Raw genomic sequence first — 71560 nt, 5'->3', positions numbered from 1 at the left:
TTACTTTACCTACAGCTCTTGTCCACCTAATGTCTTTTGAAAGATGCACTTGCAGCAAAATACCAGGATAAAAGCTATAACTTATTACTCCTCCTCACTGGAAATATCAGGTGCACTGGTTTTGGTTGGGATAGAGTTAATACTCCTCATAGCAGCTCCTACGGTGCTGTGTTTTGGATTTGTAGCTTAAAGTCTGTTGAAAATACATTAATGTTTTAGTTACTGCTGAGCAGTGCTTACACAGTGTCAAGGGCTTTTCTGCTTCTCAGGCTGGCCCCCAGCAAGTAGGCTGGGGGTGCACAAGAAGTTGGGAGGGGACACAGCCAGGACAGCTAACCCCAACTCACCAAAGGAATATCCCACACCATATGATGCTGTGCTCAGCAATAAAACCTGGGGAAGAAGGAGGAAGAGGGGACGTTCAGGGTTACAACATTTTGTCTTCCCAAGTCACCGTAATGCGTGATGGAGCCCTGCTTTCCTGGAGTCAGCTGAAACACCTGCCCGCCACAGGAAACAGTGAATGAATTCCTCGTTTTGCTTTGCGTGAGGACACAACTTTTGCTTTACCTATTAAACTGCCTTTATCTCAACCCAAGAGTTTTTGAACTTTCACCCTTCCAACTCTCTCCCCCATCGCACTGGGGGGAGTGAGCGGGCGGCTGGGGGGGAGGGGCGCTGAGCTGCCCACCAGGGCTCACCCACAGCAACAGGCTATTTCTAGCAACCTATGCACCTCCGCAAAGGGCTGGAGTCCAGCAGTGCTGCTTTAACCAGAGTAAACTGCAGTTACTTGCACTATTCTAAAAAGACTGAAGTGGCAGGTTAAACATTTTCCAAACTTGAATTTAATTGCTTAATGGGAAAATGGAAACAAAAATCAAGGGGGCTTTCTAGGAATTGTGCCAAAAACTGCCTTATATCCTTGCACAATATCCTTGTGCCAATATCCTTGCACAAAGTAGTGTTTCATTTCCCCTTCCACACACAGTGGGCAAAAGGCATAGCTTACTGATTTTTATTATCCTTGGGTCTATACTGAGGATACGTCTCCCTAAGAACATCTCCAGTAGAGCCTGCTAGTAAGTCTCTCCTGTGCAATCAGACGCATGAAATCAGTGAAAAAAATAACTCTCATCTGCATGTGGAAAGCTAATTTGGACACCAGGCACTGAGGCAAAACTCATCTGCTACGTTCACACAGCCTCTTCCCTCTCCTTCCCAAAGCCTGGAGGGAAGGACCACGGCCATTTCACAGATATGAAGCTGAGGCCCCGGTGCCATGGTTTTTTTAGGATACCTAGCTACGCTGTGGAGACTCCTCGATCTCCATCAGGTGCCTAACCCTCATAGCAGCAATTGCTTTGGAGGTATGGCCTGGGCAGACTTTGGGCAAGCCTCCACACGTGGGCACAGAGAAGAGCCATGCGCCAGTTTCACCTCCACTCTCCCTCGATGCTCAGGGAGCCATGTGCCTGCATGAAAACCAGAGTGCTTTCCTGGGGGAGAAAGGAAGGATTTGCTGTGGGAAAAGTGGCCAGAGCAGCCCTGTATGACACCCTGGGGCTCCGGTGAGCTGCAGCCTCCCTGCAAATGTATCCCAACTATTCCAGAGCAGGGAATAGTGTTGGAGGATAATTACAGTGGTGGGGAATTTGTCCTGGTTTGTTTGGTGCAAGCTTTGCACACACTAAATATTTGCTTGGCTGGAGGTTAAAATTAAAGAGGAGCGATATTTTTGAATAATAGATGAGGCAAAGGTCCCGTTGGCAATTGAGGTTTTTCCAGGGCGAGGAAGTAGCAGAAAGACCACCATTTGACAAGAGAAGAAATCAGATTCTTATCTCTGATCAGTTTTGTACTATTTGTTTTTTCATTGAACCTAATTGCATTACTTTGCATTTATCCCTGGGTAAGGAAAAGGAAAGTAGATTTAAGGTTCGATTTAAGAGAAATTAGGTAAGGCAAGGATGTTGGAAGTCTTCAATTACAGCCTCATCACATCAACTGACTAGCTTTGCTCACCTTTTGCACTTGCCATAACCCCTCAGAAATACAAGGAAAGCCCTCCACAACTTTCTACAGCCAGTTCTAAACCTCACCTCCCTCTGCATCCCAGAGGAGCCCTCAGGATTTTATCACATCAACAGCAGATCTCAGGCTATCCCCCAGATTCTGGAGCTGCAGGGCTCCTCGAGCCGCTGTTGCTTTGCCTCGACAGGCCAAGCGATCTCCAGCACAACCCCTTCACCATGCGATTTGGGGAGAAGGCAACTGCAGCACAGTAGCCAGCTTTCTCCTCCCGTCGCCTTCCTCCCCGCACTGCTGCTCATCCATCCCTGTGCTGCAGGGCTCATCTCTTTTAATGGCAGGAGTTGTCTATGGAACAAACCTATGAGCAGACAGTGAAGGGTTAAAAATAACCCCTTAAAAAAAAATAATAAATGCATGTGGGAACAGTTGCTGAGGCCATGCAACACCTGGCAGAGCTGAGGAGGTGGTAATGGGCATGAGGAAGGATGGGGCAAAACCCAGCATCTCAACCCATATCCCTGAAGGAGTCAGAGCTGGTGTCCTTTCCCACTACTTTCTGACATCCCCCATCATGCAAAAGCAGGCACTGGTGCTTGAAACCCTGGGGGGGTCAGTGCAAAGCCCTCCTTGGTGGGGACAGGTCTTTCTCTAAGGGCAGAGTGCTCTGTCCAGAGAAACAGCCTTCAGGGAAATAAGACAATTTTTTCCCCCAACCAGGGGTTGGCAGCTTGCCATGGTATCCCTCCCTGAAACAACCCCATTTAGCATTATTGACCCCCCACCCCACGTCAGCACCCGCAAGAAGCTGTGTGTGACCAGTGCAGGGGTGGCACTGGAGGAACCACCCGGACTGCTGGCAAGGGAAGCAGACAAGCCCAAGGGCCCAACACCTGAGGGAGAGGATGCTGCTGGTGCCCAGCACCTTGGCAGCCTTTCCCATGGAGGGAGAGGGGAGTTGGCAGAGCCCACACACACACACCCCTCCTTGCCCTGTACTGAGCTAGCCCTGCTACGCATCATTTCTCCTGGGAGAGGACACCCTTACCATCTTCATGCCACTAAGACAATGGTGGGTGTATTAAGAAATGTCAAGAAGAAAACTTTTAAGGCACGTCATTCCCCAGCCAGCTGTGCCAGAGCCACTCCTCATGCTGCAAACTGGATGGGGACTGAAATGGAGAGAAGATCACAGTTCCCCTTCATCCACTGCAGAAAAAACATCCTTTTCCTTCCAGACAGGGATGAGCCAGTGTGGGGTAGGGCTGTCAAAAGTCCCCATGCAGCTCGCAATTACCAACACAGTTGTGTTGCCTACTTTTGGAGCCAGGACTGACTCTGGGGTGTTTCCTGCCTCTCAGGCCCAGACAACTGGCAGGCCCACCCACTCCTACCTTAAGGGAAGGCTTGTTCCCTGCTGGGTGCATGAGCTGGCTCTGCATGCATTTGCATGTCTTCTGATAGCACCCAGTGAGTTGCTCTTCCAAAATCCTTGCACTAGAGACAGCGGGAGTTTAATTGGATGTTATGATGATTAACACCAAACTCTGTCCCCATCATGCAGACCTCTTTCCCCCTGCATGCCTCCTGAGCTTGCATGCAGCTCCAGGACAGGCCGTGTGTGGAGATACACTTTCCCTCTCAGGACAAAGAATACGTCTGCCCTTCAGCACCATCTTATCCCACACACGCATTTGCATGGACAGCTTTGGGAAAGGGTCACCACCAGAGAGCAACTTGGGTCTGAGAGCACCCTCCTAGTGCCAGCATCCCAGCCAAGCTTCTGCATGGCCCTGGGATGCGGTAGGTGTTTTGCTTCTCCTCTAAGAGCAGGAAAAGGAGAGGAAAGAGAAGGCTTTAAGAACAATCCTCTGCTCTCCCCACCGCTGAGGACTTCTTTCACTTGCACCAGCATCCCTCTCTCTCCAAAACAAGGTTTAGCTCATCAGGAAGCAAAGAAAAGCAAGGGAGAGAAGGCGAAAAGTGAGCGGAGCAGCAGGGAGAGCCAGGGCCACAGGCTGGCACAGCTGGGGAGAGCAAGTCAAGCCATGCCACCGAGAGCTTCCAGGCTCACATCACCTCCCACCCGCTTCCGCCGGCACAGGCAGGGGCCACGCCGCTCATGCTGCCGTGGTGCCAAGGCATATTCCCTCACGCATACCCCTCCTGCTCTTCACCCATCCCAGCACAGAGCGTGCCAAGGCAGACAGACACTGGGCTGCAGCCAGGTGCAGATTCTCTTTAACGTGATTCAGCCATCTTCTGCTCAGCAGCCCGGTCTCCACATTTGCAGCTCAACCATCAATCTCAGCATCACAGCCCATCCTCACCCTAACCAGCCATGGGACACAAGGGATCTGCAGAAAAGGGCACCCTAGACTGATGCTCCAGGGTTTTTTAAGGGAGTTGTGTAGCATAAAATCAAAATGACCAAGTATTTCTGGAACTGTTTGGTGAGGCCACCTTTTCTGGTTAGTATGTCTCATGGAGAAAAGGCAAAAGGTGCGAAGGTCTTTAACATCATGGGAGAACTGAGCACTGTGGTGAGGACCAGGGAATCCTCCCCTACTGCCATGGATACCACCAAGGTGTTCTCAGGTTACACACCAAAAGAGGCTGTTGATACTAGAAAGTGGATATGAGGATGGTTGCAAGGCCCACAGTGCTTCTGTAAGTTGCTTTCTCCCCAAGGCACCTCCACTCGGAAAGAAGTTTCCAGCTGAACTGACAGACTTGGAAGCTGAACTTCTATTTAGCAATAGAATAGGCCTAACACAGATTTCCCCACGGCTTTCTGATAAGGACATGACAGTCAGGAACCACACCTAGGGAGGCTCTTCCCAGGCTTGTTGCAGGCTGCAAGGTCTCAGCCAGCCTGGCTAAGGATGGCAGGAGGGCTGCCTTGTTCCCGCTGCAGCAGCCCACCAGGATGCCCCTGGGCAGCAGCAGCAGCCTCCCGACTGCTGCGGTATGGCTGGGGCAGCACAGGGAGAGGCAGGCACCACACTCACTCTCAGGCACATTTCTTCACAAGGGGAGCGATTTCCACACGGGCATTTTGCGAGTTTGCTACGATTTATCATTAAGTCAACAACTCGTTGTGCAAGAGGCCCTGCGAGACGCAACAGGAGCTGGTAGCTGCTGTGGCACTACAAAAGGAGTCAGGAAGCTCTGTCCCCCGCCCCGAGATATCACAGCATTTTTATACCTTATATCACACACCTGATGTGTCTCAAAGGGTCAAGTCACTGGGCTACATCCTTGTGACCCAAGATGTTAGTACATTACTAAGAAGGAGACTAAAGACAGGCAGATAAAGATGTGCAAGGAATACATTGCTTTTTAAAAATATAAGAAAAAAAGGAAAAATACAACTTTCTGTGGGAGACAGTCTCCCCACAGGAAGAAGTAGAGGTTTGTTTTAAGTGGGTTCATTTTTTTTAACATTACAAGTATTTTGTTTTAAAGGAATGGTGTTTCACCTGCAAAACCAGAGTTCATTTTATCTCCACCCACTCCTCATTAATCAACCTCAAAGAGCATTTTTACAATAAAGAGATACAATATTACTTAAACTAATGACTTACATAGGCAGAATCATTCCCGCAATCTCACCAAATGCTTGGAGCAAGCAGACAGGTCCTGAGAACTGACAGCTTTGGCCAGGTCTGGGGAACGAGGCTCTTGAACAAGGATTGCACCACAGGGGACTCCCCGATCCCAGCAAAAGCCCCCAGCCTCAACAGCATCTATGAGGCACACAATCTGGGCCACAAATAACTGGCATAGCAAAGAAAACACTTTTGGGTGCACACAAAAAGCAGCTGGAAGTCCTCATGGCCAAGTTTTGGGAAAGAAATGGCAAAGCCAAGGCAATTGCTGGCCCCCGTGTTGAGAGGCAGGATGCAAAGCAAGTCAGAGTGGCTATTCTAGATAAAGTCCTACGTGCAGAGTGGGCAGGAGGGTGAGCTGCAGGTGGTAGCCAGCCAACAGCATGGGTGAACAAAAAAGGCACGAGGGCTGTGGGACTACATGAGCACTGGGACCTACACATGGGTGAGAAAAGCAAACACACATTTCAGCAATGGCTTATGACCAGAGGAATTTGAAGAGGAGACTAATATGGTAGAATAAGTTAATTCTAGGCACATCAAGAAGGTTTGGCTGTGGCTACCTTTCACCACTTTTCCTTCCTCTTCTAGTCTCCCTAAGTTTCAATTTGCTTTCTCCACAGCCAACACTTTGGTGGTAGCAGACAAAAGGTGGTGCTAGAAAGGAAAGCTTAAGCTGGTAGGATTTATGAAAGGCAGGTCCTGCCAGACAAACCTGATCTCCTTCTATGACAAGATGACCCGATTATTGGATGAAGGAAAGGCTGTGGATATTATCTACCTGGACTTTCAAAAAGCATTCGACACTGTTCCCCGTAGAATTCTAGTGGAAAAACTAGCTGCACATGGCCTGAGCGAGCATACGATCTGCTGGATCAAGCACTGGCTGTCTGGATGGTCCCAAAGAGTGGTGCTCAATGGAGTTAAATCCAGCTGGTGGCCGGTCAGAAGTGGTGTTCCCCAGGGCTTAGTGTTGGGACCATTTCTGTTTAACATCTTCATTGATGATCTTGATAATGACATAGAGTGTATCATCTGTAAGTTCGCAGATGACACCAAGTTAAGCGGGAGTGTTGATCTGCATGTGGACAGGGAGGCTCTACAGAGAGACCTAGGTAGGTTGGATCGATGAGCCAACATTAATGGTATGAACTTCAACAAGACCAAGTGCCAGGTCCTGCACTTAGGCCACAACAACCCCATGCACTGGTACAGGCTTGGGGAAGTGTGGCTGGAAAGCTGCCTGGCGGAAAAGGACTTGGGGGTTCTAATTGACAAGCAACTGACTATGAGCCAGCAGTGTGCCCAGGTGGCCAAGAAAGCCAATGGCATTCTGGCTTGTATTAGAAATAGTGTGACCAGCAGAAGTAGGGAGGTGATTGTCCCCCTGTACTCAGCACTGGTGAGGCCACACCTGGAGTATTGTGTCCAGTTTGGGGCACCTCAATACAAGAGAGATATTGAGGTGCTGGAGCGGGTACAGAGAAGGGCAATGAAGCTGGTGAAGGACCTGGAGCATAAGTCGTATGAAGAACGATTGAGGGAGCTGGGACTGTTTAGTTTGAGGAAGAGGAGACTGAAGGGTGACCTCATCACTCTCTACAACTACTTGAAAGGACATTGTAGAGAGGTTGGTGCTGGTCTCTTCTCACAAGCAAATAGCGATAGAACAAGAGGGAATGGCTTCAAGCTCCAACAGGGTAGGTTTAGACTGAACATTAGGAAGAAGTTCTTCACAGTAAGAGTGATCAGACACTGGAATGTGCTGCCCAGGGAGGTGGTTGAGTCACCATCCTTGGATGAATTCAAGAGTCGCTTAGATGTGGTGTTGGGGGATATGGTATAGGGGAGAACTTTGTAGTGTAGGGTAGATGGTTGGACTCGATGATCCCAAGGGTCTTTTCCAACCTGAATGATTCTATGATTTGCACAAGTGGGAAAATGGGCAGAGGAGATGGCGGCTACAATGGTGAGGCAGGGAACAGATGTGATCCTGGGAAGAGCAACACAGAGCATGACAGAGACAGTGGTGACTGGAAACCGAATGCTGTAACAATGTGGGAAGCCTGAGCTGGTAACAGAGGCAGCTAAATAGGGGGCCAGGATGGAGACAGATTTGATTAGTGCTCAGGTGGAACCAACCGAGGAGGTGAAGCAGGCACAGTGGGAGACAGAGGTGGAGCACTCAAAGGCACCAAGAGAGGGAGGATCTGACTGCCCAGGCACAGCGCTCAAAAGAGGAGACTAAGCAGGAGATGGGGAAAAGCAAGTAACAGAGCTAAATGTGGTGGACTGAATACAACAGCTTGGAGGCTCTTGGGAGCTGCTCAAGAAAAGAGGCACCAAAGAGCCATCAGCACCAGTCTTGAGTAGAAAAGCAGGTCTCAAAATTAAGTTTGACAGCAAAAGGGAGGAGAAAGTCGCAAAGTGTATCCCACCAAAGTAATTCAAACACCAGCAGGGAAAAAAAACCACACCCAAACCACTAGCAAAGAAGAAATAAGAGATATGGATGAAATTGAACAGGAAGAGGATGTCAGAGCATGCATAAAAGCAGAGAGAAGACAGAGCAACAGAAATCCACCAACACCATCCAGGCCCGAAAAGACAGGCGTGAAGCAGACTGTGGAGGAACAAGGCAGCAGGGAGCTGATGGCACAGGATGAGCCAAGAGGGTTGCGGTAAGACCATAAGGTAAGGATAGAGATGATGCTCCATAGCATCAATACAAGGAGATAGGGAAGGAGGGGCAGGGAGAGCTGAGAGAATGGCCAAAGCAAGCTGAAAGCAAAGCTAATGGATTTAACAAAGGCACAGAGGAGCCTCCACCAGTATGGCAACACTAATTAAGAGGATGTGGCACCAAGATATGATGGCAGCAAATAATTAAAGGTTGGTAAGAGGCAGTAATTTAAGGCTAATAAGAGGCAGTAATTTATCAGGAGCCAACAAGAGTAAAGAGTCCAGGAGCAGTAAATTCAACAATGGAGTAAAACTAAACAGGCAGAGCAAGAACCAGAGCCACCAGCATGATAACAAGGACAACGACGCAGCAGCATATAAACTCTGTACACAAATGGAAAGCAGCTGATGCAGGCCCAGATGGAGCTGCTGGGCCTCCTCCCTCTCCTTATTCAAATCTTCCCCAAATACCCATCTGTGCCAGGAGGCCTTTGGGAAGATGTCAAGCCAGTGACCAGGGAAGATGCATCTTTTTGAAGTAGGGCCCTTATTGCACTTGTCTGCACCTGGCATCTAGACCAAGAGCTCTTCAGGGCACAGGCCATCACAAGGTCCCCACTGCTCATGGGGTGGACAGAGTGGGGATGGACACAAGTTTGGTGGGAGGGCATTTCCAGGGGACAGCAGCCACCAGTAGATCCCTGAAGGAAGGTGCCATTGCTGGGCTCGTGGAGTACAAGCAGCACAAAGAAGGGGCAAGAGGACTTAATAGTTGCAGCCCCAGCTAAGAAGCAGCAACCAGGCACCTCCCTGCAGGGCAAATGACCATCTTCCCATGGGAATGGGGAAACAGGAGACCAGCTGTCAACCAGGGAGCAGGAGGAGCAGGCTGCCTTCCCCCTAGCTCTTGCTGCATCTTTCCAGCAGCTTCCTAGAAAGCACATGAAGCTTATTAGCCACACTCCTGCTGCATCCAGCCTGGAGTAACAGGGGACAATTGCCATTGTCCCTGCAGCAAGGATACCTCTCATTCACTCATGCCCAAGGACCAAAGCCAGACAGCTGGAGGTACACACCCGCCCCATCGCTCTCTGCATCTGAGCTTGAAAATCCCGATCCTCAGCTCGGGCCGCTCCAAAGGAGGTCAATGCCCAGCACCCGCACGCCAGCGGTCAGGTTTGCTCTAGCTCTCCCTCCCATCAGCTGTCCCCAGGCTCAGCCGCAGCCACCACATCCCAGCCTGCGCTTACAGCTTGGGACACAAGGTGTGGAAAGAAAGGGCTGCCATGAAGTTAAGAGACGCGCCTTGAGACACCAATGCAGAGAGCGTGGGAAAGAGGCTAACGACATTCGTGTTCATCAGGAGACAGATAAAACCACTGCAATAATAAAATTTCATTATGACAGCTAAGGAAGAAGAAACAAAAATTCTTTGTTTACTGTGTCTATAATAAAGAACAAAGGTATCTGCCTTCGCACTACTGGTTGCACAGGCAGGTTTCAGCCCTGGGTGAGGGCCAGAAGTTGCTTTACACACTGTATGTCATTTTCCAGGCAGCAGATGGGCCCTTTGCAGTGTTAATTCAGCCCTCTGTGCCACAAAGTGCATATAAGACACATTTCTCAAGGTCCTTCTCCTTATGGGAACAGAAAGAGGACACTGCAAGATTTACTCATTCATACAGATTTATGAATTTATCAAGAAACAGAGAGGACATTAGGGTCCTCACCTATGGCTGAGGACTGTGCTTCAACCTTACTAGGCATGGGAGAGTCGACGTTGGCGTTCATTCTCAGGGCAGAAACCATTAGAAACCTGACTTTTATTCCCCGTAGAGCTTTGTTTTTTCACTACAGGTCTTTACTAGTGCATTCAATTTGCAAATCCAAGGGAATCATATGGGAAAAGTTTCTATTTTTAACAAAAGAAAGTAAAAACTTCTGAAGTAATGAACTACTGGATAAAAAGATTAATCTTCTTGAAAGAGTTTTGCTGCCTTATGTACTCCCACACAATACATTTTACATACTTACATTTTGCATGCATATATACATACAATTCTCCTACAGAGTACAAAAATAAATTGATCCATATTATAAACTTACTCTACATATGCATGTTTTTTTATTCACAGACTTGTGTGAGAAAGTTTGAGAAAATGAAAAACCATACCAGCCTGTGACTAGGGCCAGGGGCAAGGACAGAACTGGATAAAAGCTGTATATTCTAGGCAGTAAAGCATCCTCTCTTGTCTGCTCACTTTTAAAGACACTTTCCCCACCCACCCTCCCCCCCCATTATTTTTGTTAAGAGTTCGTCTATCCTGAGCACCAGAGCAGCTGACCCAGTGGCATAGTTACCTCCTGGTGAGTCATCCATGTCCTGAGCTGAATCTCCCCACCCCCATCCCAATAGGAAGATTTATTTTATATAGCTCCATCAGAGCATTCATGGTGAGGTCTTAAGCACCGTTAAAAGCTCATACCAGTAAGACAAATGTTTATTTCTCAGGTTGAATCATCTCCCTTTTTTTTAAGAAATCCGTTCATGACTAAGCATGTTTCATCACCAGCTTTTTAAGTGTCTTTATACCATCCCACCTCACTTAAAAAAGGTTTTCACAGTTTTGCCTCAAATGCTCACAAAATGTAAAAAGACCAGAGCCTAACTCAGAGTCCCCTGCAGCCATAGCATACTCAATTTACTCTAGTGTATTTTTTCCTAGTTTGGCTCTACTTTTTCTCTCTCTGTTCCAGCAATCATGGCTTAGAAAGGAAATATTTCAGGGAAGAAGAGTTTGCAGCTCATTTTTGAGGTTTTGTCCAATGGCTGATCTGAACAGTCTGGATATCTTAGCTGCGAGCAAAAGCAGTACGCAGGCAGCACACAAAAGACATGAACTAAACATGAATGACCTACAAAAGGATCATGAGTGACCTACAAATCAGTCATTGCTCACTGCATCATTCAGCAAATTTAGAAAGAGCAGGCAACTAGAAGATAAATGCAAGCCTGCACTGTCTTTGGATGAAGCTCCTGCAGTTCTTTGAGTATTTTCAGATGAGCTTCTTTCCTTCTCTCTGCCTCTGGTTTCTTATCTAGTTGATGAAATTAATTATTATTATTGGCTTTTGAAGCCACCTGGAAATCTACTGATGAATAATGATAACAGCACACTAATATCTTGATGGCTTCCCTCATAATTGCTCCTAAAACACTTCCCCTCAAAATGTACGTAGGCTGCAACTGGTGACCCAGTTCTTACTTCTACACAGTATGCCCAACTGCAGCACAAAGGACGAGGTCATAGGTAGCACCATAAGCATCTCTCAAGAACATCTATTGCTGTGACCTCAAGTTTCCAATTCTTCTTACAGAAACTCCAAATTTATTGGCATCACTTACTGGACTGTTTTAAGTGGAGTAAAAGTCCTTGGACAAGGACGTGTGGTCTGCCTGAGGACAATTACAAAATGTACCTGCTCAGCTCCGCAGGGTTTATTGGCTGGCCACACACAGCAGTGTTAATGTAGTCCCAGTCCTCTTTTATGAAAAGTCTGAGTTTGAAGCTTACAGAACAGCTCTGGGCCTTCCCAGAAACACCTTAAGAGCCATATGAGCAATGACTGAAGGGATCAAAATGATCAAACTTCCACCTCCCAGGTCAAGTCAAAATAGCTTAGCGCTACATAAGAGATCTTTTATTTGGGTCCTAAAAACCAGCCATAGGCAGCCAACACACAGCATTTGGTACCATGACCTACCACAGTACCAAAAGGTCACATATGTGACTGAGACCATCTGAACAGAGCTACAAGCATTTATTAAACATATGCAAAAGCATTTCTGCACTACATCCCCATGAAGATGTTTCACTCAGACACTTCACAGTCCAATTCACAGCCCTGACAAGTTTACAGGAGCAATGGGGCAGCTTCTTTCAATTGTCTGCTCCCCCTCCTAAATCTAAAGCACCACATTGGTCACCTTTCCCTCAGGCTCGCTGACTAGACAAAGGGAAAGCAAGACATTTCAACAGAAACTAAGAGGAAAACCACGTATGAAGTACAGGTTGGTTACTGCAGCAACTACTTTCTCAAAACAGCCTAGATCACGTTTTCAGGGCTAATAGAATAAGGTTTACCAGGTAAAACAAAGACTTACTCAGTCAGCCTCTTAATCACGACAGCTGAAAATAAATACACACTAAACAAACACAGCCCAAGATATATTACCTTTCTCCAGCAAGACCAAGATAGGCGTCTGAAGGAGAAACCAACCCACAAATCCAAGTATTTGAAAAGAGACAACCTCTGGTGTGGCCTCTCCACACTAGTGAGGTTCCCAATTTCATTAGTACTATCTTGAGTTTTTTTTGCTAATGGTGATAGGATCTAAAGAAATACTGTACTGTAAGATTAGACACTGGTCCATTAGCCAGGAAACAGATCTGCCCATATGGGCTTTGTGTACAGATAAGGATTCCCAGATAGCAAGGAACAACTTAATTTAGGGGCTAGTTAGTTCTGCCTCCTTTAGGGGCGTAAATACCAGTGATCCATCCCTTGAGCAAACTCAGCCTTTCAAATCAGTATTTCATCTTCTAGAAGAAATTCAAAGATGCTAAGAGAGGCTTCCTCTCAAAATAACAAAATACTGCCAGGTGAGCCCTCACTACAGCCCTGGGGGGACGGGAGGGCTGGGGGGCAAGGAAGGAAGGTGGGATGCTTCTTGGAAAGTGTCCGGACATCTGGAAATGCCACTTGCCCTTCTAAACCCCGGCTCAGGCCAGTGTCTGCACCAGCAATGCCGGTCCTTGTCCTAACTGTGAAAAGCGAAAGGCAGCACTATTGGTCAACTTGATGAGAAGTCAGTTGTATACTCTCCCAAGCCATCAGTATCTCACGTCAAGACCACCACCAAACACTCAAGAAAGGTAATAGGTAATAGATAATAGAAGAATTTGGTTTGAATGCACTGAAAGACCAGGTCAAGAACCTGTTCTTTATCTTCCCATGTTCACTGCACTTTAATCATCCTCAGCTCTTCCCTTACACAGGAGAGCATATATATTTTTAAAAGAAAGGCAACCAGATAAGCAAACTGTCAGGCGAGAAGAACAAGCAGTTCATGTCGTATCTTTGCAGTGGCTTCTACAACACCCAATCTCTCTAAGAATGCACTTCCTGGATATGGGGCTTTTTTTCTGATGAAAACATAAAATGAGCAATAAATGTGGGTAATGTACTTTTTCCATCTCCAGAAGCAGAACACATTTCTTGTAAATCATAGATTGCCACCTTCCACAACTCCAGCCAGATGAGTAACCCACAAAGATCAAAAAGCAACCCTTTCCTGAGGTTTGGCTTACTTAGACAAACAAATCAGAAACATCCTGGGAACAAAGCTCCACGTATCTTAATATCCCTACTCAGACCTAAGCCAGAGTCTCTTCTGCCTCTACTCAAACCAGAGAAATAAATGGTGTGCCTGCATCCACATCAATAAGAGCTATTCAGCATTTTCCCAGCACCCTAAGTTTTCAGGTAAACACTATTAGCCAGCTAAATATTTAATGTCACTTGCTATTCAGTAAAAAGGGATTGTTTCTAATAACTAGTTATATCATGTCAGATGCACCAGAACTTCCCAGTATCATAGGAGAGAGAATGAGTCAGTTATACTCAGAGCAGGAATGCCTTCTTGTGAAATTGCCTACCGAGTTCTTGAGACAATGAAATTAGGCTCTAGGCAGATTAAATTAGCTTCCAACACTTCAAGTTAGAAAGTTCCTGAAGGGATACTGGGGTGCCCCTTCCAGAAGGGCACAAGTGTCACTGAAAGCACCACACCAGTTGCTTAATGGCTCTTACCAGGAGCACCTACTTCATGCTCAAGCATTGACCGAACACATGCTTGTGCTCTGCCACCCTTACAAACCCAAGGTACTTTATCACTTTATGAGATTATGCTGTCAACACCACCCAGAAAGCAGTGCCAGGCAGTCGGATTGGGCTGATCTGAAGGGCCAGAATATCTCACCAACAATTCTTTTTCCTGTGTGATCATCTCTTATAAAGAAAAAGGAAATGAAGTGGTAACAGTACTATCAGGCTCCTTATACAAAATAAAATTAAAAAAAGACCTAAGGCAGGGTCACTTGCAGTGAGATGTGCGGACAACAGCATCTTCAACACGATCTAGGCCAAATTAGCTGTTCACATAAAGAGGTGCCATTGCATCTTTGCATACCCTAACCAGAAATTCAATTCCATTTCCAGCCTCCATCATCATTTCCCACTTTTATCTGCTAAATAACAAACAGCTTCCTCTCTCCATCATCTTACCTCAGCACAAATAGCCATTTTTGAGACTTCCAGGGACAATTTTTGCAGGGAGCAGAGGATCTGCAAGTGCTCCCCTGAAGCACTTGACTGACTGCAAGATGATTTTCCTACATTTTCTTCTCATGAAAGGTGCAACCAGTATCAGTTGAGCCAGACTGAACCCACGAAGCACTAAAGCCTAACCGCAATGATTTGGGCGAAGCGTATAATCTAGTCTGCTATCAGGTCTGCGAGAGTTGCCATCAGCAAGTCCCCAGGGAAGAGCTGAGTGCAGGGCAAGCCTGCAGTACAGTACTTCTTCACCCTTCAACACCGAGACGATGGCCCCATGTGGTTAATCTCTTTAGCAACACTCCACAAAAAAGGTCCCTCTAAGTATGCACCCATCAACCAATGTCTTGTTTCTACCACATTCTTCCACTATCTCAAGGAATCGCATCCTGTTGTCTGTTGTGTACTTGGTACCTTCATTAATAGCCTCCAGCTCTCATGCTGGAAGCAACAGTGAGCAGTTCATCCCAATCCAGTTTCTCTGGCTTGTCATGACTCTGCCCACCTGTCATACCTGCTGTCAGCCATTGCTTTTGCAGCTGAAGAGCCCCGGTTTGCTCTGTTGCTCCCTGCAAGGAAGCTCCTCTTTCTGCAAGGAACACCTCCAGGCCTCTTCCAATCCTAAAACACTTTCATCTGAGATGACACCCTGACCATACATACCAATAAGGTAGGGGTGGACAACAGGTTTATACAGCAACATAGAAGCACTCTTGGTTTTTCTTCGGTTCCTTTCCTACAGATCCTAATGCATCATCTGCTTTTCTTGACTGTTGCCATCTCACCAGCTCAGTGCTCAGCAAGGGCAGTCTGTGATGACAGTTCTTCCTCCTGAAAGGTCATGGCCAGCCCAGAGCCCATCTTTTTATTTGTGAAGCAAGGAGAGTCTTTCCCCATGTATATAGCCTCATTTGCTCATGCAGGCTTTCACCTGTGCTGAGGTGACTGCTTCTACCTGAGCTGTAAGAATTGAGGACCAAGGCAAGGAAGTCATGGGGAAAACATGAGATTTTCAGAACTGCTACCATTCTTTCAAGTATACAGGGACAAGCAGGCAGCAACCTGCAATTTGGACAACATGGTGACTCTTAGTTCTATTTGGGGCACATCTACTAAATACACAGGCAATACAACTGCATGGTGCACTATCCAAAACACCCAAGCACCAGCTTCAAACAAGAGAAAGTATAAACAGCAGGGTGAAAAGGCTTCATTTCATCTTAACAAACAGACCTTCGCCAGTCTCACAGTATTACCATACAAAATCAGTTTTATCTCAAACTTGATTTCATCATCATTATTTGTATCACAGACAGTAACCACCAAAATTTAATTAGCATGTTTATTCAAACACAAGTTACATGAGACCCTTTAAGAAACATATCGCAACTAGGCCTCCACATACCAGATTTTTTCACTTAGCTTGTCTACAAGACATACTTTGTCAAAACAGCAAAATCAGACTAATTAAACAGTTATGGCAGAGAATTGCATGAGGCAAAAACAGTTTTAAGAGCAAAGACCATACAGAGAACATATTACTGGATTACAGCCCAGCATGGATTGCTCCGAAAGCAATAGGAGGAAGCTTTCTCCAACAGAACACAAGTATACAGCATCATTAGTACACATTTTGCATTAATTCCCATAATTATTAAAAAATAGAAAAACATTAACTTCAGATATTACTTGGCTAGCCACTATACCTATAAGGTAAAACCATAAATGGACTAACTCTGCTTAGAAGGTGAAAAACACTAAGTCTCTAGAATTAACTAGAGCCCAATTCAGCAAACTACTTATGCATGTGCTTAAGTCCTACTGACACTAGTGGGGCTTACACATATTGAAGTATTATAATTAACATGGAGAGATTTCAGCATGCATCAACAGTTAAGTACATGCTAAATACTTTCACTGAATCAGGATCATATTCCTCAAAGTAAAACAAAGTTATATACACAATAAAAATCACAATCTTTTTCCCTCAATCTATTGTCCCATCAAAAGAAAAACCTCTACTGGGTACAAGAAAAACAGATATAGTTTCCTGAAGAAGCATGGCTTTTCCTGTTTTATTAACTCCAAAAGCATGCACAAATCAGTGTTAAAACAATCTTAGCTTTACTTTTGGTCTTCGGTCTTGCAAAGCAACAATTTACCTGATTTGCACCAGTATAGTATTAAAACTTTATATGCAATTTGCAAGTTAAAGATCAAGGAACTTGTTTCTTCAGTTCATTTCCCAAGTGATCGATAGATTCTTAGAACTATATAGCTGTACAATAATGCCAATGACTATATACAATCCTGCACAAGATACTGGAAGAAAGCTACAAAGTTACATAAATAAATGGTCAGCTTCAAAAATATTTGATTTCTCTTGCACTTAATATTTAAGTGTTTTTAAAAACACAACAAAAAAAAAAAACTCTGCAGTGTCGACATGTATCAGCCCTCTCTAAATAAAAAGATTTCCTGTAGAATTATCCTTGGCCAGAAGTTATCTGTATGGCTGTTTAAATAACATCAGTCTTGCCATAGCTATGAAATCCAGGAATCCAGGCAAATGTTCCACATACTTGGGAATGAAATATTCCCATTTGCTCAGAGGAATCTGATTGTTGGGTGTTGGTTGGGATTTTTTTTCTTTTCTTTTTTTTTAACTCTTATATAACCCACTATATGATAGTGAACAAAATACTTTTGTTTCATAGAAACAACTAACATTTGCCCACACCGGGCAAATGGTCTATTTACAGATACATTAGGACTGCCTGACTGACAGTGAGTGTGAGTTGCTGAACTCCAAGAAACATGGAGCTTAAAACGGCGACACTCTCTGCTGAATCGCCTTCCCTTTTAGGATACGTCTTATCTGGAGAATAGAAAAAGACAAAACATTAGTATTCATCATCCTAAAGTGAGTCATAATCTGAAAAACAAAACCACCACACCCTAGACCCAGTTCTGCATTCCCCATTTATCTGAGCCTAGGTTCAGCTACACCAGAATTCATCCAATTTTACAGCATTTGAACCAATGAAAGGCAACAGATTTACTCAGCTGCTTAAGTCACTGGCTTCTTAGGCCAAGAGTCACCTTTTTCATCATGTATTTGTACAGCTCCTAGGAAAAAGGGATTTTCTTCATCTCTTATTCAGGCCAAAGAACTGCCATACTACTAATTATGACAACAGCAAGAAAAGCATGATCTCAGGCCCTACTGACAGGAACAAGAGAAGGGATATTAACTCCAGTATGTTGCAAGGTTACAAAGAAAAATCCCAGCTTGACAGGAAAAGACTTTTGAGCTGGAGAAAACAAAAGCTACAAGTGAAACCTATAATTTCGTGTCTTTGTATATTCTACCTGATCCTGACATTAAAACCAAAAGATCCCTGAATAAAATGGCAATTGCTAAACCTTTTCCTTACAAGCTGCAACTCAAAATCCAAAAGAAACTTTTGGAGAGGACTAAGACTTTTGTGTAGATGGGGACAGACAGGAGCAGAGGAGAGGGTTGTTTGGTTTTTTTTTTACCTGTTCTCCTACAAGGCCATCCGGAACCAGATGAACTGGCTGCTCATTCTCCAAGTTTCTGGCACTTGGATCAGCTCCCTTTCGCATTAGCAGGCGCACAGCATCCAACTGACTCACCCGATACTGCAGGCTGGCAGCTACATGGAGTGCTGTGTTGCCATTGTAAGCCTGGAGAAGAAAAAGTAATTCTGTGAGCAGAAGCATGCATCTCCAGACACTCGCAGTGCCACACACATGCACATCCCAGATTATACCGGCCTTCCGGAAAAATCATCATACCTTTGCATTAACAAAAGTGAGGCAGTTGGGCAGCTCCAAAAAGAGACGAATGAGCTCCAGATTCGCTTCTTCTGCTGCCAAGTGCAAAGCCGAGCGACCACTTTTGCGATCCTAGCAAAAAAGAAACTGTTAGTCTTCTCTGCAGGTGCTTCACCTATACAGGGTGAACATGCAGACAAAACAGAAAGCAGCATAACTGCAGTGTTGAACAAAACACTTTGCACTACAATTCACTGAAAGTCAATCTGAATATATATTTTAATCTGAATACCTAATGAACAATGGACCACATCTCATTTGACAGTAAGCTTACGTAGCCAAAACTACCAAATGTTATACTAAGTAATGATCTCGCCCAGCACAGACCTAAACTGGACAGGGAAGCAGTTTTTAATTAAAATTTGCAGTTCAAGAACAAGGATCATCAGCACCATATTCCTACGGATACCTCAGTGCAGTCCAAGCATATTCTTACTTTTAAGACACAACCAGCTGCAGCCAGCATAGCACCATTCTTAATCCAGAAATTAGACTGTCACCTCCCTCTTTCCCTATGGTTCAATTTGCATTGATAATACCTCATTTTGAATAAATACAACATTCTCATTCCACTTGGGTAAATTAAGCTGTAGGGAAGCTTTCAAATTAGTCTACTTCCTTTGTAATAAAGCTAAGAAGTGGCGTGGGAGAAAGGGTCATGTTCTGCTTCCACATTCTCCCTGGATCTGGCACTTCACACAAAGCCCCTGTACTTACTTTCGCTTCAACAGACGCTCCCATTTGTATTAGAGTCTTGATGGTTTCTACCAGGCTCTTGTTTCTCAGCAGAAGCTCCTGGACCTCAGGGGAGTGAGGTGGCTGACGGTTTTGCAGCTCATGCAGCACAGCATTATGGGCCAGAACAGCACAGTGCAACGCTGTCAAGCCTTAATGTTAAAAAAAAAAAAAAACACAAACAAAAATCACCATTAATGAACAAATGCAATACAGAAGTATTGACTGGCTGCTTGGTTTGAAGGATGGATAAAGGAGCTTCTCTCCATGTCAAGTCCAGGCACAGTTGCACATTAGTAAGTGATAGTAATTGCTATTGAATAACGGCTCAAGATTTGGCTTGTCCATCACCAGAGAAGTTAAGTAGCAACCTACTGTGGGCTATGATATAGGAAGTGATTCAATTAAAACAGCTCTCTGGTGTCAGAGATTCTGGCTTCTGCATCCACCAATATATCACTGGCACTCACATGTTTTTAACAGCAGCCTGCTACCAGCTCCACTCTCCATGCCAAACACAGCAATCACATGTAAGAGGGAAGAGGTCCTGACAGGCACAGACTAACCATGTTTTAATCTGATAGATATGCCAACTGTAACGTAATTTCAATTGTAATTGTAAATTCTAACCTGGCAAAGATATACCCCATTTTTATTGCTTCTCAGCCCAGGCTAACCTCCACATCAGCAGCCATAAAACATTGTAACATCCAGTAACTCTGTAAATTATCAGCTCTTGACTACTCACCATCATAGTTTGTTGCCTCAAGGTCCACATACTGATTGCTTCCCATGGCTCCCTTCTGGATTGCCTACAAAAGTGGGAACAGGTATGCATTTAGGTCTTAATCCAAACCACATATTGCTTACTCAAGTTTGTATACAGTCTTACTGCAACAAAGTTGCAATAAATAACAGCATTACGAAGATACTTAATATTTAATTGTTTTCATAGACTAGTGGATTCCACCAAATTACTCTAACACTCAGGTGAGAGCCTTACCATGAAATTCAATCTCACTTTACGCCCTTACTATAGGGCCCTGAAACATACTCACGAGGCTACGCAGAGAGAAAGATAAAGGGAGGAGTGGTGTTTTCAGAGTTTCCCAAGACAACTAATACCAAGTAGAAGCCTTAACACTCAGGGCAGAGCTACGCCTGCCGGGTTCTTACCTGAAGGACCTGGGCATGCCCCTTCTCAGCACAAACATGCAACGGCGTTCTACCCCAGCAGTCGGTGGTGTTGACTTGAGCCCCCAAGCTAACCAGGTCCTGCACAATGAGATGCTGATTGGCAGCCACAGCAACCTGGAAAGCACTCTGCAAACATCAAGAAGAAAATTTAAGCTATTAGTCATCTGATCTCTAACAGGAAAGAGCGACTAAAACAAATAAAAAGCCTAGCTACCTGGTATTATTTAAGCAGTGATTATGAATACCAGGAAGCCAGGACAAATGAGGCAGAGCACATAGTTTTACCAGCTCAAGGTGATCCCAAGAAGTATTAATAGCTCAAGGTTAATATTAGTATGCAGGCTAAATCTTGGGGTTAATATTAAATAACCATTTCACCACATCTTCCTCAAGGTCCAGACATGCAGAAGCACTCAGGTGCGCAAAGCAGGTGCAAGGATTTTGAGAACCTCACCTGGCCATTGTGCTCTTTAATATCCAGCATGTGCAGGGCAGCCATCTTCCTCGCAAGAACATAGGAGAGAGCTCGTCGGCCCTGGGCAACTGCAATGTGAAGGAAGCTGCGGGAAAGAGGGGAAACACAGAGTTACACCACCACACAAGCCGGGGCTCAAATCATTACAGAGATCCAAACATATGGGAGCAGTGTTACACTGCCAGCTTCAGACCTCCTCTGGGTGACTAAGAGAAGAATACAGGCACCTTCTTCCCAGGATAATTTAAAGCATCTAAATTAGAATCTTTTCCTCCCCATTTACTAGATAAAAGTCATTTAACAATAAGTACCTTAAATTAGACAAACACCTTATCTACTCAGTCTGCTGCACTTCCATACATCTCAGTCCATCAGCAAGAGCATGGGTTTCATTTAATTTGCCAAACTACTGCACTTGTGACACACAAACACTGCTAATTAACAGCATCCATTACAACCCTATGGTCCACCAAAATCCCAACAGAAATATTCCCCAACCTTCCACATCAGAAACAGAGATAAACAGCACTCACGTGTCTCCATCCGAGTCTTTTGCAAGGAACTGGTCTTGAGAGATGTTCGCCAGTTTGTTTTCCTCCTGCTCCACTTGCCACTGGAAAAACGACTTGCCCAACTGCGTCGTGCTTCTGGCTAAGTTTTGGTCTGGTAGAGAGACATTCAAAGTCGCCAAAGAGACACTGCGCTCCAGACTACCACAGATGTTAGTGGAAAGCAAGTTGAAGTTCGGAGCATGGGGGCTGACATCAGCCTGCGCGTGGGCACTGGTCAGAGGCTGGAGGGGAGCAGAGATGCCCTCTGAGCCTTCAGAGTCATTCAAAAGGGAGGAGAAGCTCTGCGACGGGCAGTACTGCAGCTCGTGGCTCTCGAAGGTGTTCTGCTGGTAGCCAGGAGACTGCTCACTGGAAGCAAACGGCCTGTAGTCCAGGGAGGCATCTGAAGGATAGCTCTGTGACAAATCCTGGTTCTGCGATGGAGGGAACTGGTAATGCTGTGGTGGATCAAGCATGTGCTGGGAGGTGTGATCTTGGAATGCTTGGTACTTCTGGGATGGGGAGAAAGCCTGTGTTCCCGGGCTGTCCTGGTATTGCTCGCCAGGTGAGCTGTGACTGGAGACAGTGTGCAACCAGCTAACCTGCACCGTGTTCAGAGAAATGGGGCTCGACTCATTCTTGATGTTTATAATGTTCTGAAGCAGGTCAGAATTGCTGTCATGTTTTAGGTCGGTTTTATGCGTCTCCTCCATGTTATCCATAGAAGTTGGGGTCTGGGGTGGTGTCTGTTAGGAAAAAAAAAAAAAGGAAAATCAAAACAAACCCCAGAATGTCAGAGGTATAATTGTATCTGGCAGTTTCTGATCACACAAAGCAAATGGAAAAATAAGGCACAGAAAGGATTACTGCAAACTTACCAGGAGGTGCGGGTGAACATTAGCTTGGCGTTTGAAAGAAGGTCCATCAGAAAGGAGCTCAGGAGCCTTTCTTTTGCCACTGTGACCTAGTATGCTCTTCAGCTCTGCTGAAAAGAAAATAAATTTAGAACCTGTTTGGAGGTTACTCTTACAATCAACTTCTAAAATCTTATCAAAGGGTTATTTAAAAGAAAGGGGTTTGTTACCTGTATACTGCTCGTAGTTCACCAATCCTCCTTGTGCCTTTGGAGAAAAATCCAGATTGTTCCATTATTATAATGTTATTTCAGAGGAAAAAAAAAAAACAAGAACACAAAACCAAAAAGAAAGAAGCAGAGACTTGCTTCTATAAACATTGAATATACCTTAGAATAATTCTAGTACATGATCATCTAACCCTAATTTAATTGCTGTTAATTAAGGTTAGAAAATGGAAATACTTTTATGGAACTTAAATGAAAACCACTATTTTTCTTAAGGCTTTTTAAGCTATTTGTTACAATACCACAAAACTCACAAAAATTTAGAGAAAGACACTGTTCCTTGCTGAGGTCTGAGGATTATTTTTTTAAACATAAATAAGCCAGCCAATTTTGTACTACTTCAATGCCATGAACTTTTCTGAGCAAAAATTTTTCCTGTGACAACAGCTATCTAGCAAGCTCACAAACACACACTCAGAAAGACTATTCCAAAAAATCCACTTTAATCTTCCCAGATTTTTTTTTTTTCCCCTGTTTCTATCTTCTCAGACTGGAGGGGTCTGCCTTTATATCCGGTGCTCCGCACGGAGGAGCACAATAGCATGACAAACTTCTCTTCTGAGAAGATTCCCCAACTCTTAGAATGAATGACCTCATTCGAGTTAACAGGGAGTTTCTGAGGTTTCATAACACAAGGGGTATCTTTATCCAAACTCCCTTTAGAAAATAAAGCTTAGTAAGAACACTTTTAGGTGCCTCCTTCTCCTACAGTAAACCTTCTCACTAATTGCTTCCCAGTTCTTCCATTACGTATTGAAAAGGAAAAACACTGACTCCATCCACATCAGATAAGGCAGAGAGTTTGTTTCTAGCGTTATCGCATGCCTTTTTTCTTTCTTTCTTTCTTCTTTTCGTCAGCTTCAGCAACCATTAAAAGCACTTATGTCGGTGCTGAAAAAGGCAGGTTACCTTGCTTTCCTCCGTGGTGGAGCCCGAGGACATCTGCTTGCTGTTCCTGAAGTGCAGCAGGAGCTCCTTCACCGAGTTCTTCACACGGACCCCCTGGAAAGGTCCTCTGTGCTGCTTCCCGCCCCCCATGTGTTGTTCAACTGTTGGGACACGAAAACAAAACCCGAGTTTAAGTGAAAACGGAGTCAATGGCTTAAAAAAAAAAAAAAAAAAAAAAAAAAAAAAAAAAAGAAAGAAAAAAAAAGAAATGAAACCGAGAACGCTCGTGGAAAGCAACCTAAATCCCCGGTCTCGCCGAGAATAGCCGAGGCGAAGCACCTTCCCCTCGCCCCCCCGGCCCCCGTTCGCCATTTTAGGGGCCTGCGGCTTCTCCCCCGGGACCCTCCCGCCTGGTACCGCCGCTGGAAGCCCCCCGGCGCCGGGCACCCAGCCCCGCCGACACGCTCCCGCCCCACGCTGAGCTCCCCCGTTTCGCCGCTGCGGGTTTTTTTTAAGTCCAAAAGGGTCCGCGACCGGTAGAGGAGCGGGCGGGAACCGCGGCTCCGCGCCCTGCCCCCGCCGGCCGCAGGGAGCCGGGACCGCCGCCGGGGCACGCCGTACCTTGCAGCGCGGGGCGGGTGCCGCCCCGGGGGTCCCTCCGGCCGCCGCCGCGGCTGCTCACCGAGAGGTCCGAGTCGGAGCCCGGCGAGCCCGGGGCGGAGTGGGCCGGCGAGCAGCTGCCCTCGCTGGAGTGGGGCGAGGCCCCGTAGAAGTAGGCGAGGTTGATAGGGCTGCTGAGAGCGCCGCCGCCGCCGTCGACGCCATCGGGCGCCGCGTCCCGGCTGCTCTCCACGATCATGGCGGTGCCGCGGGGCGGCGGGCGGCGGTGGCGGAGGAGGAAGGCGGCGGGCGGCGGAGCGGGAGCGGGCACTGCCAGGGCTGGGCGGCTGCGCAGCGGGACTAAGGGGCGGTGGCGCCGGCGGTGGCTCTTATAGAGGCTCCGCCCCCCCAACCCCCGCCGCGGGGGCCGGGCCGCGCTTCCCGTAAGGGCGGGGGGGGGTGGCCGCGCGAGGGGCGGGGCGGGGCGAGAGGGGGGCGGGGCCGGCGGCCGTGTCCGCTCACTCCCCCAGCCCGGGCACCAGGCAGCGGTGTCGGGGCGGGGCTGGGAACGATGGAGGTTATGGAGTGGATGGGGATGATGGGGACGGGGTTCGGGTGGGATGAGGATGATGGGGTGGGATGGGCATGATGGGGAATGGAGATGATGGCGTGGGATGGGGATGATGGGGAATGGGGATGATGCGGTGGGATGGGGATGATGGGGAATGGGGATGATGCGGTGGGATGGGGATGATGGGGAATGGGATGGGATGGGATGTTGCCTTGCACCCTGTCCTCCAAAGTTGTCCCTGGGGGCCTCCCATAGGTTTTGCGGCCCTCGCTCGCAACACATGCAACCCCAAATTTCCACCCTCTTGTGTGGCTGGTGTGGCTCTTGTGTGGTGGAAACCACGAGCATCGCCCCTGGCCCTCTGCCGCTGTTGGTGCAGGCTCACGTCCCCGCACGCACTTTCCCCTCGCCCCAAGTGTGCTGGCACGGAAGCGTTGGCCCTGCTCCCGGCCAGGCCTCAGCTCCAGGGAGGCTGGGATTGGGAGAACGGGGATTTTTTTGGTCATGTGCATCAAGTGGGCAGCATCCAGAGAGAAGGGGAACGTGAGCGGTTACTCACGACAGAGATGAGTCATCTCTCTTCCTCTGTTATCGGAGCGTGTAGTAGGCAGGGGGCAGACAGAAGGTATTTTGGTTTTAGGTTGCACCACGCTGCGGTGGCAAAGCTTCTCGGTCGAGGCCGGCGGGGAGAAGCGGGCAAGCAACACAAGGCCGAAACGAAAAGCAAGCGAAACTGTGTGCCTGTGATTACTGTTAACACCACTACTGAGTTATTACCACTATTCACAGGGGAGACTCCTCAGATTTCTACTTTTCAAACAAATATTTCTGCTTTCCTCCCTTTTGCAGAAGTCACCATCTTCTAAAATAAGAACGTGCGTTTTTGTCCACGAGGTTGCGCTTTGGATGCTTTTAGCATCGTGGCTGCCCCAAAATAATATGTAGTAAAACAACACGGTATTTCTAAAGTATATTATGCAAATTGGAGGTCTATAATTTACATTATTATACATGTTTTAACTGTCTTCAAAAACATGGGACAGGTGCAACATGAAATTATATTAATCAGCCCATGAGGAGGCAGGAGAGAATTACTTTATATTATTCAAATATTTCTTCCACTGTCAGGTGAAGGAAGGGTTCCACTGGAAATTAGCTAGGCACTTTTCTACTCCAAGGACTGCTTTTTTACCATAGATTGAATTTATGCAGTCACGGTAAAATTTGCAAAGGTAACCCATAAAATCAAATCAGATGCCAAGTAGTGCCATAAATAGCACAGTCTAATAAAGGTAAAAACTCACTAGCTCCCTAATCAGCAGCTATCTCCCAAGTGTGCCTTCTCCCTCACTCAATGAACCTCTTTATGCGAGTGATGATTTGTTAAACCGGGCTGTATGTTTTAAACACGCAGGGAGCTGGTTCTCTGTTGTTCTTCAAGCCTCAGATCTCAGTTATGATACCTTAGCCTTAGGTAGACACTTTTAAGTACTTTCTCATTGAAAGGCGCTTGCTGCTCGGAGATCCTTCAGCCCCTGAATGCTCTTTGCATGCTCGGTGGCTGATGGGAGGACCCACAATCCAGCTTTCCAAAAGCAGATCCAACTGATCAACCTTTGCCTTCACATCTCTGCCGGGTAGCCCAGAAAGCCAGTCATTTTTTTAATCTAGCCAGGAGGGTCTCAAACTACCGCAGCAAATGGATCTTGTCTTTTAACAAGCAAATGGTAATGTGAATCTGAGAAGTCTATAATCAGAGTTGGCATCATAGTTGCCTGCAATTCCCTTAAAAATGTCAAGATTTAAAGTGGATTTCAAACCAAAAGTGGATTTCTCTCATTGTAGTCCTACTGTGTCATGGAAGGTCCCTGAACCACACGCAGACAGGGACAGACAGCACCTTTATCCTTGCTATTCAGTAACGATTTTAGAATGGATTTAATTGAAGATTAGTCTTTATGTATGAATGAAAACTATTCTATAAAACCATTTAATGAGGTTTTTGTCTTAAAGAGGGCGTGGGATTTCTTTTTCTCTTCTATTACAAAGTTTCTACTCTCCTGAAGGCTGAATTGCTGACTTGCTCTCCTTTTACCAAGCAAAATCCACTTCGGGCAACTGTCTGATACCTCAACTCATACTTGTTTCATCAGCGACATCTTATTTCTCAGGTCTTTTGGCATAAATCTACTCCCAGTCAAAGCAGATTAAGACAAGTCTAATTCCACCGAGCTCTGTAACAAAAGGCTCTTTCAAAAATACACACACCCATCGGTTGCACAAGATGAGCTGGCTCCAGCAGCCTTGTGCTCTCAAAGCACTTCCATGCAAGTTACTGGTAAATTATTGCTACATCTACAAATTGTAATTATTAATGCTGCAGACCTTGAGCATTTGGGTTTTGGCCCAAACACTACGTAACACCTGTGGTCACCCAAACCCCATGAGGTGTCTTCAGCCAAAGAAAGTTCCTCCTGGGCAGGGCGGTGACCAAAAGCGCTTGTCACCTCTTCTCCTGACAGGAAACCCAGCGCAACCCATACAGACAGCAACAAACTGGGAAAAAGGGGCGGGGGGGGCGGCTGGGAAGGTGCTGCAGGGCTGTGGTGTCCAGACGGTTTCAGCCTGCTTTGACCGAGCTGTAGCACAGGGCAATCCACTAACCTCCAGAGCCGGAAAAGGCTGCGAGGCCAGCACGGAGGAGGAGGATGCCTCAGCTCCCCAGCTCTGCCCTCCCAGGTTTTCATTGCACTACCTCCATTTACGCGGATGTACCAATAATGCCAACTAGTGGCCAGTATTAGCAACATTTGTCCTGAAAGCTTTCTTGCGTACATCTGGAAGTAGTGAGATGTGCTCATCTTGGTATCTCAGACCACTGCAAAAATCAGAAACAAAATGCATTTTTTTCCAAAAACTCAAGTATATGGGTTATACCAATATACTTGATCACTGAAACAGCTTTGAACGCTGCTTTTGAGCATGTGACTTGTTTACACACCTGAGCTGCTTTGAAGTGATCTGAAAATTCAGATAAGAACAGAAAAAAATCCTGTTGTGTCAAAGCTTGCACTCGCTGGGTAGGGGTCTCATTGCAAAAATCAGGAAGGTTGAAAGCTAACACCTTAGACCTTCACCACCAACTAAGCATCTAGGCTCATCGCAGTCATGTGTCTGCCTTCTGCTGTCCTGCTCAGAGCCAGCACCTAGAAAAGATGCACTAGACCTGCTGCGCTGGGCTTCCCTCTGCATTAGGCCTCCAGGAACTGTGTCCTTGTTACATGGAAACAGGTGAGCCACTGCCCTAAGTCAAAGCAGAATCAAGGACCCTGCTCAGTGTTTTGGGATTTTCCTGTTCAAAGAGACTTCCATGCTTTCAACACCCTTTTTAATTGTAACCGTGGGATTTTCTCATACTGAGAGCAGCGTTTCAATAACGATAGCACAAATCCAGACGGAGGGAGACATTTTGCTGCCCAGCTTTTAGCTGTCTCCAGTTTATCCTTTCTGACATGAGGTTTGCAGCCCGAGCTGCGACAGCGCTGGGCAGGGGACGCCTGGGCCGTCCTTCGAAGGGGCAGCAAGGCAGCCAAAAGGAAACCTCCAGCACAACTGCCTGTGATTAGCACAGCAAAGCCCACACACGTCATCAGGCAGCAGAGGGGGTACCAGGCAGTGAGGTTCAGCACTCTTAGCTTGGAAAAGTTTCTGCTGCAAAGCTCGGGCAGAGATTTGTGCATGCTTGCAAATATATCCTCCCAATAGCCTATACCATCCCCTATAGCTTCACGTCTAAGTCATCACCACCAATCTAATCCCTGATGTAACCTGTCCCTACTTCTCTATGGTCAAACGATGTGGCCTCACAGTTTACCCTCACGTCCTGGTCCCAGAATTGGTAACAGTGCTCTTAATGTGAGCTCAATTCTGGGATCGCAGGTGAGCGAAACCAACTCCTTTGAGTGAAGCCTGGGCATGGCTTGCTCCAGGGCAGCTCCCTAGAGGCAGCATGGGCAAGACTCTGCTGGTTGTCTCCCTCTATGTTAGCTTACTCTTCAAGAAGGCATCCTACCTCCTCTTCCCCCTCAGAAAATGCCCTTGAAGCCATAGCTCCAGGTCACACATGTGACAGGTTGAAAGAAAAAAAACAGCAACCAAACAAACAGAAGATGCATCTTGGGAAGGCCACATGGGGCTCAGAAGAGACCAAGGCAAAGGGTTGTTATGCTGTATGGATGCAGCTGGTCTGCTATAAAGAAAGGGCTAGCCTTTACAACATCAGTGTGCTGCTCAGTCCCTGGGGCACATACTGGGGTGAATGGTATAACCCCAGTTATATATATATTTTTATATATAGATAAATAAAAAATACATATATAGATATATAGAGAGATATATATAGCATACATGTATATGCTACATATGTAGGCTTTAACTAACTAAATGCATACATAAATAAATAAAGCAAGCTCAGAAAGTGAAGCTTTGCCCTCCCTGTAGAGCTGCACGTAGTCACTTTGCCAGGCACGTAATCCCTCCTAACCATGAGTGAGGAGCGTGCCAGCTCTTGGAGCTGCCCATGGCTCAGTGGGTACAGGAGCAGAATAAACATCTCTCTTCAGTCTGTCTCCTAAGAAGCAGCGCAGGACAAAGGTCAGCCTCTAGGTAAGGTGGCAGAGCACAAACTACTAGTAATGAGTGACTACTAGTAACAAGTACTTGGTTTTGCAACATGTTTCTGGAGCAGTATAACCTTTGTTTCTTAAACTGGACATAAAAATGGTACTTTACAATCCAGTTGCTTAATGCAAGTGAATATTTGCTGTATGGATGTCAAATGTTCCTTATTCTCCAATGGGTGTAACTAGCCTCCTGCTGCAAAGAGTGCGTTGAGGTGTACAAACACCACCACCACGACTCTGTACCCAAGCAGCATTTTCACGCACCATGCAAACCCCAAGCCATCCCACGTAATGCTCGGTTTGCTTTTAGAACAGCAACAAGGAAAACAGAGGTAAAAGCTTTGTAACTATTCTGTTCAGGATTCAATACCTGCGTTTGGTTTAACGGTTTAGGAGACCACAGGTCAGCAGGTTGGAAATGGTCCATGACATATTTTTTGCTCAAAAAACCAGTACAGAGGAGTCACTGTTTCTTCCCTCTTTGCTATACTTGTATTGCTACATTCTTCCCAGACGTTGGTCTCCAAGACTGACATTCTGGGATTAGCCTGAACTTCAAAAGAGGCTATGTATAATTCTTCATATTAAAGGAAAACTCAGACTACTTATTTAACATATATCTTTTGGGGCTTGCTCCTTTGATCCAAAAAATGCCATCAATTCTGCTTTTTCCCTCCCAGGTTGTTTGATATTTTTTAAAAAAATGAATAAATTTTTAAAAACATTAAGTGGGTGGCTACTAAGCAAATCCTTTCACATTGTGTATATAAATCAGCTGAAATCAGTACAGAAGAAAAGAAACCCCAAACCCAGCCAGCGTTACAAAGCTGGCTAAGTGGATCTGATTTCTGTGCAAGTAAACAGTTTCCCTGTACGTACACCTTGTGTTTGTGGACATTCCTCTCAACATACTCACTGCCTTCATTAGTCATGTTTTCTCATAAGCTTACATATCTCATTAGTGCCTTGCAGTAGGAAGGCATGGCTAAGAAATACACGCACCACTGATGTCACAGTGTGTAAACAAGGAGCAGAAAGCCATTTCCCCATAGCAAAGGGCAACATCATATGTCACCTGTAAAGGATAGTGTGTGTACATAGATGAGGTAAATAGTGCAAGTTCTTCCCTTGAAATATTTTTCTCGTTATGATATTCCAGTTCGGGAAGGGAGTTAGCATGGGTTTTCAGTGCTGGTTCGGAGTCTCTGTGGAGGTCTAAAGGGGTAAGCATCGGTTACCCTTGTGACTCATGTTAAAGATTCCTAACTCGCTTTTAACTCAGGTGACCAACCTGGTCCAAAACCTCTCATTCTCAGCCCACACTTATTTTATTTTCTGCTGTCAGATATAGGAACCTGTGCTGTAGCCACAGCTCTGGTGGACTTCATTTTCAGTCTTCCTGCCTTCCACAAACAAGAACCACTTCAAACACCTGTAAAACAAAATCACTTTCTAGCAGGGACTGCAGAGCTGTCTCAATGCAGCATCACCATTCAACTCTTTAGTACAGGAACAAGAGGAAAAACTACTTTATTACAGCCAGACTAACCCAGAAAAATATGATTTTTCAAACTACAGTCTACTCAGGACCCTGTTTTTCTAGTCTCTCAATTTCGGTGTAGTAAAGGATAACCTATCTAAGATTAAGGTTGCCATACATCCAGGCTTCCCAAACACATGTTTTTCCACTCAAAAACGTTGGCCAGGTGGGTTTTGAAAATTTACCCACTTCTTGGACATGGCAAACCAGTCACATCTACTGGACAGCAGATCTAACTGGGCTGACCAATCCGGAAATCCCAGGCACACTGGCAGCATGCATGCAGACGAGCCATGCTGTGGTTGCAGGGCAGGATCAGGATCAACACCTGCAGGAAGCCTCAGCATTGATCTGTACAGCCCCACACAGCCTGTGAGCATACCCTCAGCTCAAGAGTACAGTTCGGCATGCAGGAAAGCCCAGGCAGAAAGAAGACAAGCACATAAAAGACATTTGTTACAAAGATCATTGAAGGGAATACCCTCATCTTATGTCTTGATCTTATTTCACTGTTTTCCAGTTTACAGAGTTTAAATGCCTTCAGTTTAGAACTCCATTCACTAGAGAAATTTCCAGACAGACATGGCTGTCTGACCTTGGGAAAGTCCTGAAACTCAGCTGTAGAGCTGTCCTCCATTAGTCAGACAAAAATTCAATAACCAGGAAATTTTCTCATTTAAAAAAGCACCTGAACCAAGGCAGCCAAATAAAATTTTATTACAGTAGGGAAGATGTTAGGTTGCTTCCAAGCAGCAGTACAAAAACTTTCCTGGTGCTTGGGATGAATTGCATTTACTAGGGCAGTTTTTATCTTCAGTTAAATGTGTGCTAGGGCAACCGGGCAACATCGCTCCATCTATGGGTCAGAATTTGCTGCCACTTAAGTCTCAACCACAGATGTCCTATGTCTGCATAAAGGATATTAATATGATGGAAAGGATACTAATTCTTTCTTTTTCACAGACTTAACAGCCAGTTGCTACACATTTAGAAAGAAATCCATGACAGTAATGACAAATTTACAGTAATATGTAAATTGTGCAGCACGAGTTAGTATAAAACTTCAAGAAAGTTGGAAATAAACTCTTTGATTTAGTGGGGCACAGTGTAAAGCTCTGTTCCCAGGCATTGGCTCCCTCTTCCAGTTCTCAGCTGGGGAAAGACACCGACCAAAGCCAGACGCATCCTGTCTGACAAGACGCTGCTCTTCACAGGAGCTGGCCCATGGATGTTTGAATTTCCTTTTCATTTCCTGCCAATTTCTTAAGAAGAAAGCAAGAGCAAAGGCAGCTCTTGTTTCTACCTTGCACGTTTTGTCTCAGGAGCTTGTGACTGGGAACGTGAAAAGTCACACAAGGGTTTCTCAGCAGCATTGTCAGGATTGAGTTCTGCTGCCCCCGAAAGCCCAGAGCTAGAAGCAAGGCCAGATCCAGCCACCCAGGCTGCAGCAGGAGGCGAAGCTGAAGGGAGGGACGGGACTGCGCCTGCCACCTCACTGCTCCCAGCAGCCCAGGGGTGGGAAGGGAATCTTCCCAGTGCCCAGGAGAGCAGCTAGAAGCCCATTTCCAGCAGCTGTTTGATGATGACGATGATGATGATGATATCCCAACCACCACCTCCAGGGCGGCAGTGGGGCTCTGGCATAGGCAGGGCAGGGTGCTGGGCTGAGGTTGCCCCAGGCAGCCCGGGTCTCAGCCGGTGACTGGCCTTCAGCACCCAGCAGCAAAGGGCATTTCCTCCTCACACACCCCCTCCTCCTATCCACTAATTAAACGCAACGGGAAACACGTGGCTTGCTGTAAAGAAAGTCAATAAAAGGTCTAACTAGCCAAAAAGGAATCACTTGCCTCAGGAACCAAGCTGACACCAGAGTTTCATTTGAAGCAGAAATATGGCCTTCTTCCCAATGTCCCTAGATGACATTTGTCCCTGACCGCTGGTCACCCAGCCTGGCTGAGGGAGAGCCCAGGGTATTGCCCTTCCTCTGCCCTCCATGTGCCTCCAGGCAAGCCACAATGCCCCAGCTGAAAATGCCTGGCTTCCATCTAAAGTACTTGCAAGCTACCCATCCCCATCCATACACAAGTCTCCGATGACACCATGGTACAAACATGCCCCCAGATTTTGGGGGTCTAAAATTCAGACTGCCTTTCATCCTCTGCAAGAAGCTCAGTGCTGAGCTGCCTTCCTTGCCTGCCAGATCCGGGCACGGATAATGAACCAGGGTGCTGCATAATCGACCTCATGTGGTAAGCCAGAGAAACCCTCACCAGGCAATGAAAAGCAGCTTATGGTTTGGTTTAATAAACCCCTTAGCATAACAAATTTTAAAGTGAAGTTTAAGTTCATTAAACTTAGTTCTTTTAATTCCCACAGATATTTTGCTAAATTACAAGAAAGTAGGTGTAGATCCCTATTTTTATATATGGTTCCCTGTGTTGTCTCACACTGCACCATGAGACTTTATTCCTGTCCTGTTGAAGCGGGCAGGCTCGTATGCTGATGATGCTCTGCTATTCCAAAATTACTGATGAGCAGCCAGGAAAGAAACTGTAATCAAGATCATACAAAACACCTGCTTCCACTAACAATGTTTCTTTCATTCAGTGCCCTTAGATTCCCATCCAACCATCCTAACTCTGGAAAGCTACTACATCCTCCCCATGAAGAAAAGAACACTCTTTCAGGGAGAATTACACAGCCATGCTACTTAGGGGTAATTTGCCTCTAAATCCACTGTGGGCTTTCAAAAATCCCACTGTTCATTGTGGTTTCTTCAATATTGGTTACCACCCGTTACCTTCCCAAAAGCAAGCCATGCGTCCCTACCCAACCCCAAAACACGCACAGACAATTATAGCACAAGCCACTTGCAAGGCTATTAGAAGTAAAAAAAAAAGCAATGAGAAGCCAATATTGTTCAAATCAATGATAGGGTTCAAGCAATAAAGCAAATTAAATGGTAATAATGTACCTTCATGTCGGAGGAGTGAAGTTAGAATTAGCTCTACAGAAAACAAGCCAGTTCTTTGCTCCCCACTGGGAACTGATCGTCCCTTATGGCCACGTCTGTGTGAATGCTTGAAAAGTTCCTCTGAGGTTTAACAATATGAAACAGAGAAGCAGCAGTGAGGAATGTTTTTTCCCCTCCGTCACAAAAGTCCTGCTTACTCTGGCTTTCTGGTCACAGAAAAAACCCCATATATAAAAAAAAAAAAAAGACACCCTAAGCAACCCTGCCCCCCAAGTTTATTACAGCTCCAGGCTGAGTACCCACAGGGCTCTTTTTATTGCAGTGGATCACAAACCACTTATCTTTCAGTCCTGGTTCACCGTGGGGGATGTTATGACATGTGAGAGGAAGCGGCAGGGTGGAGGAGGAGGGTGGTGTGAGCATGGCTCCCTGGACTTTTTCTGCGCGGTGGAATTTCCCAGGCGGGGTAAGCCCTGGCGGGGACATTCCCCTGCCAAAGAGGCTGGCAGGAAACCCCGGGCTGGCGTAATGCTGCCAAAAAAGGGTCTAGAAGATGCTGATGCGAGTTTCACGGCAAAAAAAAACAATGAAAAAGGGCTGGACAACAACGGGGAGAAGAGAAACCTGCAGCGTACAACGCGGCAGGGTTTCTTCCCTGACAGGGTCAGGTTCTCCTCCTTGCCTACCTCCTGCCTACAGTGCTGCCTGTGTATCTACAAGCAGTCAAGCTGCATCTCCTTCCCCTTGGCACTAGTGGACAAGCAGGTGCCTGTGTAGCGGTCCCATAGGAAGCGAGAGAGATGCGGTGTGCCACAGATAAAAGACCAGCTCCAGCCTTTGGGAGGTGGAGCAGGGCAAACACCTCTCCTTGCCAACTGCCTGGATTTCAGTGGGATTTTGCTGTCAGAAAGGTCCCGACAAGTTTCGCAGAGGCTAGTGTCACTTAGCATGAAAGCTCCAGACAGGAAGAAGCCTGATTAAAATTGGGGAAACTGTAAAAAAATACAAACAAAGAATCAAAAAAAAAAGACAATAAAAGGCACGGGGGGAAGTACTCTCCTTTCTCACAGATGTATCAGATGTCATGTATCCGGTGTCATCTGCTCCAGTAGACATGACAACCTTCAGCATGGAGGATGTTTTCAGGATTTTCCCAAAAGGCGAGCAGATCCATCTGAATCATACTCCCTTTTCTTCTCCTTTCAGCCCTGGCACAGGCCAAGATTCACCGTGCTTATCAAATTATGGTGAACAAGGACAGGACACCCAGATCTTCTCAGAGCAAACACCCCCTGGCTTCGGTGCCTTTCTTTACCCCTTCCCAAGCACAGTTAACACAGGATTCCTGGTGGCTGGCACCAACAAGGTAAAAGGACTGAACCACTTGTCTCTCTGCTCATTGCCTCTCCAGTGTTTCCTGCACTGGAACATAGACGTTGAGCAAACAAAACCCCCTCAGATTTTACCCCCGCCCTTGCCCTGCTTCAGCAAGCTGCAAGAGGGAGGTAAGAGAGAACGTCTCCTTCCCAAAGGTTATAATTTTTAAACCTTCCCCCTGCAGGCAGGAAACACTGCGTGGGCTCCATCTTCCTGTTCGCAGATGTATTATATCACTGGAACATGTTTAACTGATAATCTTGATGGGCTCAATACTTTTCTTTGAAACAAGGGTGGTTTGTTCCAGCCAGGGCTGGTATTTGCTTGCTCGCTGAAGGCTGGTGGTGCCCTCCGTCTTGTCTAATGCATGGCAGGGCAGTGCCTGGCCAGACCCTGGCCCTGCTCTCTTTGTTGACTTAAAGAGCCTACATTTCAAATGGTAGATATGAAATTGTTAGAATTCGAAGATACACATATATTGGACACATTTTACAACAATGGAAAATAATTGCAATGTCCGCTTCTTACTGGAGCTCTTGATTATTTTTTTTCATTGGATTTTTAAGACAGTATCTTTTTTCCTTAAAATAACTTTTTATTTCTATTTTTTAGTTATCAAAGCAAAGGCAAAATGAAGACACAGCAAAAGCAAATCCTAATAATACAAATACACAGGGCAAAAATGATAAAGGTGGAGCAGAAAGAGAAGAAACCATTATAAGGAAGAAACAGCTAAGACAAAAATAGCTGCCTTGCCAGTGGCAAGCAACAATTCCCTGAGAGAAGCTGACTCAGGCAGAGAAAGAGGGCAGGCGGGACTGGAAAGCATGACTCACCTGGCCCAGGGAAAACCAGAGGGTAGGAATGAGTGGAAAGAACCAAGCACCAGATGGCAAGGGGGAAAAAAATAAAAACCACGTGAATTTGCCATGGCTCTTTTACTGCAGGTACTTTTGCCATGCCTCTCACCTGCTGAACTCCAAGAAGCACATCCCACCTGGAAGGTCTTTTGTGAGATCCTTCAGAGCTGGCTGCCACACCGCAGCAGAACAATAGTGCTTGTCATAGAACTAGTCCCGATCATTGCAAACAACCTGCAGCGGAGATTTAGAGTGAAGAAGGAGAGCTCCATATCAAGCTGAAGCAAAAAATAACAGCAAAAAATAACAGAGGGCCCAAGCATGAGGGCACCGGCTAGAAAGCACTTGTCTATTTTTAGAGCGAGCCAGGGAGGGGAGAGAATAACAAGTGGAGGGGCTGGACAAAACTTTTAAAGGATGGCCGTACCAGGGAACACTGACTGCCGTAGCGTGGCCTTGCTGTCAGACCACACAGTCGGCTAAATTTTCCACATTGCAGAAGGAAATGACTTGAGATGGACTGTTCTATCCCGATAAAAGTTTACTCCTCCAGATCCTTTCGTGACGTAGAAAGAAATAATCAGATTTAAGAGAACATTTAGGGGAGAAAAAAAATCATCCTCTGAAGGACAGTCTTAAGCCAACCTAAGAATTATCAATGTCTATGTCATCAACTGAATTTCATTCTAAAATTAACTCCAAGTAAAAGAGCTTCATCCAGGGGAGTTTGTGCCATTTGTTTTCAAAATGCGACTACACAGGAGTTAGCAAACAAACCACCACCAAGACTATTACATTGTGGCTTATGTTTTTCATTTAAGAGTCAGGCCAGGCTCTTTTTCAGTGCCTCAAAGCCCTCTTCTGGCCACATTCATTAAGGATTCACTAATCTATTAAGACCATGCCAGCTGACACAGTCAGGATGCGGGGGAGGGCACGCTGTACTTTCACCTGGGTTTAAGTGATGTGCTCACTCTGTATCTGGGGCTCATACTAAATAACTCACACAGTTCATTCTCTAGTGTCCTCCCACAAATCCCTCTCTCCCGTTCCAGGCAGAGAAGCTCCTGTGCAATTCACCCTGACAGACTCACAGAGCAGATAAGCTTATTTCACCCCAAAAGGCTATTGAATATGCTCACAAGAGGCTCATAACACCAACAGTGATGGAGGACACGTAATTTGGACGGGATTTTAGAGAGTCACTGCCCAGAAACAAGCTAGGTTACCTTACGTGAGAGTCCAGATCTGGGTGACAAGAACCATCATGAATTTACATTTCAGGAAAGACTCAAAGATCCAGATTCAGGGAGGTAAAACGTTTCCTCGATTTCAAATGCATTGGTCCTGTATTGTGAGACAGCTGATGTTAGAAGTAACACAATACCTTGCTAATTAAGGATGCAGCACTAAACTATGGGATGCACCCCATTCTAACCAGATCAGAATGTGGCCTTGGCTCTTTGCCAGCCCCAGTGAACCTCTGTCTAGCCTTGGGAGGCTCAAGCCCCTTCCCTGACAAGCACCTGTGCCGTCTCAGGCAAGTTACATGCCTTCTCTGAGTCACCACAGGCTCTGAAGAGCACATGACACGATGCCTATGCACTCCTCCTTATTCTGGTTATAAATGCTTCGGATTTCTTTTAAAAAATTCTCCACTTATGTCACATCTACAAACGTGAAAACCCAATATACGTGGCTTCAAACCAACTGTAAGCAGAAAGTTTGGAACAGTACCTAACATATGATTGCTATGACATGGCTGTCAGTAGAGGAAGAGGTGGGTGGGAATAGCCTGCGTGGGAAGAACTGTTCCTTTTTTTGACACATTTGGGGAAACACATGTGTGTATATTTCAGCGTTCTATATCAGAGTGATTCTGTCCCACACAATTGATATTGCCTTTGGAAACCTCCACGTGACCAAATCCCCAACCTTCTTCCTCTCCCTGGTGTCACAGAGCAAGACACCTCGGACACTGTTCTTCCTTCGACCCCATCCTATCCTTTTTGCTTCCCCTCCTTTTCCTGCCCCTCACTCTCATTTCCCCTCTGAGCATGCCAGGGGCCTGGGCTCACACTCCACTGAAATGCAGCTTTGCAGCCTCTCTTCTCCATTACTGGCTAAGTGAAAGCTGACATCTGTGGGACATGACGGCAGTGCGCTTTACTTTCAGTTTCCAGAGCAAAATGCTGGGAATAAGGTATTCTGCCTTTGCCCTGTTACCTACTGGCGGTCAGGTGGCATGGGCGAGAGCAGGCTGGGGTGGGAACTCAGCTCTTTGTTTTGGAGGAACATAATATCAGCACCCTAGATCACACCACTGGCCGTTGCCCCCTAACCCTGCCTACCCATCACCATCCAAATCAGAGGGGGAACAGAAAAACAGAGCAAACACTAAGCAATACTTCTGCAGCTTACACTCTTCCAGTTTCCGGGAATTTGTAGTTCGGGGATTTTTCTCAATCAAACAGGCTATTTTTGGCTATATATATAGATCAGCAAACAGGGCAACGCACCCTGCTTACTTCTTTCCCAGCTGTGAATCCTGGCTGCAATCTAACCCCAAGGCAACCCTGTAGCCATCCCCCAACTCCTCCACCCTGGCCCTCCAGCCGGCCCGGAGGCTCCTCGGTCTGTGCCCTGCAGCCACGCTCTCCCTCTCCCTCTCCCAGTGACCCTGCAAACACAGATCTCGTGCGGCAGCAGGCACGCAGCCTGGCACAGCATAGGATGCCCTACGGCCCCTGCGCACACTGACTGACTTACAGGACAGATCTCCCCTCAATTTTTCTTCCGTTACCTAAAGTAAAAACTGGTCACAAGCTAGAGAAGCAATGACCACACCACATCTCCTCTGTTCTTCGCGCTGCATTTTCAAATGAAGTGGCTTAAGGATTTCCCGTTGGCCAGCTGGGTTGCAAGAGCCCTTGAAGAAGGAAGCCTAGATTACATACAAGCTTTTATTGTGTGTCAGACCTGATACACCAACAACAGGAAACATCAGTCAGACTTCTGCTGCCTGCACAGGTCACTCCCCTCCAAATACACATCATCAGGGGAAAAAATAACCACTTACTGAAGTGATTTTAATCTATAAACCATAGCATGAAACTTTTACCCAACACGCAGCACAAAAATGTAATAGGTAAAACTAAGGGAACTACTATGCAACTATAAAAATATAAAGTATGTGAGGTTGCAGCAAAGAAGATAAACCAAGACTAAATCAGATGAAACAGTTAAGTAAACTTGCCCTCTTTATTAGGAACTGTTTATTCTTTGAGCGTTTTGGCTATTTAAATTGTTTTTCTGATCATATCAGCAAACAAAAGACATTAGAGCCTTCTTTGTATCGTAAACATTTCAGTAATATGCATATAATAAAAAAAATAACAAACCATTTGAAAACAAGTTCTTTATCTAACACACAGATACACAGTCCTTTTCTGCTACCAGCAGGTAACAAGAGCCTTCCAAACAGTCTAAATATGTATGAGTAGAAACTAAGCATGGAGTGATCTGGACTTAACAAGTGCTTTATAAACTAAATACACATTTGTGATTGAAGTTTTTTTGCTGTTACTTAAAACTGTCATGTGTGGAGCAATATTTGAAGCCACGCTTCTGCACTAAAAACAAAGCAAAACCCCAATACCCTCACCCTTCCCAGGAGACAATTCCAAATCTTCAGTTTTGTCTTATATACATGGAATTGTCACCTGTAGCACACAAAAAGTTGTACAGAACCTTCTAGTAAGGAAAGTTCCCATTTTTAAATGCTTACCTCTAACAAGTGAAACAACGAAAAACAATACTTTGAATCTCATAAAGCAGAGCTGCAATAGTGCTGCATAGCAGATGAAATCAGAAGCAACTGAAAACTTGAAAAAATGTCAACTTTGGCTTTTTATCCTCTCCTTTCATCAGCAATTCAACTAATGTTTTTACTAAATTTCTAGAACATAGAAATCAGCCTAACACAATATATATGAGAAACAAGATTCATCGCTGTGTATCAGTCTAATCTGTAAAAGGGAGTTTACTTATTTTATAAACAAAATTTCTCTGAAATCTTCTGACAAACATCATAAAAATACAGTCTTTTTCACTGGGAGTTGAGTGAGCTAGATTTTGAATAAAGAAATTAAAAAGGAAAAAATAAATCTCTGTATTAAAGGTTAATAATCAAAAGGCACAGGACAAGAATGAAAATACAAAAAGTAATACAATCTCTTCACTTCAAGTGAAGAAAATGGAAAGAAAAGGAAGACAGGGCTCTGAAAAATCTCGTGAAATAAATTTTTACATGTAAAGGAAGATACTTAACTGACAACTGAGAAATTCCTTTCCAGTCCTGTTTCATATTAAGTAACTTGAAAAATAACCAACCTCTTAATCTAAGTCCCTATTAAAATCCATTTAGAAGCTTAAAGGTTTAAAGAAACGGATTTAAAAATACTTTATTGCTTCTATGTTTCCATATAAAGTACATACACAACTAGTGCAACTGGTAACAAGACAAGAATGGGAATGAAAAATCATTTATAGTTCAACTGAATGAAATATATATAAAGCATAGTGTCCCAAGTCTTCATCTTAAAACATAATCAAGTCCTCCATTTCTCCCTTTCTCCTCTCTGTCTATTCCAGAACCCAAAGAAACGAAATACCGGTCCTCATTCCAAATCAACTGGCAATTTCCCTCAAGTTCATTACCTAAAAGTTAGTTAATCTGATACTAAAAAATTAATCTAATTAATCTAAAAGGGAAAGGTTCTACTAGAAAGTGATTAGACATCGTTGCTAATAGAAGTCATGTTCTCTTTTCCTGAATTGTCAAGGCATTCAAAAAACATATGTTTCTCTATATATTCTTGATAGGTAACAGCGATAAAAAGTTGCTGTTGAAGAGCAGTGGTGAGCACTGCAACGTTCACAGAAGAAACATGCTGCCACGACACTTTCACACATGATATGGCTTTAGGAGGAAAACCAAATGGTTAGTCCACAAATTAAGTAGTTTCCTTCAAAGTAAAATTTTGAAGTCTTATTTTCATTATTTGGATAGATTTGTTATTCAAGATGAAAGCCTTATACTCTACCTATTTTCAAAAACACACCTGGAAAAGATGAAAGGTCAGTTTGTATTGTGGTGGTTTACCTTCCCAGACCTGAATCGGTGTGGTATCTTTTTAGCAGAGGATAAATTTCCATTAACATATTAAAGTAAGAAATAGTTACCTAAAGCTAATGCATGGACAGATACTATGTGAGGCAGTGGTCAGTAGGAACTGGTAAATTGGACCTCCTTAAATCAGATTGGAAGAGCTAAGAATAAATGCTATTTCAGCATATGCAACTCCTCCAGTCATTTTCAAATATTTTAAAATTGCTAAGTTTATAGACAGATGCTACTGATGACTTTTACATGCTAAAAGCATTTACATTTGTTTTTGAAACAGTTCTCAGTTGTCCTTTAAAATGAGCAAAACAAAAAACACCGTTCTGTAGCTGGTAGCATTAGCTCTCTTAGGGTGCCAGCAGTAAGAGCACAATCTTCCTAATATAGCAGTAAACCTGGTGAAGAGTAAAACATTTCTAAAAGTAAGACATTTCAATTGTTCCACTCTGTGCAATCTACCAATTTGCCTTATTAATTTTTATCTTCTCAGTTTGCTCACAAAGACTCAACTTCTATATCCTCCTTAAGCATGACAAGCTACTTCAGGAGCCCTCCACTACTGTTTTGACACATTTCTCAGTAAAGACTACCTTTGGCCTGAGTGGGATCAGAAATAGGACAACATGGAACACTTCTCTGCTGTTTAATTTGGGGGCTGAATTTAAGCAAAACTTCATTTTCAAAGTGCTACTAGCTAAAACTATAGGCAGGCTCAATCAAATTAGCAGCAGAAAACACCACGCCAAGAGGCCTAAGAGCCACCAGCTTTCACGCTAGCAAAACTGCAAATATTTACCAAGAATCTGTACGGAGGCCAACCCTGTGTGTGTTTGGCTTTCGAGTAAGATTTTTTTGATCTTTTACACTGGCAGCGGTGAAGCTCATAAGTGATAAAACTGCCAAACATAGAGGGGGCATCATTGCACGGCCTTGACAGCAGTGTGCGCCAGTTACTGCTACCCATTGCCAAACATCCTCAAGTGCATTCAGGTCACTTGGCTTCTCCATACAGACACTATGTATGAATGATGTACAAGAGCAAGTATCAGAAGCCCAGCTTTGCAGGAGCATAATGGAATAGCTTTATCGTACATGAAAGGGAAACACTTTCATTAGGAAATACTTCAAGCTTCAAGTAGGCAAGCCTGCAACTCGAACTTGCAGAAACTGCCCAAGACAGTGTCTTCACTGAGGTCATAATATACACATTTCTCCATTACAGATAAATCAAGAAGTAGACAGCTCAGAAGAGATTCAGTAGTACAGGAAACCAAGCTAAAATATCTATTTGCATTATTTAGCAGCCATTGTAAACACCAAGGTTGCCTAACTAGTGTGGTCTATTGAATTTCAGCCAATTCTTGATGACTTAATACTATAGATATTCTGGTTGTGCTTCCTGGATTGATACTAGTGATTTTGGTACACCCCCTTCATGTTTCTAATTAGAACTTTGAAACAAGAACAGACACTGTGCTTCCCTGACATACAACTAGAGGGGATGTCCCTCACTCTGGAATGTTGAAAGACCGCTCCCAAAATCTTTCCCAGGTTTCACAGACAGTTCTGAGCAGCAAGACCCTGGCAACAGAATCAGTATCGTATGGATTAAATCAAGCATACAGTGTAGACAACTAGTAAAGCTAATAACCCACATAATTTCTTATTGAATCCTATCAATTTAATTTAAGGTGCTCTCTAATAATCTCAGGTATGTATGATAAGGTTGAAAGAAATCAACCTCACATGAAGATATGGCCTGAACAGTCATCTCCTCTTTACCACCCTTCACAGCTACCCAGAGTTAAGGCCACCCCGCTTTTACTGCATGCAGGTACAATAACCACAGTTCTTCCATACCATCCAGTATAATTCGATAGCTCTGACAAAGAGCAACTTTACTTCAGCTACAGCAAAAGATGACATAGGGATACCCACTTGTGCTAAGTTTGCAGAGGGCACACATAAGATAAAAATGCATCTATTTGATTCCTAACAATGACTTCTTCTGGGTGCAAGTTATGTGGCAAGTAATGAGCCAGAGACATCTCCCAAGCATCCACAAAGTGCACGGCAATTCCTGAGAACATTTTCCTCATGACAGAATCAAGCTGAAAGGAATACCAGTCACTGTTAAAGAGGCTCACTTCTGGCCCAAGCTCCTGAACATTAGCAGTTCTGATGACGATTAAAGTCTTGGGACTGCGATCCAGCAGCTGAATAATTGATCTCCGAATGTTCCTCAGCCGCCGGATATACACTTCCACAGGGAAAGTGCTGAAGTGGGACCATATAGTTATGGCTATCACCGTGTTTCTCCCACCCACTATGCCATTCAGTTCATTGGCAATGTAGCGCAGTTCACTGCTAAAAACTGTTGAAAAGCGAATGGGTGGCCCGTGACAGCGGAACTTCAGCAGGATATTGTGCTTCAGGTCTACAGACATAAAAGGGCCCACATTCTTCGGACTCCCCAGGTTAAATTCCACTAGATCTGAAAACCCAAGAGAAAGGCATTAGTGGAAGACAGCCTAAGAGATTAAAACTATCAACAAGATGCTAGGACCACAGGGCAAAAGTAGCAGTAGAGAAGGAAACCTGAACAAAATTCTAAGAATTCTAAGATGAAACAGAAGATGAGTATCGTATATGCGCTAGCTACATATTGCAGAGTGGAGTTTATGGGTGTTGAAATTTGCAAGACAGCAAACTTGAACTTCACACGGCTGTCAATGCCTTTTCATTTTCTTCTCTCTTTCTCATAAAAAATAAATTTTCCAAATAGACTCCTTCAGTCATGGTTGCCCTGGGAATCCTTCTGGCAACTTTAGGACTCCATTAAATTTAAAGATAACTTAAACTTGTAGGCATTAAGGAGTCTCAAACTCTGTGTTCCACAAGATTTACCTGCTTTAGGGGTAAGGGGTGAGGGAGGAATATCTAATTGGCTACTGAAATTCTGTTATTTAAGATAAAATAAGGGAAATACAAGAAAGGGTCCAAAACCAATCAACAGTAACAAAAGTCATTTGCTACTTCACTCCAAAATTACTTGTGTTACTGGGTTGCTGCAAGGCCTTATGCAGACACCCTAGGTGACGTGACTTCTGCCATGCTCCTTGGGTGGCCACCTTAACTCACAGCCACAGCAAGGGTCCGCATTGGTGAAACTCCTTACAAGTGCAACTTTGCAGATACCTTGTGGCCACATTTCCAAGGCCTACATGTTTCCAGTGTCTGCTCAAACATTTGACTAACTGCCTTTCTGCCAGCACTTCTGATTATGATTTGTCTTTCCTCTTCGTTTTCTCATTGTAATGCAGTAAGATCAACTCTGTGTTCGAGATGTGAGAAATAAAGCTTTGCAAACGTCTCTAAGCACAAAACCAAATTAAAAAAAAAAATAACCTGGAACAAATGCAGTCAGATATTCAAACCACTGCCTTATTGTAGAGTCTCCAAACAAGTGGATTACTTTTCCTTGCAAGCAATTGGTTATATCATCTGACTTGTTAAAACGATGGATCCAGTGTGTTCTGGACCTCCACTCATCTTCATAATAATAACCAGAAGGGGAAACTGTGTGATCTTCAGCTCTGTCCATACTGCTTGAATCTGGAAGAGAATAATTCTTTGAAATTAACATGCATAAAACCCAGTCTCCATAAACTTCATGGACATATAGCCAGTGATCTTCCCTAGTTTAAAGGAAAAGACTATGATGTACTGCGTAGATTAAAAAGTTTGATAAATCATACTTCAGTAAGACCAAGTATTTCACCTCCTATTTCTTGCAGCAAAACCTGCAACTACTGTCAGAGTTGGTAGAACAATTACAGTTTATCTTGGTTTAAATTAAATGGCATCTCTGATGAGAAAGTAAAATATAGTACGTATCTGACATAAAATCATAGAATGGTTTGGGTTGGAAAGGACCTTAAAGATCATCTAGTTCCAACACCCCCTGCCAAGGGCAGGGACACCTCCCACTAGAGCAGGTTGCTCCAGGCCCCATCCAGCCTGGCCTTGAACACTTCCAGGGATGGGGCATCCACAACTTCTCTGGGCAACCTGTTCCAGTGTCTCACCGCCTTCATAGTGAAAAATTTCTTCCTAATATATAATCTAAATCTCCCCTCTTCCAGTTTAAAGCTATTATCCCTCCTGCCATAGCTACACTCCCTGACAAAGAGTCCCTCCCCATCTCTCCTGTAGACCCCCTTTAGGTACTGAAAGGCTGCTATAAGGTCTCCCCACAGCCTTCTAAATCTTTCACACTTAGATAGAAATGTTCAATCATGGATGCTTACAAAATGTATAGAGGAGCACAGGCAGAAAGATCAGCAGAGCACCTTCTTCTTCCAGCCTGGGCCAGATCCCAGAATCCCCAGTCCCCACCGCCGCTTGGTTCCCAACACCTGCAACCCCCCCCCCCCCCCGTGCCAAAGCGCGCTGCTCCCCTCTAGCGGCCGGCCCACAGCCGGGCAGGGGCGCCTGCTCTGCCCGCTGCTGCTCCTCCTCCTCCGCAGCCTCTGCCCCTGCAGCACAGGACACCAACCCCCAGGTGACAACCTGATACCACTCAAAAAAAAAAAAAAAAAAATTAAAAAAATATCCGTCTGTGGAATAACACACACACAACCAGCTCCAACCACATATGCTAGAAGAGTGAAGTCTGAAGCATTTACGAGACCCTCCAACTCCATGGATTTCATACCTTCTCTCTGCTGTCTATCCCCTTCCCTTTTACTGCCTGGGATAGGCTCCCTCTGAGGAATAATGAGACTACACCAGGGAAGCTCTGTTCTGCAGGACACCTATTTAACTTGCAGAAGTGGGAGATACACTGCAAGCAAGGGCCAGAAATTACAGGAAGAGAAGGTGCAGTCTCATGGTTATGTCAGTCAAACATTGCCACGTTGTTCTTAGTATCTAGTGTGATAATAGTACATCGAGCTTCTGTGAGGTCATTACAGGTTTCTCCTTTACCACATGCGTATTCAAATAGCTAAAAAACTGAAGAAACATCAAGCTGTTCTCTGGCACAAACACCAGCTGTTCAACACTTTTACCCACCTTGGTGTGGAGACTACTTGTTAAAAACAATCCCTGGCCTGTCCTAACTCGCAGCTGTTTAGGAAAGCACACATTGCCATGGCCAAAACCTTGCCAGGGACCATCCTAACTATGTAAAAGTATGAGCAGTGGAATTCCAGTGCCCAGAAGCATCCTCTGGTAGATGCTTCATTATAACACAGGTGTAGCCAGACTCTAAACACTCAAAAAAAAAAAAAAAAAATCAGGCCATAAGCATGTTTAAACACCCATCTCTAATAGGCATTTCTGGTCACGTTGTTTCTATACAATACTCTCTGTGTTTTGCACCGGTAGCTGTTAACCTCCTGAGACCTCACAGGGACACTGTAAAAAGCAAACTACTATTATGTTTGTATAACATGAAGACTATAATCATGAGTACCACAGAAAAAGCCGTTTAACATTTTTATCTTTGGATGATTCTTTAAATCAGGCAACAGGACCAATGAAAGAAGAGAAAAAAAACCCAACTACCAATGTTGACTCATTCAACATGCATGAAACAGAAATCCTACAAAGAAAAGGAAAAAGCCCTTCATATGATCATGTAATTAAAGACTAACTCATAATGTGAATTCACAACTTCAGTTTGTTCGTTTCTTAAGTTTTGATGTAAAAACATTTCCATTTTCCAACAAAATCTTTCAAACTGATTCTTGGACTACGCATATATATAAAAATGCTACTAGAACTAAACCTAATACCAACATTTCAAACCTGTGTATAGTATCATACCAGTTTTGCTCCAGAATTCAGAAAGCCATTACTTTTGGATTTCACAGGAGAGACTAAAAGCTCCAATCTGAATAGTTACAAACCAAGAATAGAAGTAAAGCTCATATTTCAGAAAAAATAAAGGTTTAAAAAAATCAACTTAATCTACATTTAGCCCTAAACAGAAAGGTACTGCAAAAAAAAAAAAAAAAAAAAAACAGCAGAACAATGAATCTAAGCGTGCCATAAATCCTAACAAATCTATACATCCACCATCATTATACCAATGTATTGTTTATTTATTCAGAGACTGTTCTTCTTAGAAGGAATTTCCCTGAGGAATACTGTGCTACTCCTATCAACCCTTTCTAACCCATCATTAATCCTCAGGAAATGCAGGCAAGCTTTGATCATCTGTAACTCCTGAAAAAAGGGTGATAAAATCGAATTTCAAATTTGCAGCAGTTTCTGTGAGGAAATATATAAGATTGAAAAAAAAAAGCAATGAAAAACATGTCATCTAAATGATCTGGAGAAAGAGGGGAAAGGACTGATAGCCTTATAGCAGTACTCTATTTTTTTAATAAACAGCAAAACTAAAAGCAAAAAATGCTATAGGCTGTTTTCTCTTAAGACTTTATTGCTCAGGGCAGGAACTCTACCTTTAAAGTCTCCTACAACCTTATAGAAAAAAACACCTGAAAAGCTTTCAATTAAGAAGTAATTCTCTATGTATTGTATTTTATGCAGGATTTTCAGAGGCATAAAAAGCATGCACATGGATGTAAATGAGATAAAGCCTCAAAGTTTAACTCAGTACGGACTGTCTCTTTGTTCTGTTTTTAGACAGGGTACAGAACAATTAGTTTCTGGTCCACAATCGTAGGTTCTGACATCCTGTGGTAACACAAATGATAGTAATCCTTAAATACAAATTGTCAAAATCTGTTAGACAAAATTCTTAACAAAGAAAATGTTAAGAAACACCACACAGCTGGTTTTGCTAGATTAACTTGAGTCTGATAAGCAGTTACTATAAGACATTTTACGTCCCCAAGTAAATGCTAGGAAAAAAAAGATGACACTTTTGGAAACAGCAAACTTTTTGTTTTAACTTGTTTTTTGCTAAAAATCCCATTTATGTATAGAATTTTAGGCAATTTTGTTATTAGTACTGAAGTTATATTACAGTAACACCCAAAAGCCCTCATTTTCTCAATACAAAAGTTAATTTCTATTCCATGCTATGAAAACAAAAAAATCAATTACTACCTCATGCATGTTGTTCTTTTTATAAATTTAATTATGAATTATGAAATCTTATAAAGTTCGTTTTACCTGTAAATGCCTTGGGCTTTACAATCACTGAATCGGGTCCACTGGAGAATATCGGCCTTTTGATGTTCACATCACTTGAATAGAAATTAATAGCAATAATATAGTAAGGCTGTAAAATTTGCAGTTAATACTAATCTCATTTTTTTTCTTAATCCACTTAAAATAAGCATATAGGACTCACAATAAGCATTTTTACGTTTACTTCCTACAGCTGAATTCATTTTGTATTAAATTTCCTCAATTAATATCACTATTCTGAATCAGAATTCAAAGTTTTGTAGCACTAGGACACAAGTCTTGTGCACACTATTACTGGTACAAACCTAGATAAAACTATCAAGCTCTCAGAGGTCTGCAAGAAGCTTTGGGGGATTTACCACAAAGATGGGAAGTTCCCAGCTTGTGGTAGGTGTACCACTGCCAGGAGACAAAGCACTGAAAGGGTACGCTGCAGCAGCAGCTCCCAGCTCTGCCAGCTCTCCATAGATGCTTACCACAGTAAATACCTCTGCTGAGGTATTTACCTTTCAGCCCCCGTAATCCCACAGCCTGCTCCACAGTACATAGTTGAGCTTGTGGCACTCCAACACCTGCAGTTCTAGCTCTAGGCTAGGCTGGAAGTGGTGTGTCCTGCCTCTGGGGGAGACAGTACTACCAACCAATGTCCAAACAACTTCAGACATCTCCAGCAGTAAGGTCTTCCAGCGGGGCAGCGATTTGCTGAATACAGACACAAAGCTCATCATCCTAAACACCAAGAGACCCCAGAAGTATTTGTTTGTGGACATCAATGAACTCTGATCATTTTGTGTTGGACACATATCACTATTGTACAGCTGTGACATGCAGAGATTTCATTCTAGGCTCTTGTTCTGTCTTTTGTTGCTGTTCTTAAAAAGAATACCTGTCTAATTTTTTTTCTCTATTTAAAGAGTAAATTATTTGGAATTTCTATAAACCATTTCAGTAAAGGATCTCAGAGATGAAGGAAACAAACCAAAACAAGCAGAAAAAAAAAAAATAAATCCCACTCCCATTTGGAAGTCAGTGTCAGCCATAATTTACAGATGAACTGCCTGAGGCACAGAAAGTCAAATGTTGTGGAGGAAGAAGCAGCTGTGGATGTGGACCCGGGGAGCAGCAGGGCCGACATCCTTGCATTAGTGGGCCGAAAGCCATGGGAGGTATAGGCAGCCTGTGAGAACACGGACCTTGAAGAAGATGTGGCCTCAGAAGAATGCCAACCTAAGCAACTGCGGGGCCGTAACTGTCTCTTTGCAACTCTGTAATGGTCATGACATGAAACATGAAATGAGGTAGAGGTGGGAAAGTACTAGCTTGCGTTGCATTATGCAGGATGGAAAAGTACTAACCCGAGGCCATAAGAGTATAAAAGACGCGTGGTCATAGCAATAAAGGTCTTCGCTTCACCCTTCGGCACAGTCCATGTCATTAATTGCCACAAATGGTGCCCCATGTGAGGAGCGAATAACCGAGTCAAAAGAGACTGGCCAGTGGCAAGCCCCACAGAACTGAAGTGCTGCTGAAAGGAAGCAGAAGCCGGCTTCAATAATCTCTTCTGAGAGAGGTGAGCTGTGGGGGACTATGGGGAATAATTCATCTAGTGAAGAAAAATCGGTGTTTATGTTGATGGAGGGTCATTTACAAAAACATGATGTTGCGGTCGACCCACATTCGTTAAAACGACTCTTGAAATGGGTATCTGTGATGTGCCATGGGGTAGACGCTGCTTCCATTTTCACCACAAAGGTATGGGATGAAGCTGGTGTGAAACTTTGGGACAGAGCCACACGTTCAGATAAGTTGGCGGGGGAGCTTTTAACCCCTTGGAGAAAGATTCTAGAAATGTGCAAAAACCAGAAAGATGCTAGACGCACAGAGGGGGGTGAGCACTGCGGTCCAAAACTGGAGTCGCCCACTCCCGTGGCTACTTTGTTGTGCCCAGACCCGGAAGATCAGCTTGAGGACTCTTTTGACCTGGGAGAAGTTGATCCCGATACAGAACCCAATCTGTTTGCCCCCGACCCACATGATAATTGGAGAAAAGTTCGACATGAAGCTTTAGCAGCTGGGGAACTAGCTGTAGCAGAAAAAATTGTTGCACCCGTAATTTATGAAGTGAATCAGGTCCCGAAATGGGAAGGTCTAAATTTTAGTATCAAGGAACTCCAAAGGGGAGTGCTTGATTATGGTTTGTCATCACCATACTCTACCTCCGTGTTGGGTTCCATTATGAAATCGTATACTCTGACCCCACATGACTGTAAAACCCTTGCACAGTTTATCCTCGCTGGTACACAGTATACTTTATGGGAGGCTGCGTGGAAGCGTCAGTTAGAAATGCAGCGCCTAGAGCATGTGGACCGGGGTCCAGGCGACCCTGCCTTTGCCATGACAATGGAACATCTAACGGGGACGGGTAACTTCCAACCACCCCATCACCAAGCTCGAGAAATACCATGAGGTGTGCTCGATGATGTTAAAAATCTGGCCTATCGAGCATTCTTAGAAGTCCCCAATGCAGGAAAACCGCAGAAGTCCTTTACGGAAATCAAACAAGGCGCGAAAGAATCCTACATGAGTTTTATAGATCAGCTGCGAGAAAGCTCAGATAAACAAGTACCTAATGAGCAAGCCGAAAATATTATCTTGCTAAAATTGGCAGTGGAAAATGCTAATACAGATTGTCAGCGTGTATTGCATCCTTTAGAGAACCCTAGCCTCATCCAAATGATAGAAGCATGTAACTGGATAGGATCACTGGAGCATAAGTTTGAGGCTATGGCAGCAGCCTTTGCTACACTGAAAGTTGGCAATCAAGCATGCTTTGGCTGCAGCCAGCCAGGACACATAAAGAAACATTGTCATAATGCACAGAAGTCTAAACTTCCAAATATCTGTCTGTGATGTAAGAAGGGTAGGCACTACGTGAACCAATGCCGCTTGAAATATAAGGATGGCAAGCTGTTATCGGGAAACCGCCAGCAGAGCACGCCTGCCTGGGACCGCGCCAGGACACAAATGGCTCCAGGATCATCGCCTCTTCAAACCCTACCAGCCTGTGTGCAAGAACCCGCAGCGGTGCCAGAGAGGACCCGGCAGCCATCGAATCCGTAACTCTTACAGATTCCTCTGTCTCCCTGATACCTACTGGTGTCCATGGGCCATTGGGCGGGGGTAAAAGTGCCCTGCTTTTAGGCCGATCTTCCACCACATTACAGGGACTGTTTGTTCTCCCTGGTGTCATCGACTCGGACTACACATAAAAATCATGGCCTGGACTCCAACACCACCATGCACTGTCCCCTGGGCTGCCCGCACTGCACAACTTGTTTACTTCACTGCTTGTCCCCCTAAAACTAGCCAGACAGAAAGGGGGGGCTTGGGGTTTGGTTCCACAAGGCATCCGCAGATTTTGTGGACACAACCTGTCACTACCGGTCGGCCGGTGATGAAATGCAAGCTGTCGTTGCAGCAGAAAGGCTACATCTGTTTAGATGGTATTTTAGACACTGGAGCTGATGTCACAGTCATTTCAAGGGATCGATGGCCTACAGATTGGCCATTAACTCAAATGGGTAAAACGTTAATCGGCGTAGGTGGACATGCCATACCCTTGCAGAGCAAACATTTAATTCAAATTGAAGGTCTTGAAGGCCGTGTGGCCTCGGCTCGCCCCTTTGTGCTCGCCACACCTATTACCTTATGGGGTTGCGATTGTATGAGTCAGTGGGGAGTAAATACTGGGTCACATTTTTCTTAGTGGCCGATGCAGCGCAACCCACCTTAAAACTTACATGGAAAACTAACAATCCTGTCTGGGTGGAGCAGTGGCTCCTGGCTAGTGAAAAGTTGCGCCACCTTAATGAATTAGTGGAAGAACAATTAAAGGAGGGACATATTGTTCTAACTACTAGTCCATGGAATTCATCTTTTTTTTTATTCAGAAGAAGAGTGGGAAATGGCATTTATTGCAAATGTGCAACGCTTCAGAGTATCTGAAGGGTGGGGATGGTTAAATAATCTTTTTAACGACTGGGGTCTTATTGGGTTGGATGCGCTCAGCCTTGCAAATTGTGCTTTTTTGTATCATCATCTTTTGGTGTATTATAGTTTGTATTCTTTGCTTGTTACAATGTGTACAGCGCTTGATTAACAAAACATTAGCTGCTGCTTTTGTTGTAAACAAAGAAGGGGGAGTTGTGGAGGAAGAAGAAGCTGTGGATGTGGACCCGGGGAGCAGCAGGGCCGACATCCTTGCATTAGTGGGCCGAAAGCCATGGGAGGTATAGGCAGCCTGTGAGAACACGGATCTTGAAGAAGATGTGGCCTCAGAAGAATGCCAACCTAAGCAACTGCGGGGCCATAACTGTCTCTTTGCAACTCTGTAACGGTCATGACATGAAACATGAAATAAGGAGGTAGATGTGGAAAAATACTAGCTCGCGTTGCATTATGCAGGATGGAAAAGTACTAACCCGAGGCCATAAGAGTATAAAAGACACGTGGTCATAGCGATAAAGGTCTTCGCTTCACCCTCCGGCGGAGTCCATGTCGTTAATTGCCACAAAAAGTCTCACTTACAAACTTGATAAGGAATAGCCAAAATCCAGTTCCACCGATACTTACTTTTGATTTCTGGTCTTAAGGTACAAACATGCACAGACGCTTTCCTAATTAAACTATTTGGAGCTGCTACTCTAAAATCTTTCCCCATTTAAGCCTCAAGTGGGCATACTGCTGAAACACTTTTCTTCAACACCTTTTTTGGAGAGCAAGGCAGTAGCCTACAACAATTCTGGCACTACACAGTAGCTAACTTTGTCTGATTTCAGCCGAGGGTATATACAGAAGCAGTCCTATCATGTCTACCCATGCACTAAGAGATGTATCGTTTTAAAACGCTGAATGCAGAAGATGACTGTGAAACTAATTTAACTTGACACTTTATAAAACACACACAGATCATTTCTACTTGCACGGGTATCACTCAGCAGTTTGTCATACCGGGTGTTTTCTTCATGAGTGACTTAAAATTATTCCTAAGATTTGAATGTCCTACTGAGCAACAGGGAACACATGGCATTATATGTAAGATGACTTTTACTCAGGATAAAAGCAATTGGTATTTTATGTAAAAATAAGCCTAACACCTGGACCTTTTTAGGTAGTTCAGACTTGGCCACAAATACATCTCAAAGCGTTGTTATTGGTATTGCAAGCATAGGTATGGAAACAAAAAATAAGGAAACAGCCCCCCAAACCACCACCAGATTTAGACAGCATGCTCTTCTGATATTTAGCAGGTGCACCAGGGTTGAATTCAATGCATAGAGAGAGAACTACACTCCAAGTTTCTTTAGTTTAAGGTTACTGTGTTCTTGCCCAGGAAGAAAATATTCAACAATTCACATCAAACACCTGCTCCTGCAGATACACACTCCTCTAAGACAATTTGTCATATTTCACCAATACCCTAAAGTTTTGTTGTTTTTTTTTTTAAAAAAAAAAAAAAAAAAAAAAAAAAAAGGAAGTTACTTGGTCAAGTATATATAAATTCAACAACATACACACCTTTGGAAAAAGAGGCTTTCCTCCTGTGTCAGAAGACCTTTTTGATATCCACCCTTGGCATGGCTGATTCGGCTGGCACAAGACAGTTTTCGAGGTTTGTAGCAGAACCACGGCTCACCTGTGTAGAGATCTGTGAAGTTACAGACTGGGAGATCTCCAGGCAAGCAAACATTGCACTCAGTGGTTTCCGAATACCTCCCAGACTTGAATGAGCTTTTGAAATAGACCCTGTCTGGCCTCTCTTCTCGTAAACGCAGGAGGACTTGGATTGCTTCACTCGGATGGACAAGTGACACAGAAACTTTGACCTCTCCTGGCCAAAGTAAGGTAAAGAAGACTTTGTAAAGGCCATTACGGCAATCAACAATCCTTCCTGTTGCTCCAGCTTTCAGCAGAGGAGAGTGAATTCGTGCCTGTAGATAGTCTCCACCATACTGCTTGGGTTTTCCTTGGAAATCCTTCATCCGAACAAGTACCTCTAACTGATCACCCACCCTGAAGAACCCGCTGGGTTTCACAATCACGAAGTCGCTATGAGCAGGATCAGTGCTTTGTAGAAAGGCAAGTTTGCCACTGGGGGGTTTTGGCCACTGTATTGCAGCAAGCAACGACTCCTGCTCTGCTTGTTCTCTTTTGGACAATGTCTGTTGCTTATAACCACAGTAAGGCTTCCGGGTAGTTTTGGTTGTCTGTGAATGCTGGACATTGTTTTCTGTTATCCAATTTGATCCTGAAATTGTGTCATCATCCAGGTGCTGGGGAGGAAAAAGATTACCTGAAACTGTGCTATTAAATGGAACACTATGAATAACATGTTTATCAGGAAATGATCCTAGGAACTGGGTTTTGCTTTATAGAGCCTTGAAGCTGACCAAATGAAGCAACTTTACTAGAAGACACAAATCTATTACTTTCACTGTGGGCTTTCTAAAGAAACAGGTGGGCAACCTGTGGTTACCCTGCTCTGGCAAAGAGGCTTTTATATAAATCAGGCCAAATATTTTCTGTGGCAGCATTTTGCCTACCGGTGTATTCTGCAAATATCAGCAATGTGAAAAAAATTACAAAAGGTTGCATGATTAAATAGTAAATTGTAACTCATGTTTGATTTTCTTACTGTAGTAATATTTTAATCTTCAAGCACAATAAGGTTTAATAGCTGCCTGATACAATGCAAGGAAATAGGGTTTCTTTCAGACGTTAAACTGCAAATGAAGCCGATGTACCTCCTGCACATGCCTTCTAGAGAAGTCTGCTGCACGTAGCAGCTGCAGTCATTGATCTGGTCACACTAACATTGCTTCTTATCTAATTATCTGAAATATGGGTTTCCTTGTAACGTACAGATTGAAAGAAATGGAAGAAAAGAAAGGAATGCTTCAGGGGCAAAGAATTAATGAACTGGTGAGCAAGTAAAATAATCTAGGACAAGCTAGGACTAAACAGGAAAAAAAAATATTCGGGTTTTTTTTTTTATTTTTAAGATTTTAAAATCTATATATAGCTTCTTCTAAAGCCAAATGAAACACAACCAGAGCACCCTCTAATCCACATGAGAGTTTAAAAATTAAAATAGTTAAATACGCTAGACTAAGAGAGGGGGCTTCTGCTGTGACTTGAGATCAGTGTCCAAAACTGTATTTTTATGCAAATGACTGCAGAGATACCATCTTCTTTTTGCAGGTTTGCATTAGAGAAATTTAAAAAATAGCACAGTCTAAGACTCCAGAGCTACCTCCTGAGATTTCTAATCAGCAGATCCAAGCTTACACCTCAAATACGCACAAAATCAGCAGTTAAGGAGTACTTAATTACCAGGCAGATATCTTCTATATAGTAGAACTTATCCATACTCGTATTTCACAGAGAAGCAAAATACATTCAAATCATTTTTCAAGCAAAGATTTAAATTATACAATGGACCCTTCACATGGCATCAGAGAATGAGCTAGTTTAGATTTGAAAGATTGCTAAAAAATTAAAACTACGCTATTTGAATTTTTTTTTTAAGATCATTGTACTTACCAGTATCCTAGTGTTTTCCATTTATTTCCTCCATAATTAACTGCTCAGTAATGTACTAAAATTCCCAGCACTTACATTACAGCCTTATTTATTATTATAAACCTCTCTCAGTCTGTTGAAATATCACCTGGAATACATGTACGTACTAAGTAGTTTCCTCCGTGCTACTTTTATTTGAATTTGCCAGTATATATAAGTCATTTGAACAACACAGAGATTCAATATACTTTTTAGAAGAAAAGTAAACCTAACAAGCAATAGAAACGCACAAGCTTTTGAAGCCTGTTACATAAGAAATTAGTTTTGATCTGCTTAAGAGTAAGAGGATAATGAGCACGCTAGGATGTAGGATGAATACACAAAATTTTCTCTGTTTGATATCCATGTTAAACATAAGTTCTGAAACTCTAAATTGTTACATTTTAACTATAAAATGTAAATTGACAGGTACCCACAGATACACAAAATGTTATTATCAAAATAGAAGCTTTTGCTTCTGCTTTACATTTCCACCCAGGATTTAACAAATCTTCCCTGAAGGCTGAGGTAATTCATAATTTTTTCTATTTTCTGTCACAGCTGGCAAGAATGCATAGGTATCACTGCACATTACTTTTTTTAATCTAGTAAATTTCAGGCAAAACTGAGAATGAATCTCAAGTACAGTTCTACCTTAAATCTTGCATACATGCATTCTTGAATTATGCCAAGTTTCTATTTTTGGATACCTTCACAACTTCCTTTCACTTGCTCATGCATATACATAACAGAAAATACTGCATGGAAATATTTTTTTAAAAGTTAGTTATATATATTGATGCATCCAACAAGCTGGTAAACATGTCTCAGTCAGCAGAAATATTTAAGCATTTACCTAAGAAGCGGTGGAGAGGGAGAATATGCGTGTTTGAGTAATTCTCATGTTCAGTGTAAGCTCTCAAGAGAAAGTTTCTGTATTTCAGTTGGTTCTTCAATGGTTGGTACTTCAAAGGGGGTGGTGGGTGCATGGGAAAAAAAAATCCTTTCAAATGAAGAAGAGAGATGGCTGTCTAAGGCAGCCTTAAAAACAGACCTATGATTATTTTTAACTTTCTATAAATTTCTTTAGGGATTTTAACTCAGTCTGTCAGAGATGCTGAACATGTCATTTATTGCCTAGCTAGCCTATCTGAACTCTTTCCAAGGGCCTACCTATATCTTCCAGTGGAAAAGGGTGCAGAGAACACCAAGCCAACAAACTCATACACTCAGAAAACAGAGCAGAGAACGTAGTTTGATGTCTCTAAAGCAGTCCACCTACACAGCCTTTTTAGCAAAGCACCAGGCCAAAGCTCTTCACTTATATGCAGCTGAGGTCCTGGACAAGCACCGTCACTTCAACTCGAGCATCTCTAGGTTATAACCCAGCAGAATAGATCATACCACAAATATTTCCTCATTCAGTCTTCAAGGGGAAAAAAAAAAAAAAAATCCCCATGAAGGTAAAACCAGAGCTGCTTCAACATCCTGAAGGACCATTCTTTCTGTAACATCCTCCTTCATCTTTGCAGCCCTCTCCCAAGCCCAAACATGATCCTGTATTATTGCATGAATTATAAACTTACATGTGAAAGTAAACTACACCATGCGTGCTATTCACAGGACTACAGAGATTCCATTTTCCAGTTAAGGTAGGGAAAGCTTCAGAATCAATTAACACCCTGAAGATCCTTGACTGGAATTGAAAAGCTTTCCAAACCATCTTCATTTCTTAAGTACTTCCCAGGCTCATCTCCAGACAAATGCTCAAGGTCTCCTATCCCTATGGATACAACATGGCTTGCACTGAGGCAGATTAATAGCTTAGTGTGTCCCCAACTCCATTCCCTACCCTCCCTTTCACTGGCATTTCCAAATCTCTCTGGCTCCTGAATGTTAAGAAGTCATTCTGAGCCCATGCAGAACTGCGGGCACTCTACTCTAGTTAGCAGCCAAAATTAAATAAAATTTCTTTAAGTAGGGCAGATAAAGAGCATTTCTCACGAGTCCTCTTCCTTTATCTTATGACACAGATTCTTTTCTGCTTTTATTTTATTTATTTATTTATTCAATCTCTACATTGAATAACACCTGCCCTGCTTTGCTCATTTGTACATATACTCCATTCAAGGTATCTTGATTTTGAATGCAATTCCCACAGGGGTTTTTTTTGGGGGGGTGGGGGGCTTTTTTTTTTTTTTTTTTAGGGAGGCTAAGAGTGTTTTTTGGTTTGGACGTTTTTTATTATTTTTTCTTTATTTGCTGCATTCTGAAGTTAACCAGAACCCAAATGTGTAATTTAGTGGATGTCTGCCAAGTAAGCAGGCAGGACAGAATGGATTACACATCAATTAAGCACAAACAAATCCACAAGCTGTTCCTGGTGCATGAAAGATGTCATTAAAAGGCAAAAAAGGAAGCTGAATTTTCAGGAGAACTAATGAAAGTTTCAGCTCAACTACTCAGCTTCTAGTATTCTCACTGCCAACTAAGCAAAAATTAGATATAACATATAACCCTCACCCAAGCAATCACACTATCAAAGATATTCTAGAAGGGTCAGAGAGTACTTGTTAGACGCACAATGAACAATTGTCCTCAGCTAAATGCAATAATTTTGGTGGCTGAGAAAAAATGTTGAAAGACCAGTCATCTTACCTTCAGTAATTTCACACTCTAGGTACTTTATCCCTATTTGTTGTCTAAGACAGGCATGAGATCAGTTCACTGTCTCTACTATCTCACAGCCCTGAGTGGGTGCTAAGTTAGTCTAAACGTCAAAGCCAATGCTAAAAAGCCATCACCTAAGATAAATGTTCCAGCAATAATCCGCATAAAATGATGCAGTTATCTTTTGTAGGCACTTGCAATTTAGCAGCAAAAAATAAAAAACTGTTATGTAGTTCTTTTGTTCAGCTGTTTGATTCTATATACCATACCTTCATCCTTGCAAGAAACTTCCCCTCTCCCCATACACTCTCTTTTCTAGGTGCTTTTAAATAAAGGAATGGTCACAACCAATGCTGAAGTCACTCCAAAGACAATTGGTACAAATTTACAAACTCTCCTGTGTCCTAAAGGCATGATATTGCTCCTTGGCAACAACCTGATATTTTGTGGAAAATTGTTGAACCTTTTATCTGTCTGGATGTGTTTGCAAAAAAAAAAAAAAAGTCATAATAAAATAAAAATGCATTTCTTCTGGTATTATAACACAGTGGTCAGCTGTGGACATAAAGGGAGGAGTTACTCCATACTAAAAAGCAACTTAAACAATAAGCAGGCTATTAAATGTTTTGTGGACAGCTTGATTTTTTTGAGCATTTGTTTGTTGGGGTTTTTTTTTAAACCTAAGGTAAGAAACGTAAAATTCTGACATGAGTAGGACTGTTGAGAATGTATGATCAGTAGCTTAAGAATTCAAGAGGGAAAATTCCAACATGAAAAAGTATAAAATCCTAAAGAGAAAAAGCAGGAAGGCTAGCTGGGGGCTAGCTGATAATTGCCTTAGCTCTTTAGCTTTAGCCAGCTAGATTAGATGATATGAGGATGAGAAGCACGCCTGATTCATTTACAAACATGTTTTCAACAGTAACAAACAATAAGCCCTCCTTCCAGAGCCTGAACAGATCTGGTTACAGGTATTCTGTGAAAGCTTTCTAAGACTTTTTCTGGCTTTGATCTCTGACTGAAAAGAATCAGCATAGATATCTATACTAGACTGCCTGGAAAGCTATGCCAAAGACAGAAACAAATATCAGAGCAGAAGAGTCAAGACAATAAAAGGGGTTAGAAAATAAATCTTTATGCATGTTATGGCATAAAGATTTACCAGCAAAACAATACTTAACTGAGTTTGGGATATCAGATATGTAAAGGTCAACAAAGCCACATAGATACTTATCATGGATAGTGGCAGGAAAAAGCACAGAGTTAACATCCATACTGCATTTTTTATTTCACTCTTGAAGCTCTGCCAGAGCCCTTTTCTCTAAGAAACGTAATTTTGAAAAGAAAGAAAATAGTCTAAGGTTCAAAATACCAAAATTGTTCTTCATGGAACATCCTAGGCAAAAAAAAAACAAACCAAAAACACACCCAAACAAACAAACAGAAAGAGACAGCAGAAGAAAAGCTACCTTCTATGTTACACAAAAATGACCATGCTAACTCAAACCAAAGGTCCATCAAACACAGTATTTTGATTTCCAGTAGTTTCCAACAGCAATTATGTGGGAAAAGAATACAGGCCAAACACATTGTGATACTTCCTTCTGAAGATGTAATCCAGTTTCTAGTGCTTTATGACTTAGAGACTTATTGAACACTAGGGCTGACATCTTTAAGATTTAGTATCCCCTAATGGATTTTTCTTCTGTGAATTCATCCAGACTTTTAGCAGCTATACGCTCTTACCGCAAGGACTTCCTGCAGCTTTGCTGCAATACACAACACCTCCACCCCACAATCCCCCATGCCCTGCTTCCTTTCACCATCTGCAGTTTTGATTTAATGTTTCTACTAGTACTGGAAGAGGTAACAAACATTCATTCTCTAGTTATTGACCCTGTACCACTTGTGATTTTAGACCTCTCAAACATCTTCCTTGTCCCTTACCTGAACTTCTTCCAATTCAATCTTTTAGGCAGTGAGAGGGGATTTTACAGCCCCTCTTTTGGATTGTTTGATTTCGGCATTACTAGCCATAAGGAAAAAAAAACTCTGCAAGCAGAATGCACACAATTTAAAAGCATAAAGCAATTACTTATTGGCTAACATGCATAGAAGATAGCTGGAATTTAACGAGGTGTTAGGCCAAGCATTATTATGCATTATTATATATGCATTATTATATTATGCATTATTATACCCACCAAATGCCGCACTGGATAGTCTGGCCAGGCAGGCAGCCAATGGGCAGGGTCAGCCTCCAAGGCTCCCTGGAATGGATCCTCTGCAATTTTATCTGTCTCAACTTTAGTCTAGGGTTACTGACCAATACAGTTTGAAAGCACCTTTGCGCTAAAGTTTAAAGTAAAATGAAGAAATATGCAAGTCAGACACAGCAGAGGGATAAAGGAAAAGAAAAGTTGCATCAATACAGGCTGGAGATAACTAGCTAGGTAACAGTTCTGTAGACAAAGACATAAGGATTCCGGTGACCACCAAACTGACCATGTGTCAACAGCATAGCATTGTGGCAATGAATTAACAAGAGCATAACCAGCTGATTAAGCAAAGTGATAATTCTCCTCAACTTGACCTTGGTGAAGCCATATCTAGAATACTGTGTTTGGTTTTTGGTCACAACATATAAGAATCGAACTGGAGAGACCAGCTAAGAACCCCTGAGATGCTTAGGGGAAAGGAAGTACATGACCGAGAGGAGACACTAAGGGAACTGACCTTTTTTTTTTTTTTTTAAAGACTGGAGAAGACTGAGAGGGGATCTAACTGCAGTGTTACACTACCCAAAGGGGAGTTACACAGGAACTGGAGTCAGAAGTATACACTAAAAGAACAAGAGACAATTTCCACTTGCAGATAAGAGAAACATTCTTATCTACGAGAGGGGTGCAGCACTGCAACTGGCTGCCCAGGCAGGTTGTGAAACCTGACCATCCTCCAAGACTGTCAAAACTCAACACAACAATATCGTGCACAATCCAAGCTAGCCTTGAATTTAGCCCTTTAAGGAGGGTGTTGGATTAAATATCTCCAGACGTCCCTTCTGGTTTGAATTTTCTGTAATTCCAAGTTGTAGCTAAATGTTGTCAGTCACAATTCTAACCCTATACTCAAAGAGGAATAACGTTACTCAAACCTTCTTGGAGAAGGAACAGGCTCCACTTACCTCTAACTGAAAAAAATTATGGACCAGCACCACAATAGCCAGTACTGCCATAAGCAGGCAGAAGATTTGCAATCTGAACGAGTCACGCCACATTGTCCATTCATGTCTTTCCCTCCCATGTTAGATGCTGCCATGACTTCCATTCACCACAAGCATGAATGTCATTTCGTCTCAGTGGTGCACAAGAGAATTCAGTTGATTTCTGCTTCATTCCTGCAAATGTATTTACAGAAATCATATTAAGTCCCCAAAACATTATTAGAAATAGAGTTTAACACCGAAAGCATATAAATGGTGGAACTTCGCATGGCAACAACTGGTACAATAGAACTGTTAAGACAGATTTTTTTTCTGCATGAATCTGAACAGCACTATCTATTATGTAACAATTCTATTGGGCATATCAAGGCAAAACCTTATCATAAAGCCATCCTCACCTGTATTTGATTTAAAAAAGAAATTTAAAAAAAAGCAAAAGAGTCGTCCAAGATTTCTTTCTGACAACCAAAATCCAAAACAACCAACCACCACCCTATTTATCGATTAGGCCAAACAGTCAGCATCCAGCCATCATGAGCCCAGACCTTTAGCAGAAACTTGTGGTTTTAGACATCTCCCTATTTACCTGATTAGAGATTCCAATAAGTTCTTATTAAAGAGTAAGGTCTGAAGAAAGTCTGGATAAGCAAGATAAAAGATACTTTCTCCAGTTTTCTGCTGGGGAGAGGGGAAAAAAATAGCGGTAACACCTATCAGTTAAACAGGAGATATCTAACAGAGTTGAGTGCACTAAAACTGAACTTCAGAAATCTTCTATGACGTTAGACTACATCCTCCCTGTTATGTTTTTTTTTGTTTGTTTGTTTGTTTTGTTTTTTTATCATTCCCTTTACATCATGTACTCTTGCACAGCTCTAATGGTAAAAAAAAAAAGTAAACTTCTGGGAAGAATGCGAGGTCTCAGGGTTTGGTTTTGTTGTTTGTGATTTTTTATTTTTTTTTTTAAGTAAAATTTAATAAAACTTAACAACCGTTGATAAACTGTTCTCACAACCTAATGCTTGTTCAGTTTGACCTTCGTATCTTCCTCCTTTTTTAGAGGGACAATTTTGAGGCAGTCATTTTGCAAGCAAAAAGGGTACCAGTTTCAAGAAGGAGAAGCTCTAAACTTGGAAACAGACAACAGATGGCAGGGAGAGACAGTCAAAAGACACCAGTCTCTTAAAACCTAATATCCTCAAAGCAGAGTTACTCACACCATCCGCCAAGTGCAACAACATAATCAAATGATTAGATAAACTTTGTATAACTTTCTATAAATAGTATAACTGCAAAGTTATACTATATTAAGACTTTATGAAGAATACTGTGTAAATTTAAATTAAACATAATGATACATTAAATATCAAAATTAACTAATTAAATGAACACAGACTAGAAAACTGAAATATATTACTGGTATAACCAGGATAGTCTCAAAATAGACTGCACATTAAATTGCTTTACAGGGATTATAGGGATTATAACTTGAAATGCTTTGCTGAGAATTACAGAGATTATATTTCTGACTGATGAACAAGCATTGAAAGAGCAAGATGTCCATTAAAGTATCAAACTGACAAAATGCAACAAAACTGCAGCTTTGTTGGAATAGTTCTGTGCTAATATAAAGTATTAAATTTGCATAAAATATCAACTTGGGTTTAAAACAATAACTGAAAACAAATATACTTAAATACATTAAAATGCTAATTTAAGGCAATATATGACTATTTGAAGAAAAAAACCAAATATCTTTGAGAAAAAAGAGAATTTCCAATTTTGTTGCTAAGAATTCTCTTCAAATCACTGAAAAGCAGGAGGCACTGCTTTAGAAAGCTAATAGAATGCAATTTCATACACCTGAAAAGGCTACAGAGGCTACTCCCACATATTTGTTCAAAAGTTTTTGTCCAAATTTTTCTGTATTTCTGTAAAAATCACATGTTCTAAAATGTTAAGATATACAGGTTTCAAGCTTTCTTTATACTAAAGGCCTCAATATGCTTCCAGTTTCATCATCCCTGTATAATTGATCTAGTTTATTTTTTATATAATGGGAGCACGTAAGTGTGCCAAAAAGCCTTAGATTCTTACCCTATTCCTGGAGCATTCTCTGAAGCCATCCGCACATAAGGCCAAAAATAACCTTGGAAACAATACAGGGGAAAAAAAAGCCATATATATATATATATACACACACATGTATTTTTTTAATAAAATCTTATATATTGATGATTTGCTTGCAGTGATACAAAATAACATGGAAGTTAAGACTTCTTACCTGTAAAATTAATTTTTTTCTACAGTAACCCAGAGAATTTTTTTTAAAGGTATTTTATTTTTTTTTTAACTTCGGTCCTAAGCCTTTGAATTTTCTGCTACTCACTGTTACGTATTACTCCTCTCAGTTTTGTTCCATGTCCAATTTTGCCCAAGGTTAAAAACGATAACCACCAGCTCACCGATATCTTTATGAACAGTCTTCAAGTTCTCTCGTGCTCAATTACAGGATTGGTTTTGTTGGTTGGTTTGTTGGGTTGGTTTTTTTTAAGTCATTAAATACTGTCAGCTCTCTACCCCAACGCTTCTCTAAGCCGGCAGCGTTGCGATAGCACACGTTAGTGCCACCAGTTCAAAGAAGCGACACGCAAACCGCTACGGCAGCCGAGCCACTAACTCTGCCCATGGCAAAGCCCCTTCACCGAGGCACAAGGCTCCCGAGGCTGGTCGCAGATAAACCAGACTTGCGACTGTTTTTCCTAACTCGGCCTTGCTCCCCACAGAGCCCACACACACCACGCTGACATCCAGGGGTGGGTGCAGATGACTGGCAGGAGCCGGGCTGCGCTGCAGCTCCCTGCAGCGGTCCCGCTCCGGGAAAACAAGCGGTAGGAACTCCGCGGTTATGGAACATACACCCGCAAGTACGGGATCGGGGGCGGGGGAGGGAATCACAAGCGAGCAGATAGCACCGCTGCCGGCAACGTTAAATCGTAAAGCTGGATTTCACTGCTTGGAAGGCACTTTCTCCATCGCCCGCTTCCGAGCCGCCGCACAAGCCTCCCCCGCGGCTCGGCAACCCCAGGCAGCGGCTCGGCCACACGCCGCGGGGCTGGCACCCCCCCGGGGGAGCGGCACAAGAGGCAGCCCCCGCATCGGCAGGAAGCGGCTCCAGCCGCCGCCGAGACACCACCCCGGTGGCCAGGCAGCGCGCCCCTGAGGGGCCGGGCGGGCCCGGCAGCGGGGCGCAGCAGCAGCCGCCGCCTGTGGACGCAGGGGGATCTAAGCAGGACACCCCGGGAAACCCCTCGCCTCAGCCGGGCACCCGCCACGGCGCCCCGAGGCCGCCGGGCCTCCCCATAACGTCCCTGGGCCCGCTACCGCCCCTCCCCGGTTCCCCCGCGCCCTCCCTCAGACAAGCACCGCAGCCGCAGGCCCCGCCGACCCCACATCCCCTCACCGCAGAGCCCCAGCCGCTCCCCCGGGCCAGGCGGCGGCCTCGCCCCCGGCCCAGCGGCGGCTCGCTGTATATCCATCGGCCCCGCCGCCCCTCCTTCCTTCCTCCCCGCCCCCGACACGCAGGGCAGCTGCCATCGCACCACCTCCCCTCCCGGCCCCGCCCGCTAACGGTCGCCTCCGGGCCACCTGCAGCGGCCGTCCCCTCGCCCGGGCTGCGGCCCCGGCCTGGGGAAGGGAGGGCAGGCCGCAGCTGAAGGACGTGGCCCCGGCAGGGGGAAGCTTCTGGCGGGGTTTTGCAGCGGTGACTACAGTGACAGGGCGATCCTTTAGGGAAGAAAAATCATAAAACGGCACGCACCAATTTCTGGGCATCCTTTTTGCTGAGAAGGGCCTCATAACCGGTGTGTGTGGGTGTGCAGAGTCCCTGTAGTTTTTGAGGCACAGGAGGCGAAGCCAAAGAAGCTGAGGTGTGGGGAGGCTGGTGCAGAGCCCAGGCTTATGGCCCGGGTGCCATTACCCCACTTCGGTGTCTGGGACCTGCCCAGCTGCACCCCCAGTCAAGAGACAAGGCTCTGACAGGAACTCCTCACAACATTGCTGAGCCTGGGTCTGAAGGTAACTATGGGAAGGGGCTAGAGAAGCAGCATCTCAAATAGCAAGAAGATTATGGAGGGGGGAGAGGCTGGCCCATAGGCCGGCTGCAGGGGCTGAGCTAGGGAGACAGGTACAGGACAGCAGAATTGGGCAAAACCAGCTGCATTAAAGGCAGGACTTCAAAATGCTTGAGGAGATGCACACAGCATCCAGAGCTGTGTGGCACTCAATCTGGCAACAGGATGTATGGGAGCACCCTGCCAAACCGGTTTCAGAGCACAATAGGTGAGATGCAGCGAGTTGTCATCAGACTCATCCGTCTCCGCCTTGCCTATCTATGCAGAGATAACTTAGGTGGAGCTGCAATGACAGCTCAGTCCCAGGTTGTCACAACAAGAACCAAAAGCCGAATGGACCCTTGAATACTCCCTTAACAAACAAAATGCCCTGCGTCCCATCCCACCGCTATTTGGCAACTTTGAGAGCTAGAGATCACAAAATTAGCAACAGAAACTAAGGAGCCCTCACGCCACCAGAGATAAACATTCCAAGCATTTCAGATAGTGTAATCCACTCAGGCCTAATCCTGCACAGCCATTGAATGAGGAAATATATACCATAAGGTTTGGGGAGAAAAACGGGGGAGCCTTCCAACGATACATCTGGCCTGTAGGAGATTCTTCCCCCACCTTGTCCAGGACATTGCCAGGGTAACTTCCCAAGGACTAAGCAACCTTACCTCAGAGATCGGGTAGGTGATTAAGAAACATACGTATGGTATATGGCATGCTTTAAGATCATGATTTGCGCACTCTTTTTAAGATACTAATATCTAGCACACTTGTGGTTTGTGTTGGTACTTTTCCGGATCACCTGTAGGTTGTAATAGTGTATTCTTTGAATTGCTATTAAATTGCAATAGTGTATTCGTCATTGTATCCATAGAACCTGCGATAGCGGTGTATTGGACCTGTGAGTGAAGTCCAAATAAACTGTTAATTTGAACCTCTCAGTGAAGTCCTTTTCCCTTTCTGTCACACCGGATATCTGCAAATGGATTTGTCATCACTTGTAAACACTGCGTAAGTTTGGAAATACCTTTTTCCAAAATATTACCTGCTAGCAGTTGTCTGCATGAGTACAGGTTCAAGGCTCAATCTTATTTTTATCAAGGAATACCTGACTTGCTTAAAACCAGGAACAGAGACAAAGCAGCTGAAATATTCTTGTGAACATAATACTTCAGCCATTATAAATATTAAAAGTGTCTCCTGCCCCAAACCCCATCAACCATAGCTGTTTTGAAAGAGCTAAGTGATCTCACATCTACTTTTCTCCTTTCCTCACATTACAATGATGATTACGTGGCAGAGATGGAAAGCAGTCCTCTCAACAGGCACCAGCTTTTATTAGTGCTAAACACTGTCAGTCAAAAATTAAAAGCCATCTGGCTGTATAAGCATGATAAGGGGAAATAACACTCAAGGGTTAATAGCAGGGCCATTGCTTGGCTTAAACTGTGTATCTATAGTCTAAAGCCACTGCCAAGGTGTTTAGGCAAAGAAAGGATGTGTTGAAACCATAAAGTGGTCACATCGGCCTCGATGGGAGATAAGGGAACAATTGGTATTCAGTTGTCATCTGGTTTCCCAACCCCGTGGCCTAGAGCAACACATTAACATTAAAAGCGAGAGGTACACAGCGAGGAAGACATGGCCTTCGTCCCGAGACCCCGGCCCACGACCACCAGGAGACACTGCGCACGTGCAGCTGGGGGGAGTTAAAGGCGGAGACTACGGAAATGATTTCTCGTAACTTATTGTAATAAAGACCGCCTTTTCGGGGGAAAGGTTATGGATATGTATAGGCGTTCCTTGAATATGTAAGATCTGATTGTATAAATCCTAAGTTAACTGCCGCGGTGGGTGCACACGATTTTGGTGGGGTGACCCCCCATGCTGACCGGCGCTCAATAAACATACCTACTTTGCAACCTCACAGGTTGTGGAGTCTGCCTTCCGCACATCAAGCAGAACACTAAAAGTATCTTGAAAGCTACTTAATAATCGATTTTATTTTTCACCTCTGTGGCGGAGGGGAAAGGACATCAATGGCTTGATGCCCAAGTCTGCTGATGACACCAAGCTGTGTGACGGAATCAACACGCTGGAGGGAAGGGATGCCATGCAGAAGGACCTGGACGGGCTTGAGAGGCGGGCCCATGCAAACCTCTTGAGGTTCAACCAAGCCAAGTGCAAGGTGCTGCACCTGGGACATGGCAATCCCAGGAACAAATACAGGCTGGGCAGAGAATGGCTAGAGAGCAGCCCTGAGGAGAAGGACTTGGGAGTGCTCGTGGATGAGAAGCTCAACATGAGCCAGCAATGTGCACTGGCAGCCCAGAAAACCAACCACATCCTGGGCTGCATTCAAAGCAGCATGGTCAGCAGGTCGAGGGAAGTGATTCTGCCCCTCTGCTCTGCTCTGGTGAGACCTCACCAGGAGTACTGTGTCGAGCTTTGGAGTCCTCAACACAGGAAGGACATGGATCTGTTGGAACAGGTCCAGCGGAGGGCCACAAAAAGGATCAGAGGGCTGGAACACCTCTCCTATGAAGACAGGCTGAGAGAGTTGGGGTTGTTCAGCCTGGAAAAGAGAAGGCTCCAAGGAGGCCTTATAGCAGCCTTCCAGTACCTGAATGGGGCCTACAGGAGAGATGGGGAAGGACTGTTTATGAGGGAGTGTAGCAATAGGACAAGGAGTAATGGTTTTAAACTGAAAGAGGGGAAATTTAGATTAGATACTAGAAAGAAATTCTCTACTGTGAGGGTGGTGAGACACTGGAACAGGTTGCCCAGAGAAGTTGTGGATGCCCCATCCCTGGAAGTGTTCAAGACCAGGCTAGATGGGGCTTTGAGCAACCTGCTCTAGTGGGTGGTGTCCCTGCCCACGGCAGGGGGGTGGGAACTAGGTGGTCTTTAAGGTCCTTTCCAACTCTAACCATTCTATGTTTCTATGAGTCTATCAATTTTATATCAGTCTCATTTCTCTTCAGCCTTCCTTCATGAGCCATGCAGTGCCTCAAATTCTCCCACAGATTCTTCAGTTCAAAGTCTGACCCAAGGCAAAACTATCTGTGCCAAATGCCAGGCATAAACCCATTGCTGTAATATAACTGGGTTGATGTTGCGGGTGAGGGCACAGAAGATGACAACAATGACAAAACCTGTGCTTTTTTCATAGGAAATAGGCTATGCTATTCTCTGCCACATTTTACATTTCACCATCCCTCAACGATGGGAAAGGATCCCCACTACTTTTCCCCATAAATTCTTCAGTTATTATTGTAGCTAGCCTTGATGAAGACCTAATAATGAATCAAATGTGCTTTTCTAATCTCTAAAGTGGTAAGACCTCGTGCATAAAGAGGCCATAAACATCTGCCCCACGCTCTGTAGACGGGGCCTTATAAGAGGCTGTTTGGTTTTTAGCTATTTGAATGTCAATGACTTTGGGTGAGGTCTGTTCCACATGCACCATCTAGATGTCACTAGCCCCAAAAAACTACAGTTTCAGCAGCTGTCACTCACCTTACATCCCTCCTGTTTTATCACGCCAGAAACACTCGGCAATTATTTTGAGATGAGTATGGAAAGACAGATAATGAAAAAGAACCAATCTTTCCTTATTTCTCTCTTATTTCTGGAAAATCAATCATTTTTCCAGAATCACATGCAGTAAGGTGAAGTTACACTGGGATTTTGGCCCGACTGCCCTTCCCTCCCTTACCTGCAAATAATCAATAATACACAAGTATATTAGATAATGCATTTGTGATTACTAAACCAATTCTTAATTATAGGCAACCGTTGGGGAATGTTTTGGGTTACCCCTTGAGGCAAACTAAACACGCCCTTGTGCTCAAACATTATGAGATTTAACCAACAATGCATTTGACAGTCCTGGACAGTCTGCAAAGAGCACAACGCACTCTGTTCCCTTCCTAGACACATTTTCGACCAGTCCTCCTTTTGCCTCATTACCCCTGTATCGCTTCTCCAATCATTTTCCACTTACACAAACATCTGGTGTTGCCACCCCTCACAGTTCCTAGAACAGTGAGTTTCACTCTGACCTTGCGTACAAGTTCAGCACATCCCCTGGTTTCAGGCATAGCAACAACTAAGGTATATTTGACTTGGTTAGAAAAAGTCTTTTGCTGATCTGGTGCCACCCAGACCCTTTTTGCATCACCTAACATTTGTAAAGTGATAGAGCTTTTGCCAGAAGAATCCTCTTCCTGCTTCCTTCAATTTTCCCAAAAGGTTACAGAGAAGCTCACCTACAGGCATCAAGCAGCCTTTCCACTTCCCTTCTGTGCCAGCAAATCTGTTGCAGATCCCCCCTCAGGCAGCTGTGCTGCATTCCCCACTCTAGGGACAGGCAGGAGCACAGCTTCTCACTGTCCCCAGGCAGTTCTGTTCCCCTTTGGGACCATCAGAAGCTCTTCCAGCTCTCCCTCTCCCTTTCTCCACCAGATAACCAGTGTGCCCACAGCAATCTCGGCCAAAGGCTGCCTGGAGCATATCCAGAGTTTAACACTGACCCTGCTACACTAACGAAGGGAAAGCATCAGGCAACTATGAGAAAGCAGGCAAGAAAGGTAGCTTACCTGTCCTGCTAGCAAAAGAGTAGCTACCTCATGTGGTTAAGATTCTCAGTATCTGTGAGTAAAGGCAGAGAACCAAAGACCAAAATGGCAGCCAATTTGCTGTAGAAAAAGTATTGAAACTGGGAGCAAGCAAGCCCAAATGAGGAGAGGACAAGTGAATGAACTCCATCCCGGAGACCTCAGCACAAGGTGGCTGTGGACTGGGTTTGAAAATACAGGCTCCAATAACACGTGCGTTTGCCTTTAACTTCAAGACAAAGGGCTGTAGGAGGCAGTGATGGAAGGAAAGAAAGAGTTCAGGCTGTAGAGTTTCTTGGTGTCTCCTGTTTCTCCTCAGGTCCCAGAGCCTCTACAAAAATAGGCGGCAGTAACCTCCTCAGCTTATTTTCTGTGCATTTCCGTCACCAGAAAATGTGCTGCAAGTTCTCAAGGGACTGGAGAACTTCAGCTGGTGTAACAAAAAACAGACAGGAAGAGACATCAAAGGCTGCTGCCTGAATGCCACTTAGCACAATACTAACAGAACAGCCCTGGCTGCTAGACTTGCTGTTCCTCACAACCCCACATTGTTTGAGAATTGTTTAAGATTTTGTAACAGTTTATTGCTTTCAACCCAACACATGAACAATTTCAACACAATTTGCAAAGATTTTACGTTTTCCAGGGCGTCCCTCATAATCATGGACTTCCCAGTTTTCACAAATTAGAGTCTAGGAAGTCAAAGGTCACAACTGGTTTCATTTGGGCATCCTGTACACAATTTTCTGCTATATCTTCCTTTGTTCAACGTTG

General features: G+C 44.1%; 2 protein-coding genes across 3 annotated transcripts; both read right to left on the bottom strand.

Annotated features, from left to right (window-relative positions):
- Positions 1–17387: 17387 nt before the first annotated feature.
- NFKBIZ (NFKB inhibitor zeta) lies at positions 17388–24379 on the bottom strand. Its single transcript, XM_074147016.1, has 12 exons — positions 24193–24379; positions 23593–23732; positions 22627–22663; positions 22421–22524; positions 21525–22288; positions 20971–21076; positions 20496–20642; positions 20068–20131; positions 19302–19471; positions 18546–18656; positions 18267–18434; positions 17388–17601 (listed from the first exon to the last, which is right to left on the bottom strand). The coding sequence occupies exons 2-12, from the start codon at positions 23719–23721 to the stop codon at positions 17548–17550; spliced, it is 1854 nt and encodes a 617-aa protein (XP_074003117.1). The 5' UTR covers positions 23722–23732; positions 24193–24379; the 3' UTR covers positions 17388–17547.
- A 15046-nt stretch (positions 24380–39425) lies between these two features.
- NXPE3 (neurexophilin and PC-esterase domain family member 3) lies at positions 39426–65605 on the bottom strand. Of its 2 annotated transcripts, XM_074151572.1 has the most exons (7): positions 65504–65605; positions 64138–64189; positions 62002–62214; positions 54105–54859; positions 48510–48583; positions 44769–44975; positions 39426–43854 (listed from the first exon to the last, which is right to left on the bottom strand). In XM_074151572.1, exons 3-7 carry the CDS (start codon positions 62092–62094, stop codon positions 43304–43306), a joined length of 1680 nt encoding a protein of 559 aa, XP_074007673.1. In that variant the 5' UTR covers positions 62095–62214; positions 64138–64189; positions 65504–65605; the 3' UTR covers positions 39426–43303. The 2 variants fall into 2 exon arrangements, with proteins under 2 accessions (XP_074007673.1, XP_074007682.1); XM_074151581.1 differs by lacking the exons at positions 44769–44975; positions 64138–64189; positions 65504–65605 and having other exon boundaries at positions 43304–43854; positions 62002–62094.
- Between the last annotated feature and the right edge of the window lie 5955 nt (positions 65606–71560).

This window comes from Numenius arquata, chromosome 1, assembly GCF_964106895.1.
Source record: "Numenius arquata chromosome 1, bNumArq3.hap1.1, whole genome shotgun sequence".
Lineage (NCBI taxonomy): Eukaryota > Metazoa > Chordata > Aves > Charadriiformes > Scolopacidae > Numenius > Numenius arquata.
The sequence above is the reverse complement of the archived record's forward strand: the minus strand, read 5'-3'. Positions and strand labels throughout refer to the sequence as shown.

What these genes read in the sequence shown, in the direction of transcription:
- NFKBIZ (XM_074147016.1), bottom strand. Translation starts at nt 23,721, where the DNA reads ATGGGGGGCGGGAAGCAGCACAGAGGACCTTTCCAGGGGGTCCGTGTG. An exon ending in GGCATGCCCAGGTCCTTCAG is followed by an intron (nt 20,132 to 20,495) that starts GTAAGAACCCGG and finishes CCACTTTTGTAG; the next exon opens with GCAATCCAGAAGGGAGCCAT. An exon ending in TGAGGCAACAAACTATGATG is followed by an intron (nt 19,472 to 20,067) that starts GTGAGTAGTCAA and finishes TTTAACATTAAG; the next exon opens with GCTTGACAGCGTTGCACTGT.
- NXPE3 (XM_074151572.1), bottom strand. Translation starts at nt 62,094, where the DNA reads ATGTGGCGTGACTCGTTCAGATTGCAAATCTTCTGCCTGCTTATGGCA. An exon ending in GAAAGCCTCTTTTTCCAAAG is followed by an intron (nt 48,584 to 54,104) that starts GTGTGTATGTTG and finishes TTTCTATTCAAG; the next exon opens with TGATGTGAACATCAAAAGGC. An exon ending in TCTGACTGCATTTGTTCCAG is followed by an intron (nt 43,855 to 44,768) that starts GTTATTTTTTTT and finishes TTGGGTTTTCAG; the next exon opens with ATCTAGTGGAATTTAACCTG.